The sequence below is a fragment of the Pagrus major genome, chromosome 19, assembly GCF_040436345.1.
Source record: "Pagrus major chromosome 19, Pma_NU_1.0".
Taxonomy (NCBI): domain Eukaryota; kingdom Metazoa; phylum Chordata; class Actinopteri; order Spariformes; family Sparidae; genus Pagrus; species Pagrus major.
The window spans coordinates 2,144,517-2,216,605 of NC_133233.1; the positions used below are offsets into that span (position 1 = coordinate 2,144,517).

The 72,089-nt window shown below is 42.0% G+C and overlaps 1 protein-coding gene across 1 annotated transcript; it reads right to left on the reverse strand.

Moving 5' to 3' along the window:
* Nucleotides 1-14,183: 14,183 nt before the first annotated feature.
* Nucleotides 14,184-47,294, reverse strand: dtx3la (deltex E3 ubiquitin ligase 3L a). Its single transcript, XM_073488856.1, has 4 exons — nucleotides 47,213-47,294; nucleotides 46,952-47,103; nucleotides 22,811-23,022; nucleotides 14,184-14,253 (listed from the first exon to the last, which is right to left on the reverse strand). The coding sequence occupies exons 1-4, from the start codon at nucleotides 47,292-47,294 to the stop codon at nucleotides 14,184-14,186; spliced, it is 516 nt and encodes a 171-aa protein (XP_073344957.1).
* Nucleotides 47,295-72,089: the final 24,795 nt, after the last annotated feature.

Here is a 72,089-nt window from a genome sequence, read left to right on the forward strand (position 1 = left end):
CATTAGCCAAATGCTGCTGTGTGGGAATGTTCTGTAAGTTAACATTTTAATGAAGGAGTAAGTTAGTTAAGTCCCATGAGCTGATGTAAATTGTGACTTGCCGATATAAATGAAATGATTTAACATGAATTAAATTCTGATGGGTGGTGTTAATAACTCTAACAAATAATATAATTATATTTATGTGAATTGTTTTATTTCTTTGTGGGGGGTGGGGGGGGGGGGGTTAAATGCTGCTCATGTGGGAATGTTCTGTTAGATTTTAATGAAGGAGTAAGTAAGTTAAGTCCCATGAGCTGACGTAAATTGTGATTTGGCGCTGTAAATGAAGAGATTGATAGACATAACCATATAAATTTTGATGGGTCTTGTTATTTATACTCTAAAAATAATATATATATATATATATATATATATATATATATATATATATATATATATATATATATATATATATAATTCTGAATTATTATTTTTTGGGGGGGGGGTATTCATTTTTGTTGAATTTTGGCTGGATATGGCAAAAGATAAAATAAACAGTTATTTTTCAGTGTGTTCAAACTTATTTAACTTAATACCACTAGCATTTAGATGTCATCCCTGCATGTGCTCACACAGTCTAACAGACATTTCTGCAGTTTTTCATCCACACTGGGTACTAAAAATTTAATATTTTTCATGCTCCTTTTTTTTTTTTCTTGTTACTTAGGGCACATCACCATAAGGCAAAGTAAACGGGGCACATCACCATACTCCAAAATCAACAAAGATCAACTCAGGTTGTATGGGCAACCTCTCAAATTAGGTGAGTACATGTGATGGCATTGTCAGTTGTTGAAGCTTAATTAAGCCATAGTTTTCTGCTAAAATGTTAGCTTTTATTACATTTTCATCTGTGTTTCCTTTCTTTTCTAGGTAGAAGATGTGAATGGGTGTGTGGGAATGTAAGGTCTGTGGAAAAACAGTCCCAAGTAGGTATGAATTGCTTAAACATTGCAAGCTAAAACATGGCCATCATGGAAGCAGGTTCAGGCATTGCTGCCCATATTCTAATTGCCCATGCACATTTAGACTTTGGAACAGTCTTTTGAGTCATATATACCGTTCTCACAAAGCTCAAACATCTTCAGAACCATCTGAGTTATCTATATATTCATGTCAGTTGTGTACATGTCCTAAACTTGCAAATGAACGAGATTACTTCAGTCATGTAAATGAACATTTGAGAAAACATGAAACTGTAACATGCATGTTCAAAGGTTGCTCTTTTAAAACTAACATTTACAATACATTTCATACTCATAAAAACAGGAAACATAATCCCCATACTGTAAATGATTTTAAAGCTGAGGTTGTTAGTGTTGTTGCAAGGTTACAGGAATCAGACACTTCAGTTATTGATGTTTCTTGTGCAGCAGACACAGATGTAGAATCTGAAACGGATGTAGATGCACATGCTTCTCGTATTGAAGATCTTCCCAAAGCTATTGAGCAGAATATAGCCTCAGTTTTATTGAAGTTGGAGCATGTTCATTTTGTACCAGCTACAGCTATTGATGAATTACTTCAGGAATTACACTATCTGTTAAGCTCTGTATCTGTTCCAGTCACATTTAACAGCCTGTGTAACATCCTTAATAAATGTTCTGTTACAGTTAATGAGTCAGTTGTCAAGGAGCTTGCTGAAACGGTGTGCAAGTCCTGTCCTTTAGCTAAAGCCTTTGCAAAAGATGGCCCCCTAGCTACAGCCTACAAAAGGAAACAGTATTATAAAAAACATTTCAATGTGGTAAACCCAGTTGAGTACATCCTTGACCCTAAGACAAATAAAACATACCAGTATATTCCTATTTTGCCTTCTCTTCAGCGTCTGTTAAGTAGTCGTGACATTTTAGAAAGTGTAATCCATACACACAAGACACAGGAAAGTATCTTGGATGTAGTACAGTATAAATCAGTAAGGGATGGAATTTACTTTAAAGAAAACATTTTTTTCACTGGGGAGGATTTGAAATTATCAGTGTCACTATACGTGGACGACTTTGAGGTGTGCAATCCCTTAGGCACATCCAGAAAAACTCATAAACTTTGTGGTGTGTATTGGATTTTGAACAATTTACCACCTGGATCTCATTCAGCTCTTTCTTCTATCTACCTAGCCATTTTATGTAAGAGTACTGATGTTAAGGTGTATGGGTATGAAAAAATTCTAGAGCCCCTTTTACAGGATTTGATCATTTTAGAGAAACATGGTGTTTTTATTACAGGTCTTGGAGAGTTTGTGAAAGGCACAGTCCAGTCAGTCATTGCAGATAATTTAGGAGCCCACGGGATTGCAGGCTTCATCGAAAGCTTCTCTGGTGTGTACTTCTGCAGGTTTTGTACAGGTGAGAAAACAGACATTCAGGACAAGGCTGTTCAGTCAGGACATTTTAACTTGCGAACAAAAGATCTACACGAAACACACGTTAAGTTTGCAAGGGAGAACTCAACAATCTATTGTGGAGTAAAGAGAGAGTGTTTTTTTACTAAGAATTTATCTTATTTTGATGTTACCCGAGGCTACCCTCCTGATATAGTCCATGACTTATTTGAGGGTGTTGTCCCCGTTGAAATTGCCCTCTGCATCAGTGAAATAATTTCCAAAAAATATCTGTCTCTTGACACTCTTAACAAATTAATCCTGAACTTTCCTTATAAGTGGGGAGACAGAACTAATAAACCTCATATTATACCACGAACTTACGCCTCTAGAAGGACCATTGGGGGTAATGCCCACGAAAATTGGAATCTATTGAGATTGCTTCCATTTATAATAGGAGACCTGGTACCAGAGGCAGAGCCTGTTTGGCTTGTGTTGCTTGACTTAAAAGAAATAGTTGAACTCGCTGTTGCTCCTCTTCATAATAAAGAAACCATTGCCTACTTAGACTGCAAAATCACAGAACACAGAGACAGGTTCTTGGAACTTTTTCCTGTACGACTCTTACCAAAACATCACTTCCTCGAACACTACCCCCAAATGATCGAATGTTTTGGGCCTTTGGTAGGGCAGTGGACCATGAGGTTCGAGGCGAAGCACAGCTTCTTTAAGAAAGTTGCTCGTCACACAAATTGTTTCAAGAATATACCGCTCACATTAGCAACTAAACATCAGCAAATGATTGCATATCATATCAGTGCATTAGATCTTAAACCTGTTTTGGAAGTTGAAAATGTTTCTGTGCTTCCTGTGGATGTAATGAACAAGGAAGTAGTGGGCAGCCTTAGGCAGAAATACCCTGAGATCAATGATGTACATCTTGCCAAAAATGCAACCATTAAAGGCATCTCCTACAAAATTGGAATGTTAATTCCATATGGTTCCACAGGTGGCTTACCTGAGTTTGCAGAGATCCTTCAAATCTGCATTGTTGAAAGAAGTTTGAGCTTTGTTGTAAGGGTATTGTGTGCATGGTATCGTGAGCATTTCAGAGCTTATGAGCTAACTACATCTCCCAATAGAGAGGTTGCCCTAGTTAATCTTGAAAACCTGGCCGATGCTTATCCACTCTGTGACTACACTGTGGGTGTGAAACGAATGGTTACATTGAAAAGGCACATTATTGTTTAAGGTAGGTCTATACTGAAACTTCTTTCTCAATGTCTCATGAAATAGGGGTGTAACAAATAAAAACCTGATCTACTGTCATATGAAACATTTTTAAATTCTATTCCTCTTTAAATAATGTAAATGTTAGATGTTTTTTAGATATTCAGTGACAGATAGATGTTAGTTCAAATAACCACACAATATAGTAGTATATTGTGTCTCTATCCATCTGTCTATATACAGCTCTGGATAAAATTAAGAGATCAGTTTCTCTGGTTTTACTATATATATATTACTATTTTACTATTATATGTATGTACAGTATGTGTTTGAAAAATATTCAATCAACTACTGACAACATTTCTCCCAAAATCGAGAAAAAAAATTGTCATTTAGAGCTTTTATTGGCTAAGGACTAAACTAGTCTAAATAACAAAAATCAAGTCTTTTTAGACCTTGAAGAATTATATAATAATAATAATAATAATAATAATAATACAAAGAAAACATGTTTATTTATTCCTAAACACAGCAAGAATATTTTAACTCAGGAAGAGTTTATATATCAGTTTTTGTGGGATAATGTTGATGTTTAATCCCAGCAGTGGTTTTTATTTATAATCTTCCTATAAAACCAGATGTGGTTCAGGTAATGACCTCATCAGTGTCTCATTAAGTAGAATGAGTTGTGTTTGTGTTGGTATTTAAAAAAGAAAAGAAAGGAATGAGTCATACATGTAGAGATGCTTTTAAGAAAGATTTGTGAAAGTGGTCTCTTATTTTTTTCCAAAACAAATAAGAGACCACTTTCACAAAATGTTTCTTAAAAGCATCTCTACATGTATGACAGTCAATCTTTTCTTTTCCTGAGTTAAAATATTTGTGTTCTTTAGGAATAAATATGAACATGTTTTCTTTGCATTATTATTCAAGGTCTGAAAAGACTTGATATTTTTGTTATTTAGACTAGTTAGTAGTCGTTTTGTTATTTAGACTAGTTAGTTTTTTTTTTCAATTTTGGGAGAAATGTTGTTGGTAGTCAAACACAAAAAATAATTGAATTTTACTCAAACACATCCCTGTAAATAGTAAAAACCAGAGAAACTGATCATTTTGGGAGTGGTCTCTCAATTTTTTCCAGAGCTGTAACTTTCTCATCTGTCTCTCTCCATCTCTCTATCATTTATCTATCCGTCTATGATTCATGATTTTTAAAGGGATAGTTCAACATTTTGGCAAGTTGGCCCATTGCCATAATCCCTATAGTTTTAAGAGTGGGTTCGTTACCTTTAATGGGCTCTTTGCACAGCTCCACTACTTCCTGAACTTAATGCTGCTCCTTTATTTCCTGTCTTACATTATTGGATAAACTGATTAATCCAGGTGTGTCTGACCATTGTGACTACTCAGACACACCTGGATTCATCAGTTTGTCCAGTCGGTGCAAGCTATATTTAGAGCGGCGGAGCAAAGCTGCGAGCTGCTCAAAGCTACACTACGGAGGCTCATGGGATTTCTTGGTTTCACTCATCAAAGTCATCAAATACACAATCCAACAACTCCACAACGTTCTGGTGGACAAGTTGTGACCTGCACATTCACCACGCTATGAGATAATAACAGAGCATTAAGAGACGGAGTTGTTTTAGAGGTAAATGCAGAGACTGCTTGATGAAAAACTGTCCCCGAAGGCAACGCACATCGTTGCATGTTTTGCATGAATTTCCTTCTAAAACAACTCTGTGTGGTAACGTTGTGTTATCTCATAGTGTGGTGAATGTGCAGGTCACAACTTGTCCACCAGAGCGTTGTTGAGTTGTTGGATTGTGTATTTGATGAGTTTGATGAGGGAAACCAAGAAATCCCATGAGCCTCCGTAGCGTAGCTCTGAGCAGCTCACAGCTCTGCTCCGCCGTTCTAAAAATAGCTTGCACAGACAATTAAAGGTAACAAACCTACTGCTATGACTATAGGGATTATGGAAATGGGCCAATTTGCCATAATGTTGAACTATCCCTTTAAATTAGACATTAGCCGCTAAAGATGACCATAGTTGAAGTTCTTAAATAAAGTTGCAGTAATTAAATATTTTCATAACCTTTTGTGTCCTGTATTTGTTCCCTAGAATACATAAAGTGAAAGATGTCCAGTCCTGTCCACCTGAGAGTCGTCTTCAGCGGAGATGACGCCAGAAAACTCAGCCTGATGTCAGGGATACCAGCATCTGTGGATCAACTTGTCCATGAGATAAAGACTGCTTTTGGACTTGTGCAGCAGTTCAGACTGCAGTATAAAGATGAAGATTTTGGAAATGAATATGTCAATCTTATGTCCACAAGTGAAATAGGAGACAGGGATACTGTCAAAGTGGTATTTTTTGCATGTGAAGAAACCAGCTCCAGCATTCCAGGGACTCTACCATCGTGCAGCACCAGCACCCCACTGACTTCTCCCAATACATCCCAAAGCTCTGTGAACTCCTTCAGCTCTCCATCCTTGGACGAGGATGGGTTTTCCTCTGAACATTCGTTTGGCAGCGCGGACACGATCATTTTAGATCCAGCTCCAGAGTCAAGAACCTCTTCATGGCCTCAAGTCTTCATTGTTCCCAACTTTTCATATTTTGCTGAAATTCTACTTCAGAGAGCAAATGCAGAATTCAGAGCAAACGGCACTCTTCTTACCCCTCCCCCAAAGCTAAGAATGGATATTCTTGAAGGCATGGCTGAACAGATCTTCAAATTCACAGCATACCCCAGTGACTCCCAACTTGAAGAGGCTGCTGAGGTCTTGGTGCATGTCCATCCATGTTTGAGGGAAAGAGGAACTCGAGCTGGCCATGAAGGATGGAAACAGTATCTAAAGACAAAAGTTGCCAATTTCCGCACCAAACTGTGCAAGATTGGATACCCAGAAGTCAGTGTAAACTCTCTCAAGAACAAGCGCAAAGGTCAGGAAAAAGCAGCTGCAAACATCAAAAAACCAAGAAAAGCTGAGGTTAATTTTCTCCCATCTCTCCCTCGCGGTGAAACAAGAGAGAGTCTTGAAAATGAAAGAGTAGCTCTCTTGACAGAGGTGAAAAAGAGACACAATGAGGCTGTGGTCAAGGAGAAAATGCAGAAGACCTTCTCCTACAGACGTCAAGAGGTTGTCCAGGACTCGCCTTTAGTCTCTGACTTTGTGAACAGGTGGCCTGCCTTGTTCACAGTGAGTGAGGTAAGCATTACTGATGACATTTTGCACACTTATCTGCTGATGTATAACTGCTTTCCAAAATTATTTTAAGGTAATTATTACCTGGGGGAAAAGATTCTTTTATTTTATATAAACATATCTATTTGTACAGTAAAAGCAATGGTAAGCAGTTTTATTTCCCTTCATGTCAACAGAATTTTTTAAGACTGTGTTTTCAGAGACTGATTGTAGAGGGAGACTGTACACTGATTTTTACATTCCATTCCATCAAGCTTTCACAATTTTATTTTATTTTTGTAGCTGCCAAACTTTGTTATTGGTGACTTGTGCAACTGCTCTCTATAGCCTGATATGAGCTGGAGCAGGTGCTTTTAAGACTTTAACATACTTATAGTTGTAGAAAGTTATTACTTCTCTCTTCTCCCATTTACACCTTTTTTCCTCTCTTACAGATAAATGCAGAATTCATGCGTATAACAACTTTGCCACTTCAAGCCAAGTTTTTGGCAGAAGTTGACAAATACACACCTAACTTCATGAAGGTCTTCAGCAGTAGAGGAGGAGCTATTGGAAAGAAGATCAGGCTCCTCATGGCTCCAACAGCTAAGGCAAGTGCAGTAAACGGTTAAATTATTTAGCCAGATAAGGTTTTTCTCCCCATGTAACATCTCCTTTTCCTATCTACCTTCATCTGTTTAATCTTCTTCCTCCTCAATCTACTTTGTCATTCTTTCATTTTTCTTTTCTTTGCCTCCATCCTTTATATCCTCTGTGGATGAGATGTTGGACCCCTCCCATATTTAGGTGTTTTCATCTTCCGTACTTCATCTTACTACTTCTCCCTTCCACTCTTCCTCTCATCTCCTACAATTTCTCCTTTTCTTTACATGATCACCCCTCTTTCATCCATATTCTCTTCTTCCCCTTCAACTTCCTTTCTATGCCCTCCACTTTCCAATGTCCATCTTTGTTTACCTTTGCAACCTTCCTCTCCACCTCACATGGGGGGTTATCTGTGACAAAGATCTGATAAATGCTGGAAAATGTCTTGAAAAATGAATAGCTTTAATATTTCATATACATTCTTTTGCAGAGTGAGGACATCGAAGTCAAGAGAGACTGTGTAATTCGCGGCCTTTGTGCTTATTTTAATGAGGACAGCAACACTCTTATCAAGGAGTACTTGGTCAGTAATTGCATTTTATTTTACTGTGATCTTTCAGTCTTGCAATGTTTTATTTTATTTCAAAATGCTCAAATTGTTTCTCACCATTATAGAGCGTCAACCATGAGGAAGCAGAGAGAGGCATCGCACAGACCACCATGGGGCTGTATGTCATCCAGAAAGAGGGTGCTGATGAGGAGGAAAAGCCAGAGGATGTTGGAGTAGTGATTGAGGGCGTGCAACTTCTGTGCAATCTGGGAAGTGTTTCCTTTGGGTGTGCCATGCTTTTTGGCCTCATCTACACACTCAACCTGAGCTATCCCCAGGAACTCAAAGTCACATTTGAGTTCTTCCAGAAAGTGTTGATGAACTTGGATGGTAACAGACTGTCCCCAAAGGTCCAAGCACTTAAAATAAAGATGCTATAGTGAGCTCACAAGTTAAGGTGCTGGACAATTGAGCCAGCCACATTTGGCTTGTTGGACATTGCCATTGTGATCTTCTTCCGCCACTTTGACTTTGTTTGAAATTGTTGATTGTTCATATATTGTGCTGTTGGAAGGGATGGTGCATTTGTTGGATGAACCTGCTTCTGGACACTTTTCATTGACATTACTTAATATTATCTTGTTCCAGTTGAAGAGGAATACAGCATTCATATGCACAGCTTTCATTACTGCAACTGACTGAATGTTATTTGTTCATTAGTAATGGAAACAACTTGCATTTTTCTTAATGTTGTTAATTATTACCAATATTGATATGTGCAGACCATGTTCTTCTCCCTCAATCCTCTTCTTGTTTCTACCCCTGGACCTGCATCCCTGGGGGTCAGGTGGACAGTCACCTACAATGTGGATGTGTACAGTTTTGTCATGAATGCCCCCACCCCACATTAGCTCAACTGCTGTTCTGCTGTAATTTCACATTTTAACTGTTAGATGTGTTATGTCTCAACCTTATTGTGAAAGTTGTGCCAGTTTGCTGAGCTTGCTTGGCCCTCTCTTGTGGTGAGGCTAAAATGAGTGTCCTTAAATTAGGACTTAAGTCTTCACTTTTATTATAATTTTTATTATATATATATATATTTTTTTTTTGGTAGCTCCTTTGATTGGACCTTTTTCCAAATAGTTAAGGCCAACTGCATTGAACTTAGAAATGTTGGTGGTTGTACATTCATGGTGGGATTTTTTTTTTTTTTTTTTTTTTGTAGAATCTGGTGTAATGCAGTTTATGCTCTGTGGCCATTTTATTAGGTACATGTGTACACTCTAATGCAGTCCAATACATGTTGATCCAAAGCATATTTGCATAATGCCTCCTATAATCAGTTTTTATAGCATCATAGAATGAAATGTTTGAAGTCATGGTCATGATTTCTAAAGCTGGAATTGACAGTAAAGCCATTGTATTTATGTGCAATAGATTATTCAAGTGTACCTAATCAAATGGCCACTGCTTTCATTATCATCTAATTGCAAGATATCAAAGATGATGTTCCTTAAAGTTGTAATGTGCTGAATTTTATCAGTTCATGCTATAGCGTGTCATACTGTTCTGGTGCATCAGTGTCTGATTAGCCTTCACAATTGTGGTTCTTGTCTTCCTGTATTAGTCTACTTGCCAGCCCATAGGGCCCCATTGTGAACCCGGAAATGTTGAGTACCCCAAAGTTTTATGTTAGAAATATATAGTATGGGTCCCCAGTATTCAGAAACTGCTGGATGCTAACTTATATATATATTGGGCAATTAGCATAACTGACATAATTAGAATAAATTAGCATAATTGCCTATATGGGCAATATTTCAACAAAATTGACTTGGCTGATCTGGGCAATATTGGAGTGGTTTTAGGGGTTATTGATGATGCTGAATCCATTTCTGACATTTTCAAAATTCAAAATGGCTGTCGCCAGTGGGCCGATTTTGATGGATTTCAAAATCTGGTCACCGGTTTAGACAGCCATTTAAAAAACACATAAAACTTTGGGGTACTCAACATTTCCGGGTACTCATTGTTGGCAAGACTATATTTGTGTTGAGGTAGACACAAATTTGAATTCAGCAGGGCCTGTAGTGGCTGTGATGTGCCTTGTTCAAGTGCCAACACCACAGGTGTCAGGTGTGGCAGCCATGTGGTACACATTTAAAGTTACTGTAATGTAAAATTTGAACTTTGAAAATAAAGTTGTCAAGAGATATGCTGTGTTGCTTTGTGATTTTAGCAGGAGGTAGGATAACACATTTGAAATGCATTACTATTGTATACTATAACACATAGGGTTTATGTGAACTTTCACCTTAACTTTAACTGAAGAATCACATAAAGTTTATGTGAAAGTTCACCTTACCTTTAACTGAATCAACACACACGGTTTATGTGAAAGTTCACATTACCTTTAAGTGAATAAACACATAAGGTTTATGTATACTTTTGCATTCTTTTTATTTAATGTATTTACACTGATTCAGCATGGTTGAAACACATTGCATTAAATAGGACCCTCACATTGAACTTACCTAATAAAGTTACATGGAAAAACTTCATGTAATTAAAATACATAAAGTCTATGTTTTTGCTTCAATTATTTTTTTGAGTGTAGGTAGTTTGGACTCATTACTACCCCCAGCTGGCTGAGAAGCGCAATTATCTGTCCCAGTGTCACAAATACTGTCGCTGTATGAGCATCCCTGGGGAAAATAAATACACGTGAATTTGTTGACGGAGCCGGCGAATGACGAAATCATCTGAAAAAAACTCAATCAAGTGCCAACAACAAGCTAGATTCAGAGATTGCAGTTGGTAGTTTGTTAGCATATAGGCTGCACAGCACATTAGCATGCTAGAATTATTCTCATTGGCTGTAGTGATTGCACCGCCTAAGTTACTTCCAAAACACGACGCTTGGGCGTGAATGTGTTTAGTAACGTCTGAAAATATAACTATGTTTTCGGGAGTTACTAAATACAATCGCAAATTGATGTTGTGTTTGGTGTAATAACTACAACCAACTCGGTACAACAGTAAGTAGCATGCTAACGTTACCGATAATAACAATAGCCTAACATTACCTCCCGACCACACTGTTCAACAATTACATTGATTATCTTCATGAACTACAGAATCTGCAACTTTTCAAGACAAGACGTTCATAGTGTTTCAGTAAGTTCATCGTTTACAGTCACTACATGACAACATGCAAGCTATCGAAACAGACATTAGATTATCTCCCGGTTTTATTACGGTTATAAACTTTGGACAAATAGTGCCCCAATGAACACCACATAACAACAAATCAACTCAAAGTAAAAGTCGGTAAGATAATAAATATGTATAGATGTCTTCCGGCGCTGGGATGTCTTCCGGCGCTGGCGCGAGCAGGACGCTTATCCAGTAGATCCGTACATGTAGTGTTGTTTTGTTTACATAATATATGACTTACAAGTCCAGTAGCATCAAGGCTAGGTTGCCATCAGTCTTGAAACCTATTTCTTACTCAGCTCACACCACCGAGTGTAAGCTGGTCCAATATTTATCCGTGTCCGGGCTCTGTTCTATCACTTTCTCTCTTTCTTTTCTTCACCTCCTCACACAATACCTTCTTGGCTTTTTTCGCTGGCTCAGCCATGGCGTTGGTTTACGAAAAATCCAAGTAGCTGCTGGCTAAATCCACCGATGAATAAACGTGTGACGTATGCCGTAAAGCAGGTCGCACTAGACGCCTTTACGTCAGATAGGTTCCGACCCGCTCTAAGAAGTTACACAGTGCGGTTGCTGCCAGTGCGACCCCCCTCAGGCTGCAGAGACGTCACCATTCATCCTATCAACCGTTTTTCTACCACTTAACTGAGTTTAGAAACATTATTTTAAGGTCGAAAAACTACCTAGTGTTGCTTTAAAAGGTTTTTTATTCTCTATGACAAGTTTTTCCTCACTCGAATCGAGGGTCTAAGGACAAAGGATGTTTCTCACTATACAGATTGTAAAGCCCACTAAGGCGATGTCATTGTAATTTTGGGCTATTTAAATAAATTTGATTTGATAACAATGTGAGATGACATGCTGTAACGTTAAATTATCATTAGTGCAAACATTTATTTTAACATGACGAGGCTTGTTTCCTCAAAGTTCATTTATAATAAAGGTGTAGCATGTAAGTAGGCCTATATATGTATCTGTGTATGTTTAAATATATCAAGTGGCAGTATCAGTTAAACAATACATAAAATATGAACAAATGAAATTGTTTAAATTCAGATAGAAACTGTACCAGTGAGAATAATAAGAGGCTGAATCATAAAAGCAGTGTGAGTGAAATGGTCTAATGTCCCTTTATTTTTTTGATATGTTATTCTTGCATATGAAACCTATGAACCAAATACAGATCAAACAATAATGTGTGTGTGTAGGGTGAAAACTTGTTTCACCAAAAAAAACTTGTTTGTGGGCCTCCTGCACTGTTCTGTCTTGTGACAGTGATATGGTTGCAGAGCATATATGATATAGAGGGCTGTAAAAACTAATATAGATAAGAACTTAGTTAAGGAGTTCATCCTGAACAGTGTTTTTGTAATCTCTCCTGGGGATACGTGTTCTGACAATGGTTGATGTATGACACATAAACTATGGAATGTACGTGTATGTTAAATTTATGTTAACCTGTGGTGGATGTGAAGATAGTGGGAATGTTATTTTAAGTGAGTTTACATGTAACCTTGTGACTGCTGCAATTGTGTGTATTGGTTTCTGCTATTACAAAGGATGAGGAGAGACTGCCTCTCTTCCATCATCATCTATGCGCTGCTGATGTGTGGCTCTTGCTTGCAAGCAATAAAGAACTTCTAGAAAAGAAATATTGTGTCGAACTTGGTGGTTTGACCAACTCTCATCTGCACTAGACAAGTGACTGATTTTCAGTTGCCACGACAGCAGTTTACGTCCTTCCATTGGATGTCTACTTCCAATCACACATGGCTTGAATTGACTTGTTGAACTACCTCCACTCGTCTGATGTCCTGTGTGCGCTAATTATTTTCTCTATGGCAGTTTAACTAAATGGGGCACATGCCTATCTCCCTCTCAGCCAGTAAGTGCCAGTATTTGTGCCATTATTTGTGGCTGCAATATTGAAGAGGTCAGGATCCGCTAAATGTTTTCTTCTAATGAAAGAAATACACTTGCCAAGTGTGAAGTCTATTGGCTGAATGGTTTGTGAGATATGCAAAGGACATACAGATAGAGATACTTGGCTTTATAGACAAAAGAGACATTAAGGCAGGCAGAAAGACAAAACAAAAAGCAAGCTTCATTAACGTAAAGTTAAATCCATAAAAAATAAAAGGCAGGCAACAAAGTTGACAAAAATTAAAGAGATATACAACACTAAATGAAGTACAAACCAAGATGAAGCATGGTGAACACAGGCAGGTTTGCAAAAAACATGAGGGCAGAAAACAAGAGGAGCAATACAGTGACACCAGGAACAACTAAACTGAAAAAATAAAGAGGGAAAAAAACAGACTTAAATACACAAAGGGCGACTGAACAAAAGAAACTCAAATGTAGGTAGAAAAAAGGGCAGGAAAAAGACAGCGACTGGAAGACCAACAAAATAAAACAGGAAACCAAAAGCCCAAACCATGACATTACCTACTACTCATTAGCTTTATTATCAACCAGTGCATATATTCTCCCTTTGCTGTTGTTGTTTTTGAGTGGTTTTTAACTTCTTACTTTAAATCCTGCTGTAGGGGATTAATGATTGCTACAGGACACAATACTTTCACCCATTTCACCCTTTCATAACTTTTATCCTGGTGTGTGTCTTAATAGATGATATCAAATGGATTCAATAACTGTAAGTCTTTGTTAAATAAATAGTGTTTGATCATTTCACGTACTTCCATGTAAAATGAATGAAATACCTCACTTACGCAAGGATATGGCCCATTCATATAGCCCTAGAAATACAAAATTATGACTCCATTTTATGACTTTAAAACTGAGTTTTTGTAATAATAAAATAACCACTAAACACAAGGCCATACCACTGCAGATAAGCCAATACCTACAGTTGCAATCAAAACATGTTATAATAAATTACAAGCAAGGACTGCAGATTACACTCAAGCTTACATATTGTCAATAACAACATCAGATAATGTTTTCTAAAAGATATGGTCTACTTAATTCTGGCACAGATTCATAGAAAAACTTGTGTGTGGTCTGTTATTCAATGCCTTTATCCCTCAGTAGCCTTCTCACAGTCTTCAGGTAGTCAGAGTCTGGGTAGCCATCACTGAAAGAACACAAATTACAGAGAGACAATGAGACAATGGGCCTCATACAGCAACATTCTCTTAAATTTCTCTTATATTTTCTATTTCTTTTTAGTCAAGAGAAAGAATAAGAGAAGTCAACTCCAAATGCATTCCAAAAACATTCTGACCATCCAAATCTGCTCTTATCCAGGTGTGCTGAATAATGAATCCCACTTGAGCGTAAATTGGAGACGGTCTGAAGGACGGCAGGATTGATTTTAGGGTGTCCACAATCTCTCTCTGAGGCATTTGATCTTCTCCCTTCAGGTCCAAAATACAGGGTTCCTTATGTGGAAATTCTCAGGTACAGGGCAAAGTGCAATAGATCTAAATTTTGTTTTGACCCTATTATAACATGTATACTTGAATTGCATGAAGATTGACTATACAGATGCAGCCTCTTAAAACTTCCTGTGACAGGGCCCTAACCAGTCTTGGTCCTGCTCAGATGTGGTCAAGTCCATGACTGGAATGAGATCCCCCGAGATGACGTAGTTAACGCGGGACCGAATCATAATGCCCCTCAGTGCCATGTGTGGAAACCAGTTGCAATGGTTTATCCATCCACCAGGAGGAGCAGTGATGATGGAAGCTGAAGTATTACTCAGCTGTTATTTCTGTGTCATAGGCATACAGTATTTGACATGTGTGAGAAAGTGTGATTCCCACACCGAGCACATTTAATGATTATTAGGCTATTATCATCAATATTATGCTTCATCTTTTTGTTTTGAACAGTTCTGCATGTAAGTGAAAGTAATATGGCTGGGAAATAAATTAACAGGAAGGAAAATCTGTGTGTGCGGCATTCATCTGAGCGGCTGACTTTATCTGCAGTGGTACCGGGACAAACTATTATAGTGTAAGAGCCGTTTTCCTGTTTGTTATTGCAGTCATTAAACAGTCGTTGTTAAACATAATTTCTCATGCTGTTAGATTACTGTTAGACTGCGTTGTCAGGCACGTACGGAAATCAGAGAGCAAATGTTTTTTGCCACAGTCAAAATTTAATTTTTGAAAGGCTAAATGGCAACAAATATGGATTTCATTAAGTAAAACCTGTTGTTTGGAAATTATTACATTGATCTTTTTTCAATATCTTTTGACTTTTGGACCTGTCAATGCTCTAAAATTATAAGAAATGTTCGGATTAAACAAGTCAGAAGCAATCCTATGCAAAACAAAACAAAGATAAAAAATGCTGAAGGCACATTAGAGCAATTTTTGGTGAAGCGATGATAGTATCTAGGCCCTGTTGAGTCCGTCTTGAATGCTCCAATGATCATGGGATTTCCCAAACTGAATAAATACTGTACATATAAAGACAAAAAAACCTTAGTAACATACCTACTGAAAACAAATATTTTTCCACGGACAGATTTAGGCTACTACATATCTGCAAACGTCACGTGAAGTAACTTCAGAGAGTGAAAAAGTCAAAAAATTGAAATGAATGGAAGAAATATCGATGTATCATTTCCAAAATCCACAACATGTTTTTACCTAACGAAATATTCTGCTTCAATCCATACTTGTTGATGTTTAGCCTTCCAAAAACATTTTCACTGTGGCAAAAAACAGTTTGCTCTCAGATTTCCGCACATGCACCTGACAATGCGGTCTAACAGTAATCTAACAGCATGAGAAATTACAATTATGTAACTGCAATAACTCACACTCAAAAAAATACCTTTTCTCTCTTTTCGCTCTTATACTATAATGTGTCCCAGTACCACTGCAGATAAAGTCAGCCGCTCAGAACAGTGCCACTCATACAGTTTTTTTTCTTCCTGTTAAATCTTTAATTCCCCGGCCATTAACTTCCAGGAAGTACTGTTGAAAAACAGTCTGGAAAACAGTCAGTCTAATCTTTAAATATGCTGGGTCCATGATGATTTTTGTATTTAAAGTTTTTGTTTTAAAATTTTCACTGGGTGTGGGTGGTTACAAGAGTGTAGTGCTTCATGTAACATTAATAGGAATGGGTTAAATTTGGCTAACAATAATAATTAATGATTATCAGGGATAATTATTAATAATGACAAATAATAAGATCCAATTTACATTAGATCACCTCAGGGCACCACCGTTGAAGAAAGGAAAAGTAAGCCAATTCACCAAATCAGTCTCATAAAAAGGTATTAAACTGTCAGTTTGTAACTCTGACTAATAATTAACTTAATAACTACAACCAAAATTACCATAACAGCTGTAATGGTCGATGGATTCCGGAGTCCTTGACAGAGTAGAGGTTGGCAACATTCACTTTTGTACAATATTATTTTTGTACAAGAAACTATTACGCTCAGGTGTTACAGTTATATTAAATATCTTCAGCAGAAATGATTGTCATTGTGCTGTATCATTTTTTCTGATATTCTTATCAGCAATTCCTCAAGCAGTGGCAGATGATAAAAGAGATGCAGTTTATAAAAGTGTGTTCACAAACATCCTATGCGTATCTTTGGAGGTGAGAGAGGCCAACACATTAGCATTACAGTTCATCTCTTTGTTCTTATGTAATGGTCATGGTAATGTAATGGTCAACGAGCACAGACAGATTTTGATACGGAGAGCCATCGCGCGCTCTCTAAACTCTGATCAAACTGTCTAAACGAGGCAGTGCTGATAAAATATAAAGCAAGAATCTGTTACTCACTGCCTACCCACCCCTATGCTATGAGGAACATTTTTAGTGTAGTACTCAGCCAAAATAGATCATGCTTGTGAACCAGAAGTCCCAGCCATTTTGTTTATGTACTATGAAAATGGAGGCTAAAAAACTCTGATGAAACTGCAAAACAAGGTGGTGATAAGCAAACATGAACCACAGTCCTATTCATTGTCTTTTTCCTAAAATGTTTTCAGAAACATAGGGTAATGGCCTGTTTAGCTGTAATATCATGTTGTTTGATACCACCTGAGGAAAAAACACAGCCCCCTTCTCTGTTTTCTCTGGTTATGTAGCAGCAGTTTCAAAAATATTTGTATCTTTCTACTGAATAGACAGCTCACTTTTATGCAAGGGCCATTTTAAAATTGCCACAAAAGTAAATGTAAGCCTACTCATTAAAGGTGCACTATGTAGTTTGGGGAAGATAATTTCAATTTTGTCTTTGTTTTCATTGTTTCTTTGTTGACTGAATAAACAAATGGTCAATTTCAGAATCATATATGTATAGTGTATTCTTAAATTATAACTATTGATGCATTAATGTGTTCATAACGTTAGGGCTGCAGCAGGTTAAGGATGAACTCATTTTAATAACTTTACATACTGCTGGGTGGTTTAACCTACAATAATGTTACAGGGGATATAAGTGTACGTGCGTGATGAAGGATGACTCTGGAGAGGATTATCTCACTTTACGGACTTTTACTGAAGGGTTGCCTAACACACAGGTAGGTACAGATACCATGAAAAGCTCTAGCTCCGATGCAGACAGACTTTTAGTCCACACGGATGCAGGCGAGTGATCTTCAACAACACTGTACTCAAAACCGGAACTCCCTGACCACAACACAGGAAATCTGTCACTAACACGCAGTTCTGGCAGAGGTCAAATGCCATAACTACATCACAAACAATAAACAATAATATAACCTAGCTACAACTTTAGATTATTGTGTTTATGTGTGTAATTTATAGCAAAAGCCTAATCTTTGTTGTTTCCATGATGTATGTTGGGTCAGGATCTCATTCACAACACATTATAACAACATCCATATGATTATAAATAGTTTGCTGAGACAGTTTGACATACAGGTGGTAATGCAAAAAAAACCCAAAAATTAAAGCTGCAAGCAGCGATAAACAGGCCCTCGCAGTCCACGCGCGTCGGGGCGTGCTGCTCACCCGGGCCCATTGCCTAATTATTGTGTATGCATGTCTTAACCGTCCGTGTTTGGGTGGGCTGCTCCTGCCAGTAGTAAATAATGTACACTGAAGTCCGAAGAACTCCCTGCAATCTACATAAAGAACAAATAATGAGAGGACTACACTGTGTGACCCTACAGACTCTTAAACAGAGGTTTGTATCCATTAGCAAGGGAGCACAGCCTGAATTTACAATCAAAAGTGAATGCAGTCAAGCTGTTGTTTGGTCATTTAGCAACAAAAGCACCACCTATTGGGCAATTTGCACCGAATTTTGCACAAACTGTCATCGGGCCATGGAACACAATTAGTAAAAGTTGTGGTAATGGGACTGTATTTCGGCAATATATGCAAGACGGTCTGTTTGGAACAAAATGTACAGGAAGTTGTTATTTCATAACTTGAGTATTCTTTGGAGGGTCCACAGATGCTGTGTGCAAAGTTTGGTGCAAATCGGTGAAATTGCCTGGGAGGAGTTAGCAAAAGTAGGTTTGCGACATTTTGCGAATTTGCGAAAAAAAGACGGTAGGCAAAAATGGGCGTGGCCTGTATCATGAGATTTTGCACACAGCCTTAGGGTCTCATGGGGAAGTAGTAACCTGAGTTTCATGTCATTCAGACAGACCAATGTGGAGATATGCAACAATTCCTGTTTGGAACAAAATGTACAGGAAGTTGTTATTTAATAACTTGAGTATTCTTTGGAATATCAAAATTCTTTTTACAACTTTTTGTCAGGAGGCTCCACAGATGCTGTGTGCAAAGTTTCGTGGAAATCGGTGGAATTGCCTGGGGGGAGTTAGCAAAAGTAGGTTTGCGACACTTTGCAAATTTGCGAAAAAATTTGGCAACTGGAAATGGGCATGGCCTATATCACGAGATTCAACACAATTCAGGGAACGTGTGGATACAAGGTTTTTGAATGTGTGACAAAGTATATGGGAGCTATGAGCCAAAACACACTTTCTTTGATTATAGCGCCACCTAGTGGTGGAAGTTCACGACGGCCATAGATTATCAAATTTTTCGCCAAGCCTAATGTGTTTGCCAAATAAAATCTTGTTTTCATCCACGTTCAGGCAGTGAAAAATGCTATCCTTTTCGACAAAGAAAAAAAAAAAAATTAAAGCTGCAAGCAGCGATGAACGGGCCCTCGCAGTCCACGCGCATCGGGGCGTGCTGCTGTCGCGGCATGCTGCCGTCGTTACATGCTGCTGGCGTTACATGCTGCTGTCGGGGCCTGTTCATGCAACAACTTCCGTTGAGGAATCAAAAGTGAAGGCAGTCTAGTTGTTATTTAGTCATTTAGCAATAAAAGCGCCACCTACTGGCCGATTTGCACCAAATTGTCAGAAATCGTCATGTGGCCATGCAGCACAACTGGGAAAAGTTTTGTGTTAATCGGACTGTATTTCATCAAGATACACAAGAATGTCTGTTTGACCACAATGTGCAGGAAATTGTTGTTTTATATTTTGGAAGTTCTGTGGACTAGCACATTTCTTTTAATAACTTTTTGTCAGGAGGGTCCACAGATGCTGCGTGCAAAGTTTGGTGCAAATGGGACAAATTGTCTGGGAGGAGTTCGAAAATGTAGGTTTGCGACATTTGGCGAATTTGCGAATGGAAATTCAGTGCGAACGTGGGCGTGGCCTACATCACACGGTTCAACTGTATTCAGGGAACATATAGATATAATGTTTAACAATTTGCACCATATTACGTGGGAGTAATTAGCAAAAAACGTTTTTTCGTGATAATAGCGCCACCTGCTGGTGATTTTTGGTGTGTGAGTTACAGGGGCCAGTCTATACCACCCCTATGAATTTCAGATCCACAAGTGTTATGGTGTGGGCACAGTGCCAAATATAAAATGAAACTGCCACCAGAGCGCCACCTAGTGTCAGATCGGTAACCCCTTTGTCAGCTGTCCTCAGGAGGGCAGTGGCAATGAGTGTACCAAGTTTTGTGTTTATCCGACCAACCGATGTTGAGATATAAAATACTTCAATTTAAATAGCGCCACCTAGTTGTCATCGGCCAAAATTTCTCACAGAGCCTTTGGGGCTCATGAGCAAGTAGTATCCTGAGTTTGACGTCATTCGGACAGACCAATGTGGAGATATGCAACACTTCCTGTTTGGAACAAAATCTGCAGGAAGTAGTTATTTAATAACTTGAGTATTGTTTGGAATAGCAAAATTCTTTTAATAACTTTTTGTCAGGAGCGTCCACAGATGCTGTGCGCAAAGTTTGGTGCAAATCGGTGAAATTGCCTGGGAGGAGTTCGAAAAAGTAGGTTTGCGACATTTCGCGAGCTAGCAAAAAAAAAACGGTAGGCGGAAATGGGCGTGGCCTATATCAGGAGATTCAGCACCATTCACTGAACAAGTGGATATGAGGTATTTGAATGTGCGACAAAGTATGTGGGAGTTATTAGCCAAAACGCACTATCCGTGATTATAGCGCCACCTAGTGGTGAAAATTCACAACAACAACAGATTATAAAATTTTTCGCCAGGTATGACATATATTCCAAGTTTGATGAGTTTTGGGGTATGTTCAGGCAGTGAAAAATGCGATCATTTTGGCAGAAAAAATAATAATCATTCGAAAAACAATAGGGACCTCGCAGGTTCCCTGCTCGGGCCCTAATTAAAGCTACAAGCAGCAATGAACGGGCCCTTGCAGTCCACGCGCGTCAGGGCGTGCTGCTTACCCGTCAGGGCGTGCTGCTTACCCGGCCCCATTGCCTGATTATTGTGTACGCATGTCTTAACTGTCCGTGTTTGGGTGGGCTGCTCCTGCCGGTAGTAAATAATGTACGCTGAAGTCCCAAGAACTTCCTGCATTCTACATGAAGAACAAATAATGAGACAACTACACTGTGTGACCCTACAGACTCATACAGAGGTTTGTATCCATTAGCAAGGCAACACTGCCCTCTGTTGGAGAAACCCTGAATTTACAATCAAAAGTGAAGGCTGTCAAGCCATCCTTTCGTCATTTAGCAATAAAAGCGCCACCTATTGGCCGATTTGCACGTAATTTTGTACAAACAGTCATTGGGTAATGGAACACAATTAGCAAAAGTTTTGTGGTAATGGGACTTTATTTGGTCAAGATATGCAAGAGTGTCTTTTTGGAACAAAATGTACAGGAAGTTGTTTTTTTAGATTCTGGGCGTTCTTTGGAATATCAAAATTCTTTTTATAACTTTTTGTGAGGAGGGTCCACAGATGCTGTATGGAAAGTTTGGTGCAAATCGGTGAAATTGCCTGGGGGGAGTTAGTAAAAGTAGGTTTGCAACATTTTGCGAATTTGCGCATGGACATTTAGCGTGAAAGTGGGCGGGGACTACATCACACAATTCAGCTGAATTCAGGAAACACTTAGATATAAGGTTTAAAACTGCGCAACATATTATGTGGGAGTTATTGGTCAAAAACGCTTTTGTCTTGATTATAACGCCACCTGCTGGTCATTTTTGGTGTGTGAGTTACAGGGGCCAGTCTATACCACCCCTATTAATTTTGTTTACATAATTGTTATGGTGTGGGCACAGTGCCAAATATAAAATTAGACTGCCACCAGAGCGCCACCTAGTGTTGGATCGGTAACACCTTTGTCAGCTATCCTCAGGAGGGCAGTGGCAATGAGTGTACCAAGTTTTGCATTAATCAGACCAACCGATGTTGAGATATAAAATACTTGAATTTAGTGGTCATCGTCCACAATTTTGCACAGAGCCTTAGGGTCTCATGTGGAAGTAGGAACCTCAGTTTCATGTCATTCGGACAGACCACTGTGGAGATATGCAACACTTCCTGTTTGGAGCAAAATGTACAGGAAGTTGTTATTTAATAACTTGAGTATTCTTTGAAATATCAAAATTCTTTTTACAACTTTTTGTCAGGAGGCTCCACAGATGTTGTATGCAAAGTTTCGTGCAAATCGGTGAAATTGTCTGGGAGGACTTAGCAAAAGTAGGTTTGCAACATTTTGCGAAAAAATTAGGTGACCGGAAATGGGCGTGGCCTATATCACAAGATTCAACACAATTCAAAGAACACGTGGATATAAGGTTTTTTAATGTGCGACAAAGTATGTGGGAGCTGTGAGGCAAAAAACACTTTCCTTGATTATAGCGCCACCTAGTGGTGGAAGTTCAAGACGACCACAGATTATCAAAATTTTCACCAAGCCTAATGTGTTTGCCAAATAAAATTGCGCTTTCCTCCATGTTCAGGCAGTGAAATATGCAATCATTTTGTCAGAATAAAAATAACAAAAAAAAAGAATAATCAATACAAAAACAATAGGGACCTCGCAGGTTTCCTGCTCGGGCCTTAATAATAATCACTCCAAAAACAATAGGGACCTCGCAGGTTTCCTGCTCGGGCCCTAATAAATCACAGATCTCAACCTCTTTTGGTTCAGCAATGCAGCCCTACTGTATTAAATTACACACTGGAGCAGCTTATGCCGGTGGTGCTTGGTTTAGTGTAAACAAAAAAAGGTGGCGCAGAGGCGAGCGTTGCAGCATATTAAGTAATCTCTGTCTGAAAAGGGCTATTGACATTTTTGTGTAGACAAAAACAATATTGGACAGTTCCCAGTGACCAATGGGGGAAGATTGGGTTGTTGTATTTACTCACACGCTGCTGCCTCCATCTGGTTGTGTTTTTAGGGGGATGGAAGCTGTTGTGACCATATCCTCTCCATTGTTATTGGTGGCAACAGTAAACAGGAGCTGCTGGTCGAAGGCCTTGTCCAGCAGCTTGCAAACCCTCCTGCCCTCACGGTTGTTAGGCAGGTAAGCGCAGAGCCGCAGACCTACATAAGGCTGACCAGGGTGAGGGTGTTTCTCCTGCAGGAAGAAAAGAGACAGCAGGATAAAAGACTAAAAATATTTGAGAATTATGTTGTCTCTAGTTTGTTAAGGAACCTATTATGAACTCCCAGGAAAAACTTGGTCGCTAATTGTTATAATCATTAAGTAATAAGTGTATACTTAGTAATAACTCAGTATTATGTACCACTTTACTTTTGGGGGCACAGAAAGAGTAACTTGATTAAGTAATTAATATTTAATGGGTCATCACCAGTTTGTGCCATTCAACAGCTGGTTCATTGTTAATCAAGAACACCTCATGAAGAAAGTGGTCAGTATGTCAATTCAGAGATATTAATCAAGTGATCATTACTTCATGTTTCATTGATATGCTAGCTTCCACTCTTTTCATCATTATCTACTATTTAGTCCTCGAATGACACTTTTTTGTCTATCTTACTGTCTTATGTGTACCTTGTTGTCTTAGGCGAGATTCACACTACAGGAGTGTTGGGCAGATTGAACCCAGAGTCACCCATCCTGACAAGTGAAGGAAAAATCTGATCTGGGAGCTTGGGAGGTCTCGAAGGTCAGCCCAGATCCAGTCTTAAACCTCACAAACGACTCACACAGTCATCGAGCCACCAAAATGATATGAAGCGTGTTTGATACCTTGGATTTAAAATCTGGATGGCTATTATTGTCATTATGTCAGTGGTTGTTTCACAATAGCCAATGAGAGTGATATCCTGGAGCAGCTGAGGAGTGGCTAAGCAATGGTAACAACCCTAGCCCCTCAAGCTAACGTTAAAATCTCACCTCGAGTTCTGCATCAAGTTGTCGCACCACCATTTGTTTACATCTGCTTCCCCATGAGATCACATCTGAGAGATCACAAGCTGCATTGCTCCTTCTGGCACAATAATCATGATAATATCCTCTATGTGATGCCATTATTTTCAAGTCCCGTGCATGTTTGAGATTAGAGAGAAGAACACCTGTGAAGATTCTCCTTATGTGATGCTGCAACCCGACTTCACAATAGTTAAGAATTTACACTCTGAGTTTGAGCCTGGCACTTTGTGTGAACGAAATATTTTGAAAATAGATTCTGCTCCTGTCTGCACTACCTGATGTAAGTTTGATAACTAAATTAAGTTAATGTGCAAAAGTGGTCCATTGTGTTCCCAGATCTCCAACATTACAAATGGTGACTGGTAAGAGAGAGAGATTTTGTTGATTTTTGTTGTGAAATTTAAGCATGCAGTAGCTTATATTACACGTGTGGATGAAGGTTCTCAGTCATCCAGGTAGTGCTGTGCGATATGGACAACATTTTATATCTTGATATAGCTAATTTTATATCCCGATAACGATATATATCCCGATATAGTATTTTTAGTCATAGTTTTTTAGTTATAGTTTATTTTAGTCAAATTCTGACAGTAAAACGGGTCATCTCGCAGGGGTTGTGCGGCTCTTATTACTGTTTTACAAACGTGTCTTTCACAATGTTAGCTTATGAGAAAAAGTCCCCAGTGCATCACGTGATGAAGTAATTAAACGGCTTGGCCACGACAAAAAAACTGGCTTCAAGGCCTGGCGCTCTTTGTGGGGTTTGATCTCGACAATGTTAATGTGTGGGAAACACTGCACCTACAATGCAGTAGGAGTTCCCTCCCCAGACAACTTAACAACCATTCACACCTGGGCTCACCTAGCCTTAGCAACCCACATGAACGCCGGTTGAGTCAACAACCCACAAGTAGCCATAACGACTCTGAAACTCAGAGCTGACACGTGTTCTTAACGACTCTGTAAGGACACACCCATAGACTTTAAAAGCCTGCCAACTCTCCTTCAGTTAGTTAGAACTGAGGAAGCCTCTTTGATGAGAGGTGAAACATCTTCAAGAAACTGAAACAAGTCCAGTTGCCTACGATACACATGTGGCACAATAAGTCATGTGTTGTTAATTAAAAAGAGCTGTAATGTAAGGGCAGAGAGTTTTGTATATTTAACGTGTTTATTTAATTTAATTTCAAACCTTAGGGGTGGCTGTAGCTCAGTGGGTAGAGCAGGTAACTAGCGATCAGAAGGTCGCTGGCTCGAATCCCGGCTCCCGGAACTGAGCTACATGTCGAAGTATCCTTGAGCAAGATACTGAACCCCCAAATTGCTCCTGATGTGCAGATGGCACCTTAACGGAAACAGTGTCAATTAAAATGACATACAATTACAAGCAGGTAGTGGAGAGTAGTCTGTGGATCGATCCCAAAATATCGATAAAATCAATACTCAGAATCAAAGATTCTAGTGTCTATTGGATCAATTCATTTTAGCTCCTCTATGTTGTGCTCAAATATTTGTATGTCATCAGCGAGTAGAGTGGTCTAAAATGTTTCATTGTGTTGAACACATTTAAGCCTTCTCTTTGCTGCTCTTTGCCGTTGTCCTGTCATCACCACATCTGGTGCATTGTGCACATGCAGCTCATCCCAGTGCGCACTCTGACCACTAGCATTGTTGGGACCCACAGATGAAGTCGTTCATGGTGGATTTCAAAGTGGACTCAGTTCCCCAGAATTCTCCAGTCTTCACACCTAGGTGCGAAGACTGCCAAGAGACCCAGCTTTGAGCTACTATTGGTCAGGGTGACAGACCCCCCACAGTTGCTGAGAACTGCCAGCTGCATTTCCAACAGGCCCAAAGAACCTCTCCTCACAGCAGCAATGCAAGGTCCTGCTAGGATACCAGCTCAGTTAGCACCAGCAGCTGTGACGCAAAGATTACAAGCTAACTCCAAAATCCAAAGAACACAAAGCAAGTCAGCACTGAGCTGCTATCCCTGCAAAGGAATGGAGCGACTAGTTTCTTCCATCCACTGTCTTTCATCAGACCTTGCACAGCAAGAACAACACTGTTCAACATTGGGGTTACAGCCTTGCTCATCAGCTAAGGAACCACCAGCACCTTTTCTTCAAAGACTGGTAACGTTGAACTGGGCCTACATAGCACACAGTATAGTATAGCACGGCTAAGCACAGGACTTTTTAACTGTGGTTGATGTAATGCATATGTGTTCAATCTATGTGTTTGTTCATTGTTTGGGTGTTATTGTGATCTCAGGTCAGGTTATTGGTAGTTTACTTTGCTACACGGCTAATTTGACATTATTTGAATTATGCTTCTCACAGACTTCTCACAGGTCTTTGCATGCAAATAACCATCTTTTCTAACCTGGCAGGACATCACAAACACACACACACACTCCTTCAGCCTGGAACTTATCACATCTACGTGTGATATCAGTGAGCTAATGGTGTGAGCACCAGCATTGTTTCGTTGTTCTCTCCTATCAAAGAAGCAAGGGGTGATCCACTATCTTGGACCTGAGTCCAACCCTTTGATAAGCAATTTTGTTTGTAGTCTGCATTTGTCCATGCCATGCCGTGGCACTTTGAACCCTAGCCATTTTGTTTGTGTTCTTCCAGACACACAAACACACACACACACACACACACACACACACACACACACACACACACGTATATAGTACATGTTAGATAGATTGTGCATTTTAATTTTGTGTTGAATAAAATACTTTTGAACCTACATGCTGTCTATTTAATATTGTACAAAAGTGAATGTTGCCAACCTCGACTGTCAAGTCATGTTGTTTTACTTAAATTGAGTACCAGCTTGAGATAGATAAGTGCTTTCTGGAGGCCGCTAAAAGAATGCTGCAGGTAGTCAGCGGCCATGTTTCCAGAAGAGATTTAAGTTGTCAAAGTACACACCATTGAGGTTGCATGCAGATACAAACCAGGTGTTGAGACTGAGCAGCCTACTGAAGCACCTTACCCTGCCCCCGAGAATGGGAGTTGGGCCAGATATGTACACACAACTATGGGACTGTTTGAGGACGTTATAGAGATTTGTAAAGTCCTGTTTTAACATTTCTGTCTGTTCTTTATTAACGTCATTTGTGCCTATACAGCCAACAATCCTGTTAACCTCATGGTAAGATCGTATTATGTCTGAGCAATGTCCTGCACTGTGGCACCAGTGACGATCGAATCACTAATGATGAGGGTGGATGGTGGAGTTGGCATTAGTTGGTGTAGATCGCGTGGGCGGGCATCAACTCCTGTGGTTCCAGGAAGGCAGTGGTCCACTGCTGACCCCACTTTTGGTGGTGCCAGACGCCGAGGGACAGGCATTGATGAGGAGCCAACATCGCTCACGGGAGGGGAGTCAGAACAGTGCCCCTTTCAGCATTTTAGGGTCGGAGGTGGAGGTCATTGACTGGGGAGGAGGCCATCTTTTAGGCTTTTCCATGGTGGAAGGTCAAGCCGTCAGATCAGCCCGAGTCTGAAGTAGTGAAGAAGAAGTAGCGTCGGCATCTGCCACCAGTGTTGAGGAACCCACAGTGTTTGCATCAGCCACAGGTGGTGGAGAACCAGTGGGTTAACCACTGTTTTACCTCATAGAGAGCTGGGGCCTCATCACAGAGAACCAGTTCGAGAGATCCCGAGGTGGTAGGGCAGACTTGACTGGACTTCTCTTTCTGCCTTGGGCCATCACTTCTGCCCATGACACTTCCATAAAGCTGGACAGCAGTGGATCTTTCTTTCGTAGTTCACCGGAGAGCCGCTGAATGTCTGCCTTGAGGTTAGTGATACTCCTGTTTGCTTTTTGGAGCAGTACATAGTCCTAGTACACATGGAATCAACTATGTGGCTAATTTGAACATAATTTATTTCAACAAACAGGATGAGTTTATGCTGGGGCGACTCAGAGTGACAGCTCTGAGATAGCATCTCAGTTTTTGATTAAATGCAACTTAAAATCCACATGTAATGGCAAAAAATCAGTCCAGGTAAAAAATGTGATTGTAGATGATAGTGATCTAAAACATGTATCACAAAAACGCTTGAAACCGGATAATTTCTCGGGTAAGAAAAGATTGTGACAGAGCTTCTGACTTCTGATAGCCTCTGACCTCAGGACCCCTAATGTGGTAGCAATGACGATGAGCCCTTGTGTGAGAGAGCACCAGTCGCTGATATTAACAATTCATATCAATGGTTAATAAAAAATATGGTGTTATATAGTGTTACTCTGAGCAAGCATCATTTATTTGTAAATAACTGCGACCTATTGCCCTTTGAGAGAAGAGAAAATGTGTCTTTATATGCATTTGTTATTTTCTATTATAGTTCATGGTAAACAAGTCAGATAATGAGAAAATGGAAACAGACAAGGCTGTGTAGCGATTGGGAATCTAAAGTGACATATTTGCACTTTGCAGAAAATCTTAACTAAATGTGTAGCACCAGATAAAGCAACTGTCACATCATTCCTTGCATCACTACACATACAAAACACAGATACAGACTATAATATAAGAATAAATAATGGAAGCAACAATATAAGAACTTCTGCAGAGAATTATAAAAGAGTTTGTGCAAATGGACATGGCTTAACTGTAGGGTGAATAATGCTGGAGCAAAAGTAAGGTGGTCATAAATTAAAAACATGGCAAGAATAATAACTGCTCTGGATGATATCATTTAAATGCAATTAGAAAATATGTATAATATCAAGGACAAAAGCAGGTAGTGCATGAAGCTAATATAGCCAGACACTGATGGTCCAGCATATGCCAATCGCCATATGGCCTGGTGAACAAGACTTCCTCAGTCTGTCCATTGAGCAGGACAGAATCAACAGTCTGCCACTGAACATTCTCCTCTGAATAATGAATGTGCTGTGTAGAGGGTGATGGGCATTGTCCATGATCCACAACAGTTAATTTAGGCATCTTGTCTCTGCCACTGACAAAAGGGAATCCAGCTCCATGCCCTGGGCAGTGTTCAGCAGCAGATGGTTTGACCTACACCATGACAAAGTCCTCCACCAAGCTCCTGTTCTCGCCCTCCTGTCCACTTGAATATATACATATATATATATATATATATATATATATATATATATATATAGATTTGATGCATAAGACATGACTTGAGTTGTGCTTGAAATCAAAAGTGTAAAGGGTGAACAAGACAGGTGAGAACACAGTCCCCTGGTGTGCCAGTGCTCTTGACTACAGTCTCGCAGGAGTGGTTCCTTAGCCTGAAAAACTGTGGTCTCCACATACGGTAATCCTTGATCCAGGCCACCAGGTATGAGTCCGCCCTAACCTGTGTCTAATATTTCAAAAGGAGGGGCTAGGTGGGTTTGGAGGCACTGGAAAATACAAACAAAAAAACATCATCCTCACGGCACTACTCCCCTAGTCCCGATGAGTGCATGGCAGACCTTGGGTCTAAGGAGATGTAGCAGCAATTAGCCCAAGGTGTACCTTTCGTGTGACGTCAGGGCGACTGGCCTAGAGTCATTCAGCAAACTGGAGTGTGCCTTTTTTGGCACTCGGGTGAGACACAATGTGTTCCACAGTCAAGGGACACTCCCCAGTTCAGGTTAAAAACATATTGAAGGTGCTCTCCCAGTTTGACAGCACAGGCCTTGAGCATTCTTGGACAGACCCTGTCTGGACCACTTGCCTTGCTGGGACAAAGTCTCCTCAGCTGATTTGTGGCAATGGTGGGAGAAGGGAGAGGGGGCATATTAGCGCTTTTAGACATACAGTCGTGGTCAAAAGTTTACATACACTTGTAAAGAGCTTGTTTTGCATGGCAGTCTTGAGTTCCAATGATTTCTACAGCCCTCATTTTTCTGTGATGAAATGAGTGGAACACAAACTACTTTGTCACAAAAAAATAATAAAAAACATTCATGAAGTTTGGTTAAATAATGAATTTATTAGAGGTCTCTAAATGTGACCAAATCTGCGGGGTCAAAAATATACATAAAGCAACCTGAACAATCAAGTTTGTTGAGAATAGAAAGTTGTGTCAATCTTCTGAGTGATTATGATTGATAGTGGCTGATGACTTTTCTGGGCCCTTTTTAATAGGGCTTGTTTGATACGTCCATTAGACTCAGCCATACACACTACAATGGAAAAGTCTAAGGAGCTCAGCATTGATCTGAAAGAACACATTATTGATTTGAACAAGTCAGGAAAGTCACTTGGAGCCATTTCAAAGCAGTTACAAGTCCTGAGATCAACTGTCAAAACAATTCTTTGTAAGTATAAAGTGCATGGCACAGTTGTGATACTGCCATGATCAGAAAGAAAATGCAAACTATTACCTGCTGCTGAGAGAAATTGGTCAGGATGGTCAAGAGTCAACCAAAAACCACCAAAAGGCATGTCTGCAATGAATTAGAAGCTACTGGAAGGTGTCAGTGTCCACAGTCAAGTGTGTTTTGCATTTGCCATAAGAGGCTGCCATTTAAGAAAGAAGCCCTTGCTCCAGACGCTGCACCTTAAAGCTTGACGGAAGTTGACATTGACAAAGTAAAAAACTTCTGGAGGAAAACTCTGTGGTCAGATGAAACAAAAATTAAGTTGTTTGACCACAATGACCAGCAATATGTTTGGGGACGAGAAGCTGCTACCTTTAACCCCAAGAACACCATACCTGCTGTCAAGCACGGTGGTTGTAGTATTATTCTGTGGGGCTGTTTTGCTGCCAGTGGAGCCTGTGCTCTAAAGAAATTAATTGGAATAATAAAGAAGGAGGATTATCTCCAAATTCCTAAAATCATCAGCCAAAAGATTGGGTCTTGGGTGCAGAAGGGCAGGGGTACTCAGTTAGAAACTCAAAAGGTCCACTCACCAAATTTCCAATCTGTCCAGGGTCCGGAACAGTGACGGTAATTCCAAAATTAGAACTCCGAACAAAAAAAGGCAGTAAATCCACAAAGAACATTTGAACTATCCACAAAGGATGATTTGTTCTGTCCACATCAGTGTGAAAAGTGACACTTTTTTTGTGCCACCAGTTCTTTACCGGAAACCGGAACCGGCTACCACAGGACGCACTGATCGGCTCGGCTTGGCTCTGAACAACAAACTCTATTTTTACTAGTGTTAGGCCACTTTTAAAGAAATCATGTGAGAAACTCTGCCTGTTTAGAAAACACACTTTACACCTGGACGACAAAAGTCAAGCATCGGACCGGGGTTTTTATATTTTTTATATTTTTGCTCCTTTGAGCAACTGGTGCTATGCCTATCATGGTTTGTTTTTAGCCTAGCAACTATGCTAGCCCATGGCTCCTGCATGGTCTGAGTCCTAATTCTCCACCACATCTCGGATTGAAGGAACTTACCAGAGCGATCTCATCCTCCTCGGGCCCTTGGCGGTAAGTCTCCTGCCTATCATCTTCTCTGGAAACCTGTGTTGTTATCGCCTCGGGCTCCACTGGAGCCCTGGCATGTAAGTTTTCAGTCCCCGCCCCCCTGCTGCTCCTCATACTCAGACTGCCACTCCAGTGTTGCCTCTGGACTGCTTTCCAGGCTCGTTGCTGGCTCCTTGTTTTTGTTTGTTATTTCAGCTCCGCTGATGGCTCCCACTGCAGAATTCGTGGACCTAAAGAATGAACTCCAGTCCATAGAACGCCTCATTGATGAACTCCTCCAGCGGCAGTCCGTGCTGTGTTCCCAGCTGGCAACGCTCGAGTCTGCGGATACTCAGCGGTCCTCAGCCCTGGCCCCGGCCCCGGCGGCGGCGGCGGTTCCTGACGACGTTCCCGGCTCAACCTCCACTCCAACCTGGGCTTGTGTTGTTAAACGCCAGAAAAAGCTCTCTCTGCCCCTCTATGACCCATTCGGTCCCGGTATAAATGATGTCACTCTGGCAAACTTTTTCTCCCTTCTGGCGAAACTTCCCCCTGAGCCAGTCTCTCCCCCTCCAGCACGCAGTGCAGCCCAAACCCAAAAGCGCTCCGCACCACCCAGTATCTGCTCACCCTCGAGTTCAGCATCCTCTCCACCGGCATCTCCGGGCCGCAAAAGACGGCAGGGTCCTCCAAGTTTCTCAACCAGAAACTAGCAGTTTACAATGATAACCTGGGAACTGAAAAACCGTAACTCTTAATAATTGCAGACTCAATTGTCAGATTTGTCCAACTCCCAGGCGCTATCACCTACTGTCTTTCAGGTGGTAAAACAACCGATTTTATTGAGCTTATTCCTGCACTGCTTGACCTTCATCCTTCCATCAGCACAGTTATAGCTCATACTGGCACAATTGACGTAATGTCTAGGCAATCATCAAAGCTGCACGCGGAGCTGGAGTCCCTGTCCTTCACAATCGAGAGCCTGGGGAGGCGCTGTGTCCTGTCTGGACCAACTCCCACCCTATACGGCAGCTCTGAACGTTTCAGCCGTCTCTTCAACCTACACCTGTGGATGCAAAACTTTTCCTCTGCTACTGGTCTTGGTTTTGTTAACCATTTTGACTCTTTCCGGTCCATGATCTTTTTAAATCTGATGGGCTGCATCCAAACAGGAAGGGAACAAGGAGGCTGACCATGAATTTTATTGATTTTATTGCCTTTTGCTCGAATTGACATTTTCCCCAGCAGGTCCCCAATCAGCGATCTGGCCCAGCCTCTTTTAGACCCCCCGCCCCTGACTCTCTGCTAGAGTTTCTCCTAGTGTTTCTCATAGTATTTACTCTGATGGTTCTCCTATTGGTTGTTCCAGTTCAATTGCAAGCTTCAGTTTCAGCTCTGCCAACAGCTCTTTCATTCCTGTTAGGATCTCTGGGAGGCAGCATGTAAGACCGAATGTGTGCCCTCCACTCAGACCCAGTCCTGTTGCAATTAATATAACAATTAGTATGACCCCATTCACTAGCCCCATCTTGTGGCCACTTCCACCAGATATTTATAACATAACGACCATTTCAAACAGATACTCTCGGTGTAAATCAAGGGCTATTAAATCTGCTAATTTTACAAATCTGACAATGTCCAGAGCTGGGTGCTCCTCACATCAGCAGCGCGGTGTTAACCAAGCCAATCTTCACCCTCTACTCCATGCACCAACTCAGAATAACATGGACCTTAATATTGTCCTGGTTAATGCAAGATCCATATCAAATAAAACTTTTATATTGAATAATTTCTTTACATCCCACACTCTGGATTTCATGTTCTTAACCGAGACATGGCTGCAAGTTGGGGAGTGTTCAGCTTTTTCGGAACTTCTCCCTCCTAACTGCTCCTACTTTAGCTCTCCTCGAACCACTGGTAAACGTGGAGGACTGGCAGCTGTTTTTAAATCTGTCTTCCAGTGCCAGTTGGCTACACCTGTTAATTACTCTAGCTTTGAGCTGCTACTGTTTGAACTAAATGGCCTGTCCCCTGTCCTCTGTGCAGTGGTGTATCGACCACCAAAATTCAACAAGGATTTTATAAAGGAATTTTCCGAATTTTTATCTGGCATTGTATTAGACTATGACCATCTTTTAATCTGTGGTGATTTTAATATCCACGTATGCTATGAGGAGAAACCTATGGTTAAAGATTTCATTGATTTAATTAACTCCTTTAACCTCACTCAGGCAGTGACAGGTCCCACCCACAAGAAGGGGCACACGTTGGACCTTGTGCTGTCCCTTGGTGTCTCTGTCGTTATTAATGAAATTTGTGACACATGTATATCAGACCATCTGCCTGTTCTGTTCACTACAACTGTCGCCTGCTCTGTAAAACCCTCTCCTCCTGCACTTCACCGCCGTGCTATAACCAGCAACACCCCATCGAAATTCTCTGCTGCCTTTAAAGACACTGTGCTCTTTAGCTTAGATGCACACACTGAAACCTTGTCTGCTGATAGTCTTTTGGATCTTTTCAATTGTACCTGCATTAACATTTTAGATCTTGTTGCCCCTCTAAGAAGGAAACACTCAAAAGCACCTTCAGAACCATGGCTAAATAACCATACCCGCTCCTTGAGACGTGCCTGTCGGCAGGCGGAACAGTGATGGAAAAAGGAGAAGCTTCAAGTGTCGTATGAGATTTTGCAGAGTTGTCTGTCTGACTATCAAGAAGCTGTTAGAAGTGCAAAAACTGCATTTATTTCTCAATTAATCTCCAAAAACTGTCATAGGCCACAGGTATTGTTCAGTGCCTTTAATTCTTTGGCCAATCCGTGCGACGCAGCCAATGTCACACCTTCGCCCATCTTCTGTGATAGATTCTTAAGATTTTTTGCTGAGAAAATATCTGTCCTCAGATCCTCGTTGTCCAGTTCCACTGATCTTGACCCTCATATGGTATCTATGTGCCCAGCAGTGTTGGATCATTTTGAGCCCATCTCACTGGCAGCTCCACAGGGAGTTGTCCATCATCTCCGCCCTACTAACTGCCCTTCTGATAACATTCCCTCTCGCCTGTTGAAGGAGGTTTTTGACACTGTGGGGACATCAATCCTTTCACTGATAAATACGTGTCTTGTGTCTGGTTGTGTTCCTGCTCATTTTAAACATGCTGTTGTAGAACCCCTGTTAAAAAACAAAAATCTCGATCCCACTGTACTCTCCAACTTTAGGCCCATTTCCAAATTGCCCTTTCTGTCCAAAGTCATGGAGAAAGTTGTTTCATCGCAGCTTCAAGATTTTTTAGATCAACATGGTATCCATGAAAAATTTCAATCTGGTTTTAAACAGCTTCATAGCACTGAGACAGCTCTTTTAAAGATTTTTAATGATTTGATCTTAGCAGTCGACTCCGGTCACTCGTCAGTCCTTGTTCTCCTCGACTTAACAGCTGCTTTCGACACAGTCGACCACAATATCCTCCTGTCCCGCTTGGAGAGCTATGTTGGGATCAGGGGTACTGCTCTAAAATGGTTTAACTCCTACCTGACGGACAGGAATTTTTCAATTCGCCTGGGAGATTATTTATCTCATATGTGGTGTCCCCCAGGGTTCGGTTCTGGGCCCCACCCTATTTTCATTATATATGTTGCCCCTAGGTTCTATATTTGAAAAGCATAATGTCTCGTTCCACTGTTTTGCTGATGATGTTCAGATATACATGCCCTTAAAAATCAAAAGCAAAGGTGCATTGCAACCTCTGCTTGATTGTCTGGACGAAGTTAAGTTGTGGCTGTCCTAAAACTTTTTAAAATTAAATGAGAGCAAGACAGAAGTTATTGTGTTTGCGCCCCACTGCCATTGGGGGATGAACCTATCCTTGGGCCTATCTCCTCAAATATGCTCAATTCCGTGAAAAGTCTGGGAGTGCACCTTGATAGTTCTTTTAAATTTGGAAAACAAATTTCATCGGTGGTCAGCTCAAGCTTCTTCCAATTGAGATTAATAAGCAAAATAAAAGCCTACCTTCCCCCGGGTGACTCAGAGAAAGTGGTACATGCTTTTATTACAAACCGGCTGGACTACTGCAACGCTCTGTATGTGGGCCTAGACCAGTCCTCTATCCAACGTCTCCAGCTGGTCCAAAATGCGGCCGCTCGCCTTTTAACAGGCACCAGGAAAACTGAGCACATAACCCCAGTGTTGAGGTCCCTCCACTGTTTGCCAGAGGATAAGTTTTAAAATTTTATTATTGACTTTCAAGGCCATGAATGGCTTGGCTCCCCCTTATCTAGGTGACCTGCTTGTTGCCCACACTCCATGTAGAACATCACGGTCAGCCGACCAATTCCTCCTCAGCATACCAAAATCTAGGCTAAAAACAAGAGGTGATCGAGCCTTCGTGGTCGCTGCTCCAAAACTTTGGAACAAATTGCCATTCTGCATTAGAACAGCTCCAAATTTAGAAAATTTTAAATCCCTGCCGAAAAACCCACCTCTTCTCCCTGGCTTTTAACACTCCTAACTGACTGATTGTTTTATCATGACAGTTCTTATTGTTTCTTATATTTTATTTTATTGTTTATTTTATTGTTTTATTGTGTTTTATTGTGCTTTTATCCGATGTATTTAATTGTAATTGTATTTGTTTTTAATTGTAAAGCACCTTGGCTAAGGTGCTATATAAATAAAGCTTGACTTGACTTGACTTTAAACTTGGGCACAAAAGGTGAGGGCCAGGCATAGACACTGGTGTAAGTGTTCATTAGTGAGTGTACTCCTGTATTTGTTCTTCACCGTAGTCATCGTTGAAAAGGCTGACTCACAAGAGTATGTTGAAGGGAAGACGGTGAGAATGTTCAGGGCCATTTTCTGCAAGACGGGGACACCTGCTGCAGGGACCATCTTCGTCCAAAAGGTTGCAGGGTCACAAAGAGATTCCTGCAGTGCAAGGTTTTCCTGAAGCTCAATCAGCTCTGATTAAAGAGAAGCAACACTAGCCCATAGGCAGACCTTCAGGGCTTCAATCGAGAATTCTGTGATATTTTTCACCAGGAATGGATTTTCAATGCACAGTAAGACTTGTTTTCCCAGAGGGAAATCTCCAAACCGGGTTTCAAAATTTTCAATCAATTTGTCCAGGACTGCCACATAACTGTGATGCTGTGTTCCTGAAGCTTGACTTTTCAGTTTTGGAAAGTGAAGCAGGCCCTCCTCCTGTATGTCACTTTTGAATATTTCCAGTTTGCTTTGAAAGGCACGGATAGCTGACATGAGGTTACACACTGTGTTATTTTTGCCCTGAAGTTTCAAATTCAGATTATTGAGGTGGCAAGTAATGTCTGATAGAAATGTAGCAATTTCCATGTTTTCCTTGTTTTGCAGGAATTCCAGAAATGGTTTTGCTTTTGGACTCTTCTGATTCAACAGAAACGTTTCTAGGTCTTTCCGTAGTGTCCAAAATCGCTCCAGTACATTGCCTTTACTGAGCCACCTGACATTGTTGTGTAGAAGCAAATCATCAAATTCTGCCTTAACCTCTGTGAGGAATGTGTGCAGCAAGCGATGCTGCAGAGCAGTTGATGCCCTCAAAAAATTGACAAGTCTCATTACTGTTGTCATGATTTTTGAGTACTCCTTTCCAAGGCTGGCACACAAAACCATCTGATGAATGACACAGTGGCATGCTATGAGGTCAGGGTGATGAACCTTTAAGCGGGACACTAATCCCCTCCCTCTCCCAGTCATACTTGGGGCTCCATCAGTAGCAATGGAAACAACATGCTTCAGGTCTATCTCTCGGTCTCTCAACATCTCCATCACTTCTTCATAAATGTCATCCCCTCTTGTATGCCCATGAAGGTTTGTGAGGCCTAACACATCTTCGAAGGATTCCCCCTTCTCTTCATCAAAAAATCTGACAAACACCAGAAGTTGGGCATTATCTGTGTTGTCTGTGGATTCATCCAAAGCCAATGAAATGCATTTAGCCTTTTTAACAGCAGATTTCATTTGGTCCAATAAATCATCAGCAAGGATTTCAGTTCGTCTTACTGCAGTGGAATCAGAGAGGGGTATTTGATTTATTTTTTGTATGATGTCATCTTTTTGAGTTCCCTCAAACAGAGCGATTGCTACTTCATTCATGCACTCCTTCACGATTTCCGCGTCAGTGAATGATTTTTTTGTGCTTGCCCAAGACCCATGCCACTTGCAGTGAAGCTTCAGTTCCATGCTCCTGTTGTGTGGCTGACCTGACTATCATAGTGCGTGTTGCTTGGTATGATGCTTGCATTTGGCTTATTTTTCTGGTCCTTACCTCAGAGTTTTGTGGGTAATTCTGCTCGAAGTGGCCATGCTTTGTTTCATAATGACGATTTATGTTTCCACTTTTGACAAGGGCAACTATCTCATTACAGATTAAACACATTGGTTTTGTGCTCCCCGCGGGCAGCACAAATGCATATTTGTCAGTCTACTCTGTCTTAAATTCACGATTTTCGGAATCCACCTTTCACTTTTTGTCAAGTTTGGAGCACGCCATGATTTTTGCTTACCAAAGAAACAGGTACCGTTCGCAAATCTGACCGTGTTGTTGTAGCTAATGATGACCTGTGTGACCGCGGTGAAGTTAGTTTTAAGTTGAATATTCGATAGGTTTACCCGGAGCGAAGAAGAGCGAATGTCTGTCAAATATCCAACTTAAAACTAACTTCACTGTGGTACTGTGGAGGAGTACTGCAGTAACGGAAGAAAAAAAAAGCACTCACGGCCACAATGAGTTGTTATAATGATGTTAAACAACAGCTGATAGGACATTTGGATTGGGCACAGGGTAGATACGTGATTGGAAACACATCCAGAAATCACACGCCAATGAAATCTCGCTTGGATCACTATGAAAAAAATTGGAATATTGATTTTTGTCTCGGTCCGAATATAATATTCATAAGTATGTTTTAATCAGCGCACAAAAATAAGAGTGCTTTCATTACCTTAGAAAGAGCCATTTATTTCTACATAGGGATCGGGCCTCGTCCACGGAGGTCACCATGTTGCACGGGCATGTTTCTACAGTAGCCCAGACAGGCAAACCTGGAACTAGTGAGGGCCTTTTGTGTTTTCGCTTGGCTGTTTCCTGCCAAACAATTTGTATTGTGAGAAATTTGAAACCACAATCTGATAAAGGATGGATGTTCATACTTATTTTGTACAAAATAAATCACATGAATGAATGAATGAATCATTATCGTAAACTCCAAGACACTAAATGAGATCTGGAAAAGTGATGCCATAAATGTTTGCAGACTGATGCTGAAATGTCCTGCTTTCTGTTGGACAGGTAAGAGTAACGTTAAAGATTACAACCGACCAAAATATATATTTCCCCCCGCTGCTAATGGTACAAAACCTAGATAATGTACAATGTTTATTAGCACTGAAAAGAAATGCCACCACGTATAAGTTCAGTTTGTGCCTCTCAGAGAGCTGGTGGTAACATTGCATTAGCAAGATTCATTTAGATTTATTCCATATCTGTTGCAGTAAGACAACACATGGAGATACAGTTGTGCTCAAAAGTTTACATACCCTGGCAGAATTTTGATTTTTTTGGCCATTTTTCAGAGAATATGAATGATAATACAAGAACTTTTCTTTCACTCATGGTTAGTGGTTGGGTGAAGCCATGTATTATCAAACAACAAAGTCTGCCAGGGTATGTAAACTTAGGGCACAACTGTATTAACTAAGGTATTTAGGCTGGGAGTGTGCCAAAGATGTCACACTGTGGTGAGGGATGTCTTGTCCTGGGTTTTGTGTCTCGTGAACTTCCTTTTTTATTTTGAAAAGTAACTCTCCTCTCGTTTCAGGTCACTTGCCCTTCCTCATGTGCCACCAGTCTGACGTCTCCCCTAATCCCTAATTGTTTCCACCTGTGTTCCCTCACCTGATGTGTCTTATAGTCTCCTTTTGTTCTCTGCCAGAGTGTTGTATTCGTCGCGCACCCCAGCTCTCATTCACAGCCTCGTTCAAGCCAAGAATCAAAGTTTGTATTTCTTTTTCTTGATCCTATTAAGTGAGTGACTTTTGTTTGTAATTTTTCTCAGTGTATTCAAGTCTAAGTTCATAGCCATTTGTTTGCCTCCGGTGGAGTGCCTCTTTTGTTTCATTAATTTTTCATAGTCAGTCGAGAGAGTAGTTTATGTTTATAGCCTTTTCTTCATTCTCCAATTGGAGTGATTGTTTTTTTTTGTTATAAGTTTTCATAGCCGAGTAAGCCAGAGTAGTTTAGTTCTTAGTTCTTTTCTTTGCCTCCTCAGGAGTGATTTTCTGTTTCCTTTCCCTTTTTCTTTGAGGTTGTTTTGCCTCAATTTGTTGTTGTACTGTTTCTTGTTTCCTCAGCCTGCAGATGAGATATTGTGATTTATAGCCTATTTATTTGTCACCTTGCTTAAGAGTTCAAGTGAAGAAAACACATTTCACAATAAAAGCCTGCTCTAATTGTCCTAAATTCTGCTCCCGAGTCCTCCTTTCAAGCCCAGGCCTGACAAAAGACAGTCGAAGTAATGACTTAATGTGACAGAAACTGAGGAGAAGTCCGCTCATCATCAAGTTAATACATTTTGTGAATATTTTTCAGTGCTCCAGAATTTCTTTGTATGATCCTAATTAATTTTCTTTTTTGAGTTATAACCTATAGTTTTATAGACTAAATAACTAAATACAGCTAGCTTTACCTCATCACTTGAATTAGTAGAAATACTCTACGCTGTTGAGTCCATATTTAGAAAATGTGTTTCTTGTCCATGAGGGCAACTGGAGCTTCTGGAGCTTCTCCAACGTCTTCAGAAAGGGAGGGGTGAGTGAGGGAGTGTTGCAATCTAGAACCTCACCGCTAGATGCCGTTAAATACTCGATATATGGGAAAGAATGTTTCACCATTCTTGCATAGAAAACATTTCCGAATATTCACATCAATGATTTACAGGATTTTTTTTCTTAAGATGTGTGCATACATGAGAAACAATGTATATTCTCAACATCAGAGCTCTCTTGTGCAAGGGCTACATCACTAGGTGATTATTAGCAGGTCTGGAAGGACAGGATTTTGAATGGACAGGGATGTTAAATTTGGCAGCTTCTTTGGCTGCATGGTCATCCAAAGCAGTGTAATATGAAATATCAGCAATTTGGCATGCATTTAACTAGGGCTGCATAACATGGCAAAAATCATATTGCAGTTATTTTTGCAGACATTACAATTGGGACACGATAAACAAATAGCAGGAATGATCATTTCCACATCTGAACCTCATTTTAACTAAAAAACTATTAAAATCCTGATGATGTGACATTTATTGGGGTCTGTACCAAACAAACAGGTTTTTCTGGAGAACAAGATTTGTATGCCAGCACATCTCTGCAACACTGCAGTACATCGTTACAATGCTGTTTGGCATTTTATCTTTATAAAAAAATGCAGCTTCCGTGATTCGGATATTGCACATTTAACAATTTACAAAACAATTATGCAGTGTTGAACACGTATCCCAGAGATTGAGAATTTGCCTACAATACACTAGAGGCATGTAAGCATCTAGAAGCATTTTTGTAGTTTGTGTAAATGGCAAAGGTATTACCTTTTGTGAACGCTGATTACTAGGTCATATAACTATACTGGATAATGAAAGATAAATAACTTTGGGTATGCACCAGCATATTGAAAGACACGCCTGATAAGAGCCAATATTTTGTCTGTGGGACGTACATGATTAAATTGTGAGGTAACAGACAGAATAATTGTAAATGTTTTTCTACTAATGTAGACATAAATAAAAATCACCCATTTTTCAGCCCAGTCACCAAGATACATTTTTCTATATCACATATCGCGTTCACATTACATGTTTATTAACTGACTTTCATGTCAGGGGTGGAAGGTAAATACTGTATATATAAATACTGTACATAGTATATTTTTGTTGTTTTGTTTATTTCTGACTTGCTTTGGCAATGTATGAATTTGACTGAACTGAATTGGTAGATCTGAATTTTACAGGGGAGATGAGGGGGTGATAACTGGACAGACTGCAAAACCAGGCAATTAAATCTGTTGTAGAAGTGGTTGAACTGGTTAGCTCTCACCTCATCCTGGATTGCTTTGCTGCTGCTCTTCTTTTAACAGCCCATGACAGTTTTCATACCATCCCAGACCATTCCTAATGTTGTTACCTCTCAACCTGTGCTCCACCTTACTTGTAGCTTTACCTCTTTCAGCCGGACCTAGAGTTCCGCCTAAACATGTTTCAGCTGTGCCTTGTCTCCATATTTGAACACCCTCTATTTTTGTTGAAGAGGTCCTTCACATCACTCAGCAGTAAAGGAATAGTTCTGTAGCAGTGATAGCTAGTAGAGGTAGCTGGAGCAGTTGCAGTAGCAATAATGCAGTAATACAGGAAATGCAAAAACTCCTGTTTAAAATATTATGAATGAATTCAACATTTGCTGATATCCCATCAAATATCCTCCCTTACCCAAAGATTCCACTTGATGCATGCGCGTTGTGTTCCGGCTCCAGTATGGTTTTGCTCCGTCGTCTGCGTCCGGCAACCCCACTGGCTGCGTCTTGAGTCCGGCACGGCGCAGTACTGCCGGACAGCTAGAGCTGCCAGACCGAGGAGTTCCCGCGATAATTACATAATCACGCGCAACTGCACACAACACAAAGTGTTTCCAACCAAAGGATGAGAAAAAGTGCTTGTATTTGTCTTTTTTGAGATTTTTGTGCTGGCGTCAGCATGGAGTGTTTTATGTTTTTTTTATGTCAACATAACCGGATGTTATGTTGTTATTTTGGTGTCTGACTTCTTGACTGCTCTGTGCTGAATTCTGCTGAATTGCTGCGTCGTGCTCCGGCATCCAGCAGAAATAGAAGTTCTGCGTATCTGCTCCGGAAGGCTCTGGACTGCCGGAGATGGGACGGATCAGATACGCGACGCAGCGGAGCCAGTGGAAGTAAACACATAGACTAGAGTGAAACCTATCAGCTCCGCTGCCGTGGCGGAGCCGTTACGAAGTGGAGGCGGGCCAGACATGTATCTGGTGGATTCTAGGGATTAGTATACACACAGCATGAAATCTGTGCTGTTTCACTATTGAGCAATTTCAATTCCCTTCCTTCTGTAGCTTTGCTAACCAGACTAACCAGATAATCCACTTGTTTTACAGAGAGAATTCTGCCAGAGCCCCCACAGAAGCCTGCACTCTACTCTGAGCTCTTTCATTTTTTTTTCATTCAAATGAGAAGGCAAAAATGTTTAGTACACCAGAATTAACTACAGCATGAATCAGAATCAGACTGGTGACGGTTCCTGTTTGTTGATTGTAAGTAATTAAAATATCTAAAATGAAAATTATACCTTTAATTAAATATGATTTTGAACATACAAAAGGAATAAATACTAGGGATTTAACAACATAACGACTTTTCGCGCTAAAAAAAAATGCAGCTACCAACATGTCACATGTTTTTTCACTCATAAAGCTTGTGAATCTATCAAGGAAAAGCAATATAAATGCATTCTACCATCTCTCCTTGTCATTGTATTATTCTGTTTGAACAGCAGAGGGCGCAATCATACTGCTCCAAAAGATAGACCCCCATTATTGTGGCTCCCACGTGATCTCTCATAAGACCCGCCCTACTCTGCCTCTTATTGGTTGGCGTTGTTGGTTGCATTCTCTATGCTCGACTCACACAATATCCATCCATCCATTATCTTCCGCTTATCCGGGGCCGAGTCGCGGGGGCAGCTGCCTGAGCAGGGATACCCAGACTTCCCTCTCCCCGGACACTTCCTCCAGCTCCTCCGGGAGGATCCCAAGGCGTTCCCAGGTCAGCCGGGTGACATAGTCACTCCAGCGTGTCCTGGGTCTTCCTCGGGGTCTCTTCCTCCCGGTGGGGCATGCCTGGAACACCTCCCGAGGGAGGCGTCCAGGGGGCATCCGATACAGATGCCCGAGCCACCTCAGCTGACTCCTCTCGATGTGGAGGAGCAGCGGTTCTACTCCGAGCTCCTCCCGCGTGACAGAGCTCCTCACCCTATCTCTAAGGGAGCGCCCTGCCACCCTGCGGAGGAAACTCATTTCGGCCGCTTGTATCCGGGATCTTATTCTTTCGGTCATGACCCAAAGTTCATGACCATAGGTGAGGGTAGGAACGCAGACTGACCGGTAAATCGAGAGCTTCGCCTTTCGGCTCAGCTCTCTCTTCACCACGACAGACCGATACAACGACCGCATTACTGCGGCCGCCGCACCGATCCGCCTGTCAATCTCACGCTCCATCCTTCCCTCACTCGTGAACAAGACCCCGAGATACTTAAACTCCTCCACTTGAGGCAGGAGCTCTCCCCCAACCTGGAGGGAACAAGCCACCTTTTTCCGGTCGAGAACCATGGCCTCAGACTTGGAGGTGCTGATTCTCATCCCAACTGCTTCACACTCGGCTGCAAACCGCCCCAGAACATGCTGGAGGTCCCGGCTCGAAGGAGCCAACAAGACAACATCATCTGCGAAAAGCAGGGATGAAATCCGGTGGCTCCCGAACCAGATCCCCTCCGGCCCATGACTGCGCCTAGAAATTCTGTCCATAAAAATAATGAACAGAACCGGTGACAAAGGGCAGCCCTGCCGGAGTCCAACATGTACTGGAAACAGGTCTGACTTACTGCCGGCAATGCGAACCAAGCTCCTGCTCCGGTCGTACAGGGACCGTACAGCCCTTAGTAGAGGGCCCTCGACCCCGTACTCCCAAAGCACCCCCCACAGAATGCCACGAGGGACACGGTCAAATGCCTTCTCCAAGTCCACAAAACACATGTGGACTGGTTGGGCAAACTCCCATGAACCCTCCAGCACCCTGCTGAGGGTATAGAGCTGGTCCAGTGTTCCACGGCCAGGACGAAAACCGCATTGTTCCTCCTGAATCCGAGGTTCGACTATCGGCCGAATTCTCCTCTCCAGTACCCTGGAATAGACTTTACCAGGGAGGCTGAGGAGTGTGATCCCCCGGTAGTTGGAACACACCCTCCGGTCCCCCTTTTTGAATAGAGGGACCACCACCCCGGTCTGCCAGTCCAGAGGCACTGTCCCCGACTGCCACGCGATGTTGCAGAGACGTGTCAGCCAAGACAGCCCCACAACATCCAAAGACTTAGGTACTCAGGGCGGATCTCATCCACCCCCGGTGCTTTGCCACCGGGCAGCTTCCCGACTACCTCGGTGACTTCGGCTTGGGTGATGAATGGATCAACCTCCGAGTCCCCAGCCTCTGCTTCCTCTATGGAAGACGTGTCAGTGGGATTGAGGAGATCCTCGAAGTACTCCTTCCACCGCCCGACGATATCCCCAGTCGAGGTCAACAGCTCCCCGCCTCCACCGTAAACAGTGTTGGCGGGGTGCTGCTTCCCCTTCCTAAGGCGCCGGATGGTTTGCCAGAATTTCCTCGAGGCCGACCGGTAGTCCTTCTCCATGGCCTCCCCGAACTTTTCCCAGGCCCGAGTCTTTGCTTCCGCGACCGCCCGTGCTGCAGCACGCTTGGCCTGCCGGTACCCGTCAGCTGCCTCAGGAGTCCCCCGAGCCAGCCAGGCTCGATAGGACTCCTTCTTCAGCTTGACAGCATCCCTTACTGTCGGTGTCCACCACCGAGTTCGGGGATTGCCGCCACGACAGGCACCGGAGACCTTACGGCCACAGCTCCGAACAGCCGCGTCAACAATGGAGGCGGAGAACAAGGCCCATTCGGACTCAATGTCCCCAGCCTCCCTCGGGATCTGGTCAAAGCTCTCCCGGAGGTGGGAGTTGTAGACCTCCCCGACAGAGGGTTCCACCAGACGTTCCCAGCAGACCCTCACAATACGTTTGGGTCTGCCAAGTCTGTCCAGCTTCCTCCCCTGCCAGCGAAACCAACTCACCACCAGGTGGTGATCAGTTGACAGCTCAGCCCCTCTCTTCACCCGAGTGTCCAAGACATACGGCCGGAGGTCAGATGACACGACCACAAAGTCGATCATCGACCTCCGGCCTAGGGTGTCCTGGTGCCATGTGCACTGATGAACACCCTTATGCTTGAACATGGTGTTCGTTATGGACAAACTGTGACTGGCACAGAAGTCCAACAACAGAACACCACTCGGGTTCAGATCAGGGAGGCCGTTCCTCCCAATCACTCCCCTCCAGGCAACACTGTCGCTGCCCACGTGAGCGTTGAAGTCCCCCAGCAGAACGATGGAGTCCCCAGTTGGAGCACTCTCCAGTACCCCTCCCAGGGACCCCAAGAAGGCCGGGTACTCTACACTGCCGTTTGGCCCATAGGCCGAAACAACAGTGAGAGACCTATCCCCGACCCGGAGGCGCAGGGAAACGACCCTCTCGTTCACCGGGGAAAACTCCAACACATGGCGGCTGAGCTGGGGAGCTATGAGCAATGAGCAAGCCCACACCAGCTCGCCGCCTCTCACCGCGGGCAACTCCAGAGTAGAAGAGAGTCCAGCCTCTCTCAAGGAGTTGGGTTCCAGAGCCCAGACTGTGCGTGGAGGAGAGCCCGACTATCTCTAGCCGGTAGCGCTCAATCTCCCGCACCAGTTCAGGTTCTTTCCCCCTCAGCGAGGTGACATTCCATGTCCCCATGGCTAGAGTCACCGTCCGGGGATTGGGTCGCCGGGGCACCCGCCCAGGACAGCCACCCAAATCACACCGCACCGGCCCCTTCTGAACCCCCCTGCGGGTGGTGGGCCTACTGGAGGGCGGGCCCACGTCGCTCCTTCGGGCTGTGCCCGGCCGGGTCCCGTGGGCAAAGACCCGGCCACCAGGCGCTCGCCTGCGAGCCCCAACCCCGGGCCTGGCTCCAGGGTGGGGCCCCGGTGACGCCATTCCGGGCGACGTACACTTCCTTGATGTATTTTTAATCATAGGGGGCTGGAACCGCTCTTAGTCTGACCTGTCACCTAGGACCTGTCTGCCTTGGGAGACCCTACCAGGGGCATTAAGCCCCGGACAACATAGCTCCTAGGATCATTCAGGTACTCAAACCCCTCCACCACGGTAAGGTGTCGGTTCACACAATAGCTTTGGTGATATCTGTTTTCAGTGCTGTTTTAGCTGTAATAATGGTCTTCGGCCTCTCTCCTGGTCTTCTGCTGCCCAGACTGTCCACTACCGCCAGGCTACCCTGCCGCTGCTCCGCCACCCGATGTGTCAGCTTCACCTAACAACCCCAGAGACGCTACAGCTGTGACAAAAAAGTTGGTGTATTTACCGGCAGGGAAACTACAGGTCACAATTGGCTATATCAGCTTGGCCGCTGGCTGTTTGTTTTGACAAACCAACCGCCGGAAAAATAATTTAACCCAACAATAGACAATCAATATAATAACATGTCAGATACACTGACAGAGATTTTTGTGGCCCTGGTAGTCCACTGGACAAGACATATAAATGAAGAGGCACTGCAAAGGTAGGTTTTAGGCTAGTTGCCTAGTTATGCATCTTTTTGAGAAAAAAGCAGTTCATACCAAATGTATTTTCCTGTCAAATAATTCTCATCTTGGCAATGAGTTCCACATAATTCCTGGGAATCTGCATATGTACACTAATAGTAAGTCAAACAATCATCAAATTGTTTGTAAATAGCTATACCGCAGGGTTTTAGCCCAGCTTACTGTTTGTATTCCATCTGGGAATATGTAGCTGAGCTGCAGGGTGTTGTCATCAGGGAATCCTGGCAGGTCTCTATGAAGGATCACTGAGGTCATCTGGCCCTCTGGCTGGCAGCCAGTCAGTGCTCTGTACATCCCATTCAACCCTTCATTAGCTGCACAGAAACAAGGCCAGTTTAAGTTAAATTATCCAGAAATTATTAGAAGATTATTATGGATAGCTGGACAGACACAGAAATTTAGATGTGTATTTGTGCAAAGGACCTTGTTGTACCAGTGATGGAGGACCCTGTCCATTCAGATAGCGGTTACAGTGGAGCTTGTCACTGCTTTGGCTGGAGCCCATACTAGGAAGCAGTAGACTGTAGACAGTAGTAGACATAAATTGAAGTGCAGTACTTTAAAGGGACACTCAATTGATTGTACTCACAAAGGTCTGTTACAGTCAAATGTTTACATGCACTTGTAAAGAAATGGTATATCATGGCAATCTTGAGTTCCAATGATTTCTACAATTCTCATTTTTCTGTGATGGAATGTAAAACACATTCATTCATGAAGTTTGGTTCATTACGAATTTATCAGCCACAAACACTACAATGGTAAAGTCTGAGGACCTCAGCAAAGACAGGACCAAAGATCAACTGTGCAAACAATTATTTGTAAGTATAAAGTGCATGGCACAATCGTGTCCCTGCCACAATGAGGAAGAAAACCAAACTATCACCTGCTGCTGAGAGAAAATTGGTTAAGATGGTCAAGAGTCAACTGAAAACCAAAAGAAATGTCCGCAATGAATTTGAAGCTGCTGGAAGACAGGTGTCAGTGTCCACAGTCAAGCGTGTTTTGCATTGACATGGGCTGAAAGGCTGCAGTGCAAGAAAGGAGCCCTTGCTCCAGACGCTGCACCTTAAAGCTCGATGCAAGTTGGCATTCATGCATGGTGGTGGTAGTATTATGCTATGGGCCTGTTTTGCTGCCGGTGGATCTTGTGGTCTAAAGAAAGTAATTGGAATAATGAAGAAGGAGGATTATCTCCAAATTCTTCAGGAAAACCTAAAATCATCAGCCAGAAGATTGGGTCTTAGGTGCATTGGGTGTTCCAACAGGCCAGTGATCCCAAACACATATCAAAAGTGGTAAAGCATATGTGCAATGTGTTCCACCAATTCTATTACAGAAAAATGAGAGCTGCCATGCTATACTGTCCTTTACAAGTGTATGTAAACATTTGACCATGACTGTAACTAGTAATGGTTAGTACTGTTCAGATTGTGACAGTTGTATGTCTTCTGTGGTTCCAGAAAGAAAATAATCCTTGTGATTCAATTATGAAGCTCTCGTGAAAGTTCAGTTAGGAAGATCTTGCACGCCTACATGCATAAACCCCAGTCTCTTGCTGCCATGACCTACATCAGTCACCATTTTGAATTTATTTTGAAATTGTAAGTTGTTTTTGTTTTGCCATTTGCAGTGCTAAACTTTAACAAACTCCTCCAATCTCATCAATTTATACAATTAGCCTTAACAATGAAATATTGTTAAACGTGAAAGCGCAATCAATGGACATCATGGCTGTGGCAGTGCAGCTAATTTCCATGTTTTGACATGAAACAGGAAGTAGTTGTAACTCCACAATACAAATTGAGTCCTTGCCTGAGGACAGTGTAATTTTTTTCATTTACAGGGGTCATACTTGAAGGAACTCCTTGTAGGTAAATTAGATCCACCTCAAACTTGGTCAGCTTATATGAAAGACCTTCACAATGAAAAGTTGTTCAAGTTTGCAATCATCGAAAGGCATCGCTGAAGCAGCCAGGCGAATTTTGATGTTTTGCCATGAAACCAGAAGTGGTAACTTCAACATTATCCTTTGTCCGAGTCCCTTGGAAATTTTCTATACTTCTACATATTTATCCTCCTAGCAGGTTGACCAGATCCACTTCAAAGATGTTCTGAAAATCCTTGACGATGGAACTTGACGATACCATATTGTAAAATTTGTGAGTTGTCATTGAACACCATAATTGTGGCATTATTGGCCATTCAAAAGGTAGTTGTTGTAACTTGAGTGAACACCGTCATCCCTTCTCCAAATTTCACGTGATAAGAGTCCCGGCCCTAACACCTCAACATTGCCAGGTAAGAGTTATTTTCGCTGCATCAATGGTATGCATCAAAAGTCCACAATGCCTGAAAAACATTGGACAACACCTAGGGGCTAGCTGTTAAAACTAAACAAACTTAAACAAAACTGCAAACATTATTACAGTTGTGGTCAAAAGTTTACAAACACTTGTAAAGAAAATGTATATCATGGCAGTTTTCAGTTCCAATGATTTCTACATGTCTCATTTTTCTGTAATGGAATGAGTGGAACACATACTACTTTATCACAAAAAACATTCATTATAGTTCTTATGAAAATATGACCAAATCTGCTGAGTCAAAAATATACATAAAGTAATTCTAATATTTGGTTAAATGTCCCTTTTTAAATGTCCCCTTGTCCCATTTTCAACTCAATTAACCAATTAACTCACAAGCTTCTGGTAGTCCTCTGGCTGTATTTTTAACTACTCCTCTTGACACAGATGTCTTTACTTGTATATGACGCCTTCACCGCAGCATTAAAGGTGCCGCGACGCAACAGAAAAGGAGGGCAGACTTTTATTTTATCCAGCTGATTTTGCATTAGCTGCCGTGCGCATTAACAAGCACCAGGTGGCACATGTGAGCAGTCCAGACTACAGTGAACACAGCAGGGCCCTCTCTCCTCCCCACCAGACACGCTTTGATACGGATCTTGGTGAGGTAAAGCACACACACACTGGTCTCTGTGAGAGCTTGCCTGTCATCTCCAGGTAGAACAATTATTGTAAAACACTTACAGCAACAGATAATGAACAAGGCTCAAAATAAATGCGCAAATAAGAAAACAAACTTTGTGTGACACTTTTACCCGCTCTGACTCAGGCTCAGTCAAAACAAAGAAAAAACATACAGATGTTTTTTTATTTCATACCAATGAAACGAGAAAAATATGAAATGACAACATGCTGTAGCAATGGCATTTAGAGTTCAGTTTGAAATAAACACGGGTATCACATGCAATTGTCCTTTACTGCTTTTATTTTCTTATTATAATCTATTTATTGTCCTTTATTCCTTTTACTGCTCATAATCTTTTTATCTGTTCTTAATTCCTTGATGTGATGATGTAAGCCCTCAGGAAATGGGTCTATTTTATAGACCCATTTTATTTTTGCATTTACTTTTTTAAAGGATCTATTTTTATTTTATGTTTTCATTTATTTAACTTTACTTTATTTCTTCTTCCTCTGTTTCTTGCCTGTTTTATCACTTTTATTCCTTTACTCATTTAGACTTTTAATGTTTTTACATTTTGTGTTGCCTTTTAAGTCACCTTAGACTAGACTTCCTTGTGTTTGGCTTGACTGCTGATGAACTCTGTTTTAATGGTGCTATATACATGTTTATTATTTTATTATTATGCTCTGGAAGATGTTGCAGTGGGGGCTGAAATGCCTGTTGTCCTAGCGGCTAAGGCTGCTGAAACTCAGGCTGCTAAAATAAAATATGTCCAGCACCACAACGCAGGAGAGAGCATGTCTGCGCTGCTTGCACAAAGAACAGAGGAGTGTAATGCAGAGAAGAGGCGAGCAGAGGCATTGGGGGTGCAGATGGCAGCCTGGAGAGAGGAGAGCCACAGAGAGAGAGAGCAAGAGACAGACGGAAGAAACCATAGAACTTCGGGTGGCTCTAGACTCGAGACAACGCAGCCGGAAAAGGTTCACTGTTCACCCCCAGACTCACCTCAACACCAACATCAACGCGACCTACAGTCTTATGTTTCCCCCCTCCATCATCACGGCTGACCGCAGTCATTTTCATTGGTTTTCCAGGCAGCACCTGGACATGAAAATCTGTGAGGTCAGACCATAGGACCACTCAGCACTCCTCCGAATGAGCCAGGGCCTCATGGATCGCTACGGGTGCTTGCATTTTCCGATTTGTTACACCACAAGACAAATACCGGGCTTGGTGTATCACGACAAACTGGGACGGATCCAGGGGAAAGTTTGAGCTCCCAGGAAACCTGAAAGAGTTTCTCGTCAGCATGCTACACTAGATATTTCCCTCAGTGGCAGTGAGAGATGACAACAAAGTGCTGCGAACACCGCATCAGGTTGTGATGCGACTCATTTATTAGGCATAGACCTGGCAATGGCCCTTTCCCAGGAAACAGTTCGGGGAAAATACTCTCCTCTAGGCCTGTTCACAAGCTGTAACACAGGCTATATATTCCACTGCCTTTAGTTGTATAGGCCTAAACATTTTTATACCTATGTTTTAGCCCTACTGCAGTGCTTTGTTTTGTTTTATTTGATGATGAATGAATCAGTCAGTAACTGAAGAACCACAGTGCTGTGTATTTCCTGGAGGGTGTGATTTATACAAAGAAGTAACTCAATGTATAACATTTGCCACATGTACATGCAAAAATAATTAAAAATGTGTCCCTCACAAAGAGACGTTTCTGCTAACTTTACAACTCCCAAAATTGTGTGATTTTTTTTTTAAGGGAGTCTGGGGATGTTACAGTTACTAGTTAAACAGTGTGTTCACAAATATCTGCTGCTTACCTTACAGTACAACATCAGATTAGCATTACAGTGGACCTTTTTGTTCACTTAATGGGCTATCATCTAACAGGTCTTCCAGCCGCCACTAGGGGCATTGTCACAAAAGACAGAGAGAGCAAGATCTTTTGTACATTAACACTACAAATGCGCGCTGTGCAATTATGTCAGCAGCTTAGGATAATGAATATTGAACATGGATATTGCTGACCTTAAAATTGCGTTAACAAAACAAGGAGGGCCTACTTATAGACATTCAAATGTTAAAATAGCATATAGTTTTTTTTCGACAGAAATAAAGAAATTGACAACAATATGGCAACACTCATAGTATTGTAAAGCTTGATCTTGCACTCTACAGTATTTACATTCCATCAGCCCATAATGTGACATGATGTTTACCGTGGCTATGGTTGTTAGCACATATTAGCTAGTTTAGTTTAGTCTAAAGAACAGTAACCCACAAAATTAAAATTTGGTGTATTTTAACAAGATCAACAACAACTACCAACAGCCATAGTCTTTACAAGCTTAACTAATGTGCTGATATGGGTTAGACTGCTAAAATCAGAAAAATAACAGCTTATATCCCTGAGGAGCTAAATTAGCATTAGTGATGGTTGCGTCCACAGTTTGCAGTTACCTACAGTTCCCTCAAACAATGTAATGAAGATGTGCATCAGAGGGGCTATGCTTGCCGCGGTAACACAGCGGCAAGCATGTCAAATACAAGTAGAGACATCTGTAGAATCAGTTAAGTTCAACTACATTTTTTAGCTTCCTGGCACATACTTATTTCGTCAGCACAGTCCACATGTTCTCGATGGGGTTCAAGCGAGGACTTGGGGAAGGCCATTCCAAAACAATTCTAGCCTCATTTAGACATTCCTTTACCACTTTGATGTGTGTTTGGGATCATTGTCCTGTTGGAACACCCAACTGCACCCAAGACCCAATCTTCTTGCTGGTGTTTTTTGGTTTTCCTGAAGAACATTGAGATAATACTACTTCTTTATTATTTCAATTACTTTCTTTAGAACACTAGGGGCCAAATCTACTAAAGGTTTGCGTGTATTAAAATGTGTGCAAACTCCTTGCACACGCAAAAAAATGTACAAACTGATTTACTAACAGTGCTCAAAAAGGGTTGCATCTGTCAAAGGTGCAAAATAGCGCGTCTGCATCCAGTTAGTACGTTTGCAGCAATGAATATGCAATATGAGGCGTCTACACACAATTGTGCAGGTTCTGGGTGGAGAAAATGTAAATATATTAATTTAGCACACGCAAAGTGATTTATCAAACCTGAAAGCAATTTTGCTCATAGAAACTGCTTCTATATTTAACATGTCTCAAAGGGAGGTGCAAATGGTTTGTATGCGTAATTTCGCACACATGGCGGTTATTGTTGCAAGAAGGGCCGAAGGGCCGAAGGGCCGCCATTCCGAACGTTCACTTTCATGTTTCGGAATGCCGGTCCTTAGTTTTTTCTGAAAAAAGGGCGCCATTCCGAACCTGAAACCCTAACCCTAACCCTAACCCTAACCCGGTCGGAATGGCGGTCCTTCGGAATGGGGGGAGACGCCAAGAACGCATTTTTCACCCTCGTGTGAACATTTTTGGGATGAATGAGGAAACTATCATTAGAACATATCGCCTATCCAGCCTTGCCATTTTGCCATTTCACAATACTAGCATCTCAAGATTTTAAGGCCTATTGTGAATTAGGTTACAATGGTTTGTCATTTTAAAAAAGTGGATCCAGAAAAAGAAGTTTTGTGAAACACTGGGACATAAAGAATAATGAGGACTTACGCTCAGCTTGTTGAAACACCTGAAAAGAATGGATTTTTGACAGTAATCGCAGAGCAAACATATTTCATTTTAGGAGCAGAAATCAAGTTTGTCAACCTGCTAACACAGTTCTGTCAGTATCCAGTTAACTTCCATTTACTATCTGACTATTGAGAAAGACATGTTCAAGTAGGCTGTAGTTTCTGAAATCACACCTGATGATTTTTCTGCTTGTCCTGTTCTAAAAGTGCAGGTCTGTTAGTCTAATTTGGAATGAAAACCTTTAGCTTTCCAAGCAGGTTTGCAGTCAGTGCTGTGACTGCTACACAACAAAGGCAGGTTTGGTTGACAGGACATAGGCATCTAACTTAAAATTGTAATCATTACAGTAAAGCTGAGCAACAGTGGCCTGTTACTTTTTTGAATACCTGTTAATATTGTCTTCCTCGCCACAACTTCATGAAGGTTTTGCCTTATCTTCTGGCTCTCTTCTGTGCAGTCCTGGAGTTCAGAGGTTTATTTAGCTTATTATGACACGGAAAGAGACACAGACACAAAGAGGGAGAGATGGGTGTGCCAAGTTGTTGTGGTGTAACGTTGAGTGAGTTGTTCAACTGGTGTATCAGCTTTGACAGAGGCTGGAATGTGTACGTGTGAGAGAGAGAAAGTGACAGAGACATAAAGAGAGAGTAGTATATAAGTATGTGTAGACATGAGTTGCAAGTGAGCAGGGAAATAAAAACAAGTAAAGTATTTTTAGCACATACACAATTTGGTGTTAGGTATTTGGTTATTAATGTCAAAGAGCACACTGACAGGCAGGAATGGGCTGAAATACATATAAAAGTGTTTTATAGCTGCTACCAGTATAAAATATAAAAGCAAGAATGACTTGCTTCTACTGTATTTCAATAGTCTTTATACCATTCAGTGTCTGACAATTAAAAAAAACTTAGGCAAAACAAATCCAAGGAACAAGGACTGTCAACCCCCAGATTCCACAGGACACGTCTGCATCACGTTCCAGCAGCAACACGTTCTAGACAATGCTTATGGTTCCACCAGGTGCACCATGGCACATTTCAGAAGCATCCCAGAAGCAGCTCGCCACTCTGCTCCACGGAGAATATGCACCAAGTCTATTTTGGACGGAAGCTGCACAGAGCAGATTAAGTCATCAGACACAGGAACAGCATAAAGCAGTGGTTCTCAAATGTTTTACTCCAAGGTTGGCATCTGATTTTTATCCAAGGTCAGGGGTCCAGAACAATTAGCAATAACAAACAACTGAGTCATTTAATTAATGTCACATCTCTCACATCTTACTACTTTAGTAAATAATTATTTTTAAAAATAGGCTGTGGTAAAACAATGTATAAGAGATAGGCTAGACTGACAATTTATTGAACAATCAGAAATGTATTTCAAAATAGGAACCATTACACTCGTAGTCTGTGTAACAGGAGTCGTGGGCTTGGTTCGGAATCTGGAGTGGATTCTGGACTCTGAGAAGCCCTTGCATAGAGGTCAATTTAAAAACAAAACAAAAAAAAACCAAAGAAAACCCTGTGCAGCCTTGGGATTTACAACACAACACAATATTAACAATAAACACACTTAAAACAGAAAAAAAACAGAAAAGATTTAAAACCATTTAACTATGTAACCTACTCTGTTGTGGTTGCAGCACAAAACTCAAGGGAAAATAATGAAATAAACACAACCTGAGCAAGTCAACAGTATCAGGCATGCATGATGCTCTGCTTCTGAAATGCTCCCGGTGGGGTATGAAGCCGCAACACATATGGACACAAGGACAGAGATGTGCGCAGTCAATAACACAAATCAAGGTGTTAAGTCTTGTTAAGAGCAGTCCTTGTGGGCAAAAAGTTGCATTCTTACTAAATGATTACTGATGAAGGTGAAACAAGTTTAGCTCTCACTATCTTGATCATCTGTGGGTGAAAATAGTGCTCTTTGGAAATGTGTCTGTTTTTGAAAAAGTTTGTTGGTTGCTGCAGAAATGGGGGAATGACTTAAAGCTGTGGAATTACATACTGGTAAAGCCACTTTAGCTGGGCTGGATGAAGAAAGACTTTTCTTTTGGGTTTTGTTCAGCTCAACATGTGACTCAGAGAAGACGCCCAGTGAATTTTTTAGGTGTGGGAGAAGATATTATCTGAGACCGTGTTATCTCTACTCCCCTGTATATTTCCTTCCCCATCTCGGTCCTGTTGTCTTTATTTTTGTGAAATCTTGTACACAATGTTGTCATTAGGACTTCAACAGTGAAGTTTCATTTAGCCCCATTGGTCTCAATTAAGTTCAGTATTCTATGATGCACTTGGAAGTTAAGGACCTCAACTGGTCTCTGTCTCTCTCATTTTAAATTTAAGTCAATTCAGTGACTTTGACATTAAAGCTTGTTTGTTTTTTTGTTTGAAAGACAATTTTGACAAAGCATTGCAAGTACAAATTCACCAAATATTACGACAATATACAAAAATAGTAATATTAGCAATATCACAAAAGTAAAAATAATAATAAAAATTCCAATAAATACAGCAAGTCAAATAAAAACCATCCACCCACCCCTGTGTGTCTAGGTCAGTCATTGTCCCAAGTTGTGGCATTCTGTATATTGGGCAGCATACCCGTTTCCTTCGCCTCAGAGGAAAACAACGATAATTAATCTAAAATTAGAAATACTCTATGATATCTGACGTTTAAGAGTTGAATAAGTTCAAGAAAATGTTCCATATTCTATTGCATGTTTTACATTGTATGGGAAGTGTGTCTCTGTTTCAACCTTATCTGTCGAACAGTTACCACATATTCTGTTTTCTTTCATGACTTCTTGCGATGACTTTTGGTGTTTCCCTTTTTCTATTGCCAGTTCGTGGTCACTTAGGCCTTACTTGGTTAGGAGCCATCTCTGCTTTCTATCTCTTTTAGATGTTTTTCTCTGATTGGTGTTTGGAAAGCAGTGTTGATGTTAGACTGCTCAGAGAGTGTGTTGGAAGGGATACTTACACTCAGCATCAACTGACATAGGGGACACCTTTCTGAGTTGGCATGGTGCTATTTTGATTATACCAAGGTAGGCTTAAAGGAGATTTTGAGTATTTTTAAACCTCGGCCCTATATTTACATGTTTTAGTTTGTAAATGATTCATATTTACCAAAAGTTTTGAAATCGGTCAAGTAGATTGCCTCGACTGCCAGCCACGACACGGCTGCAATTGCTGCAATGTAATCCTTTGAGGCAGCTCCAACCATCATAGTTAAATCCACTGAAAGTGTTTGTGTTTGTCACTGGCAGACAGATTATTAGGGTTCTAACCCTGAAGCGGTAGAACCCTTCTAAGATTGTGCCGGTTTATTATTATTATTGCTATTATTATTATTGTTATTATTAGGGTTCTAACCCCGAAGCGGTAGAACCCTTCTAAGTTTGTGCCGGTTTATTATTATTTGTTGTCTGCCGCTTGAGCTCAAATTCTCGTGAGCTGGAATGGGCCAGAAACTTGAAACTTGGCCCAATGATTGGAAATGATGTGCATCAACTTTTATTAAAATATGAGCCCAGTCGGCCAGGTGGTGGCACTGTAATTAAGGCTTGAAAATGCGTTTTTCAGAAGGCCAAGCCCCTCACACCGTGAGTCTGATTGACTTGAAATTTGACACACAAGTCCAGCTCAATGTGCTCTACAAAAAAGCCTCTTGGACCATAAAGGTCCGTCTGACTAGACTTTTTGCTAATTTGCATAATGTGAAAAACAGTAAAATAAATAGAACTTTTGAAAGATTGACTCTATCAACACCAAATTTGGTATACAGCCTCGGAGGATGAAAATACAAGTTTCTATTACAAATGAGCCAGATTGATGAAAAAACATGGCCGCCAAGGACCAATGAATTTTCGCAATGGGCGGAGCTTAGAAATGATTGGCCATAACTCCTACACCCTTTGCCCTATCATCACAAAACTTGGTGGGCAGGGGGTGCTATAAATGCCACACATGCGTATCTCAAAGACCATTGGACGGAATTTCACCAAATTTGGTATGCATGCTCTAGGGGTGACTATTAACTAATATCTTGACTGCCATGTTGATAGCTGAAAGTGGGCGTGGCCTGTTCGTCATTAACCGTCATTGTTTGTGTTTTAATAATTTACGGTGAGCCAGAAGGACCTAGAGACACGAAACTTGGTACGTCGAGTATAAATGACGTCCAAATGCTGCTCAAAACATTTGATCCCAATCGGCCTAATTGGGGCGCTATAACAGAGTGTAAACTTCGAAAGGCTCTCCCCACCAAGCCATAAGTGCTATTGACTTGAAATTTTTTGTACACGTCCTCCTGATAGTCCTCTACAAAAAAAGCCTATTGCACCATGAAAGCCGCTATTACAGATTTTTGGCTAATTTTCATAACTTTAAAAACAGTAAAATGAAGAGAACTTTTAAAATATTTATGCTATCAACACCAAGTTTGGTATATGGCATCGGGGGACCGAGACAGTCATTTCTCTTATTGATGAGCATGATTGGTCAAAAGACAAGGCCGCCGTCAAGCAACATACCCTTGCAAAGGGCGGGGCATATCATAAATGTACACTCACACTTGCTTCTGTGAAGCCTTACAGAAAATATATTTTACTGCCTCTCTCATACACATCCATTATTATCTCGAGATTTCTCCCAAAATTGTCATGATTGTGGAACTTTGATTACTTAAACATTATAATACCCGTTGAAACTTTGAAATACACATCAATAGGTAAAATTTGAATTTATATTTGAATGTTCAAATGGAGTCTCTATGTGAAAGTATAACACAAATGCCATTAGCATGTAGTTGAAAACCCAATTTGGAGAAATCTGGGGCTTATCATGGGTATGTGTTGCACAGATCTTTGAGGAACACAGCGGCCGATGTCATCAACTGTGGGGGATGAGGGTCAGGGTGGCTGGTTTGGGACAAAAGAGGTAAGAACCCGCAGATTGTCGCTTGCGGCTATATTTATTCTAAGGGATTGACTACATTACAGAAACGATTTGATGGAAAGAGACATTCTGTTAAATAATAACATCCTTTTTGTAACCAGAAACACAAGTCTTGTTCAAGAAGAAGTCTCACTCTGAAATTTTAAGAAATGTGAGCTGTTGTAGAAATAGGAGTGACTGCCAGCAAGAATGTATTTCTTAAGTTATGGCTGAATATCTAACTGATTTTAACAATCTAGGTGAGGCAAAATTATCTTATTATTTAACAGGAAGGTGTCTAGCTGTATGTATCATTTGCATAATGTCACAACCTCACACACAACGCAAAATAACAATTTAAGCAATCCTAAATTAATTTTGCTGCAGCCAACAGGCATGCTTTATCCATATAAAGACTTCTTTAACCTCTGCGAGTACACAGTCTTTTAACATCAGCCAATCCATGTTGTAGCCATGAAAGGACACACACCTTCTCAACAAATACGCTTCCTAAGCTGCTGCAGGAGCAGGGCACTGATCATCGTCAGGGACCCCTTCCACCCTCTCCACACATTCTTTGAACTGCTCCCATCAGGAAAACGGTTCCGGAGTCTAAAAGGCCCAACAAACAGACTAATCAACAGCTTCCTTCCACAAGCTGTTAGATTGCTGAACTGCTGATCTGGAGCATGTCCACTACTGCACTTCATGAGCCTTAGTCATAGTTTTAGTTTAATTTAGTTAATTGTGTTCATGTTATGGGATCCCGGAGAAATGTAATCTCATTTTTGCTGCACTACTTTTGTAGGTACAGCTAAACCACAATAAAACTTTGATTGATTGAAATGGAAGGCAGTGTATGGAGTTTTTTCAAGAGTGCGGCCTTTCAATACAAGAGCATGATTTCATGAATAATTGTGTATTTATTATGTATTCCCTCAAAACCCTCCCTTTCATTTTAAAACATGACAGTGAATTGAGAAAATGAATTAGGATATTGAGATTTTATCGCTTCTAACCGGCCGGTGAACCACTGCTCGGCCGTGAACAAGCAGAGGAGATTGTATGAAATCGTCTCAGTTGTTCGCGGACAGTGAGCTACGTTAATTCATTAGCATGTTGTGCTAAAGGACAGTGACCTGCACGTTACCTGCAATAAAGCAATCACTACTTTGTTTTGGAGCCAGACACAGGGGTTACCTGCTACATGTCTGCTGTGCTACTATCAGTTATAAGCAGGCATGGACACAGAAAAGTTGCTTCGCAAACGTGTAAAGCTCGTTGCCCGGCAGGAAGAGGTGGGTGGCGCACGCAATAGCTCATTAGCATTAAAGGGAAAGGCACTCAAATCGGCCGCTTAGAGCAGGGCTGTGAAACTGGTGTGTAAACAACCCTGCTGTGCTCAATCCTTCGTTTTTTTCGACCAAAGCATGTTATGTCATTCCATTTAGACATCAAGGAACCATGTCAACAAGCAGACATGAGCATAATATGTCACCTTTAAGTAGGAGTTTAGCCAGGAGAGTTGTAAGAAAGGCCTTGGTCTCCATTCTTATGTCTAGCACCTGCCTCTCTGTAATTTTGCTTGTGCTTCTGAGCTGTCTGATGGACGTTTCTGCCACAAATCCAACATCAACTTTGGTAGCATTTATATACAAATGACTCTTTGCACATAAATATTTTTCACACAAAAATATTTATCATTGTACAGTATATAAATGTAAAAATAATCCAAATACATATACAAATGTATTTCAGATGCACACAAATATTTCTTGTTTTAAATAAATTTAGTAGAAATCCACAAATATATGTATTTAAAAGTATTTCCAATTTTCATCAAAAACATACCCGGATGTTGTTACATTAATACACAAACTGTTGAACCTGCATTTACAGACTGCTTGTCATGTGTGAACTTCACTGCATTTGTGTGTGGGTTCTTTGAGATGTTAAGTGATCCCATTAAATGATACCCTCAAAATCTAAGCTGAAAGGGAAGGAGCCATCTGATCGGCTACAGATAATTCCCTGTTGAAAACAATGCATTTATGAATGAGCCAAGTCAGGAGAGTAGAAGTTCACACATGACAAGCAGTCTGTAAATGCAAGTTCAACAGTTGGTATATGTAACATCCAAATATGTTTTTGATGAAAATTGCAAATACTTTTAAATACATATATTTGTGGATTTCTACTACATTTATTTAAAACACTGTGCATCAGAAATACATATGTGAATCCTATTTTTTTATGTGTATTTTTTTTTTTACATTAATAAACAACGATAACTTTTTTTGTGCATTGAAAAATATTTTTGTGTAGAGACACATTTATATATAAATCCCAAAATACATTTGTGAATCCTGTGTGCATTCAGTAATATTGAGACTGGTCTGAGTCCATAAAAATGGGCTTACCTTTGAGTAACTTGAACATGTCGTCTGCCATGAAGGGAAGCATGGGTATATCCGTTTGGTAGGCTGTCAAAAATGAAGTGACCTGCTTCGCAATGCTTTCATACACTGCTACCCGCACAGGGAAGAGTGGATCAGATACACTTTTCTTTACTTCTTGATATGACTTGCATTTAGGCTCTGGGAAATCTTTTCGAGCGACCGCTTCAACATATGTCTGCACATGTGGCCACATGAGAAGTGCTCGGTTGCAGACGTCGATGTTCTCAATCCAACGATGCTGACACATGATGCTGAGCATAAAGGCGTCACTGCCTGTGACCTTAGTGTAGTCCTCTCTACGGGAAGGACTGTCTTTTAACATGCTCTGTCTAGCCTGTACTGGCTTTTCAATGTCCCAGCCACTTGCTTTGCACCCATCCCGGAATGCATTATGCATAACGTGTAATCCACATGATCCAATATTGAGCAGAGAACTTCTTTCCGTAGCATGTCAAATATTTTCCAATTGACATTGACATTGACATGACATTGTCCATCGACAGTTGAACAAGATTTTTCACTCCAATCCCACCAAGAACGGGAATGCGAACATGCAAGTCCATTTGCAATTCATGGTTCAGTGACTCATCAAATAGCATCACATATCCAGTTTGTCTTGATATCTCTCTAACGAGGAGAGATTTGAAGTAAGGTGCAACACTGAACATGTTGAGATAGGCGGCTTTGGTGCTCCCACATGTAAACTGTCTAGCGATCTCACTGTCTGGGAACATTCTTGAAAATAGGCCCCCGCGACATTGCTGCAGGAATTGTATGAATAATGCGAATCCGCCACCTTAAGTGGCCAAAGTATCTCTGCGGCCAAAGTCGCGGTAGCAGTGGGTGCTGGTATTACATTTAAAGTGCTTTGCTTAGCTGTAGCAACCGTGCTCATGTCGGAGACAGACCCCGGTCCACTTGCTGGTCTTGCCATGGTTTTCATCGAGTTGAAAACACCTGGATTGGTAGGCTATCTCTCGCGGTCTTCTCATGTTGGATGTGTTTCGTTCCCTTAGCATGATTTGTGAGGGCTGCCTCCCCCATATTGCTAACATCAAAGCTCTTTTTGCAAAGCTTACATCTTGCACGTTGGTCATTCTCTTGTTTGGATTCTAACCAAAGTTTGTATTAGTCTTTAGAGAGCCATAAAATATTAGATGCACACTTGCCCGGCATTATTCAAACATCATTTCAGCTAGCTGGCATACGTGGAGGGAGAAATGGAACGCGCGGAGAAAGAAAGAAACGTGACGTGACATGCAGTTGTCACGTTGTCACGTGTCGCCACATATTAGAGCTAACGTTACGTTAAAGGCAAGAGTAGGATTTTCCTAAAAAACAATGTATAGACTAAAAAAAATCCCTCTCAATTATCACTAATAAGCTTATGTGTACTTTTTTTAACGTTTTGGTGTAATTTTAATTATCATCTGCAGCCCCGACAGAGCAGCGACACTGAGAGCAGAGGAGAGGAGCTCCTCCAACTACACTCTTTACTGCAAGTGCAATAAAACCTTCACAAGTAAAAAGCCAATACTTTATCAATACACCTGTTCAACATACAGATACAGATACATCATCACTCATTTTCCTGCAGGTAGTTAGTCATTTGTCGGTATGTGATGCTGCAGGTGGTACACTGGGCTGTGTTCTGCTGCCTGGCAACCGAGGTCTCTGTTTACAAACCGCTAACGGCAAATCTTACCGTTCCTGCCGTCATGTTACACTACATGGAAGGTTGTCCACTGTAACAATTAATTTCATTTCACACAACAAAATTCCATGACTTTTCCAAAACTTTAAAGAATTTTACTAATTCCATGACTTTTCCAGGCCTGGAAAATTACATTTTAAAATTCCATGACTTTTCCAGGTTTTCCATGACCGTGGGAACCCTGCATAGAAGTGTTTTACGCTTTGCGGATACAGGTATTACATCCACTTCTGCTGTGGAAGGACTAACAAAGCACTTTGTTCCCAAAGTTAATGTGGTGGCAGAATACTACAAATTTCACCAGAAGAGATAGAGACCTGACGAGACGATTACTCAGTTTTTGGCCTCATTACATGAGCCCGCTGCAGCATATAAGTTTGAAAACATGGAGGAGCAAATGCTTTGTGATCAACTGATAGAGAATGTTGCCAGTTCACATATTCGAGAGCCTTTTGCTGGATCCAGACTTGACTCTGGCTAAAGCTACTACACTGGCTCTGCAGATCGAAAATCCTCTGTACTGTGCATGTGCATGCAAATTGACATTTTCAAGATGTTGAGCTAATAGTGGTGTTGGGAATTGATGGTAGGGCAGGTGTGGTTATTAGAAATTAATAATTATTCATAATAATTATTAAAATTAAATAAAAAAATAAAATTTTAATTTTCAAATCGTTAAAACAGGGCACCACCCTGGAATCAGGGACCAATAACCAAACCAAAAATAGTCTCAAAAGAAAGGTTCACTTTAAATGTAAACATTTGTAAAATATTTACAATTAAAGGAACAGTGAAAGTAATTAATCTGAGCACTGACCATCACAACCAGCAATTATCACAAAACACATGCACAAAATAATCAAAGAAAACTGCTGTGTACAATATAATCAACTTTATTATTGTTGGCAAATTGATCAAATCAATAATACTTTCAATAAACAAAAATCGATCACTCAACTAAAGCAGCTAAACTTTGAAACTAAAACTAAGACACTCAAGCACACACAACAAACAAGCATGGATGTGTGTGTGTGTGTGTGTGTGTGTGTGTGTGTGTGTGTGTGTCGGAGAGACAAAGAAAGAGGAGCCAAGATGGCGGTCGTAGTCAAAGAGCCAAGATGGCGGAGAGCCAAAATGGCGGTCACGCTGTCTTGGAAGGTGACGTCACGGAGTGTTCAGTTGAAAGGACTACAAAAATGGCCGAACAGGAATTTGGGAACTCACGTTCATACGACTACAAAAGTGTCCGAAACATGACTTGGAGAAGTCATGCGTGGACACGAATTCAAAAGTGATAATGATTTTGCTGAATCATGTGTCTAGAATTCAGAAATGGTGGACGTGAATACGTCACCTAAAGGTAGTCAAAAGAACGAACGTGCCAGATTTGAACAACGGCAATGGTTACACCGCCATTGGCTTCGTGTGCACTTTGATTGCACACAAGATGAATTTGGAGGGACAGTGAACTACTGTTCCACAAAGGTAGTCGTGCTACCACGAGGTGTCCGTCTCTGAAATCATAAAAGGGAGATATCACGAGACACACGTATCTTATGTTATAGTGAGATCATCAACCATAAGTCTCCAACAGGTCACTCATAACATTATGTGTATGTGCGCGTAACCCCTAATGTGTGTGTACATGTGGGTTAGTTAGAGAGAAAGAAAGAGAGAGGAAGGCAAAGACAAAGGGCTAACGCCCTTAGTGGCGGCTAAGCTAACACTTCCGCTCCACAGAGTGGAGAGGCTCAAATCAGCTTGTGATGAGCGAAAAGGAGAAACAAACAGCATGTTTTACAACGTAAAACTAACAGCAATTAAAAAGGGGACACGGCGGTCCACAAAACTCACAAACAATGTAGCTCACAAGCATACAACACACGCTAACTTCTAGTATCTGCTTAGACACTAATTAAACCTCACTTGTAGTCGTGTCTTCCTTAATTCAGCTCGCTTCCTCGGCGTGGATTAAAGGCGGTTGCAGCGTCCTACGTTGGCTGTTAAAACAGCGTAGTCGACGTGGGAATTAAGAAAACGGGCAAAGCAGGCGTTTTCTGAGGAAAAATCCTCCTTCTGCAGGCAGTGAAAGAGGCTGGTTGCACAGCGTCTTTTCTGGATCCGGAGCGTGTTTGGTAAACAAGGGGCAGTTGATAAGGATAAAATATATCATGCTTGTTTATGCCATGTATATGCTCATTAAGTGTGCCAGTATCATGTGCTATGTTTATTAATATCTTATGCTGAACTTTCCCTGCGCTTAAGAAACACCTCACTTACTGTTCTTTTAGGAAGTGTCTCACTCGAGGCTCGAGTGTAAAACAGGAAGTGAGGAGGCGAGACGCTCTAACTGTAGTATCTGTTACAAGAGGAAAGTTAAGGTTGAGATAAAGGTCAGGAAGTTGTTTTTGTCTGATAAGAGGATCTAGACACTTGACCTTAAACTGCCCCCTGAAAGAGGAACAGCGCTCCAATGTAAGCTTGAACTTTAGCTGATCTCTGAAAGAGGAACAGCGCTCTGTGTAAAAGTTAACACCCATTTTGCTTAATAAAAAGAGAGGAGACGGAAGGGACGAGCAGAGCGTTTTGGGGATTTGTAACTCTGCACGTCTCCTGCCGCTCTCCTTGCATGTAAGAAATTGAACGCCTTGTCTGACTCTCTTTGTGTGTGTTTTTAATAATGTTCTAGGTGATTAAACCTGACAGCAGTTTTGGCTCGTCCAGCAAGATGAAAGACTGCGGCCTAGGCGGGTAATATCCAGACGTCTGTATGCTCCCTTTGAGTAATAGTTGCATAGGCGAAAGCTGATGCTTCCAGCAACACGTAACTCTGGGACTGCAGTTTAAATGATCCCGCAGCTGTACTTATCTCCTCCGGTCGCGCGGTGTGCTTCTGGTGCGCTCACATACAATGGGAAATGGGAGTTTTCAAACCTGGGGGGACTGTGACAAGCAGGCGCCACCTACTGTACATTAGGGTCGGTGCACTTTTGTTTGTTTACCAAGCTTTGTTAGTGCAAGGAGGCCGCATTTAAGCGTTGAGCTATACGTGGGCCGATCTGATGTCAGAACCATGTGGATGGTCCTAACAGTGGATACAGGCTCATCTGTTTCTGTTATCCAATGAGTACATACCAGACAGTCTTTCCTACATGTGAACTTGCTAAGCCCACAGTGACTCTGTTCACATATTCAAGAGAGACAATACCAGTAGCAAGCTGCTTTGCTAGGGCTAGACTTATTTGTTGCTCTGCATATGTGTGTAGAGGGTAACGAAGTCATGACTGCTACCAGCCCTGATGAACCCCATGACCCCCAACCTAACCCCCCTGCTGTGCGGAGAGCACCTACCAAGTGCCACACCAGTGACTGCACCAGAGGCCTAGGTACAGGAAACGTGTAAAAACAACTGAAACGAGAGACTGTGCCCATACAGCAGAAACTGAGGAGGCTTCCATTATCATGAGACAGGTTGTGACTGATGAGCTCAAAGATCTACAATAAAAGGGTATCATAGAACGCTGAGTTCCATTCGGCTTTGCTTCAGCTCTATCAGCGTTTCAAAAAATGATGACAGCCATATTAGCAGGCCTACCAGGAGAACAGGCCTACCTTGATGATGTGATATGCTATGGTGCCACCCAGCAGGATCACAATGCCAACCTATGGAGGGTGCTGCATGCCTTAAATGAGGCGGAACTCAAACTGAACATGCATAAATATAAGTTCAACCACACATCTTTGTGTTTCCTCACTACTGTTGTTAAACCATTATGTGCCACACTTAGGGACTCCACTGAACTGAAGTTCAGCTGGACTTCTTACGCGGAGTCCAAGACAGTACTCAAAGCTCTTGCATGTGTTTGGGCAGTGGAAAGGTGGAGAACCTATCTGAGGGGACGTCACTTTGTGCTGCGAACAGTGTTACACTGCACTACACTGTTACGATTTAAGGGGAAATGAGATGAGGACCCAAACGCAGACAACACACAGGAGGCAGGAAATAGGGGAACCAAAAGCGAGCTTTAATTAAATAAAGCTGAAATTACAAAAACCCAGGAATCCAGATAAACCAAGAATGAGTCACAATAGACAAAAAACAAAGTTGCAACAAAAGCTTAAACAAAGTCCAACAAAAGCAAAGTACAAATCAAATGAAAAATCAAGGAACACTGGAGACACTGGAGGAAACACTTGAGAAGAATGCTGGGAGGCAACACCAGGGAAAGACGGACCAAGACGGAGTAACATGGAACCAGTGTTGCCAACTTAGCGACTTTGTCGCTATAATTAGCGAGTTTTCAGACTCCTCTAGCGACTCTTTTTCAAAAAAGTGAGTAGCGACAAATCTAGCGACTTTTTCTGGTGTATTTGGAGACTTGTGGAGATTCTGACGTGAAAGCACGTATCATTCAAAGAGCAGCGGTTGCTGCCGTGGGACCGTCCCAAAGAGTCACGCATGCGCAAAGCCGCCGCTGGCTGATCCCACCCTGGGTTACAGTCAGGGCTGGATGTAAATGAATAAAATTTTCTTTGTCCAAAATAAATCACTGCACTAAAATAAGTTCATTTGTAGTTCTAAACATATTAAGGGTGTTTTTTTTATCTCTCCCATGACGTTATTTCTCTCTCCTAAAGCGTCCATTACAAATAATGCATATGGCCAGTTATGCAAATTAGGTGATGACGTCATTTAGCGCCTTCTAGCGACTTTTAGGACAGCCAATAGTGACAAACTGACAAAGACATGAGGGAGAACAAGGACTATACACGGACACACTAATGAGGGGATCAGGAACAGGTGGAGTGAGGAGGAAAGAGGACAGGCGAGGGAACGAACGGAAAAACACTGGGAGGGAAGAACACACAGGAGGAACTGAAAAGCAAGAAGTGACACATGAGGGCAATAATATCAAAATAAAACAGGAAATACAAGAAAAAGACACTGAATCATGACAAACAGACCATCAAGCACTTACAACACTCCTCACATCCAAAAGGTACTGGTCGTACTGGACTGAGAATCATCAGATGGTCAGCTAACTGCTTTGCTTTACATGTTACTTACTGTCCAGGCAAACAAAATGCTACAGCTGACTGCCTGTCTAGGCTTCCACTTCCAAGTACAGGGGTTGCTGCTGAAGGACAGTAGGGCTGAAAATATCAATACGACAATATATTGCAATATTTAGTTTTATAATATACTGCATTGATTTACAGCACTGAATATTGATATTTTGAAAAAAAAATATATTCATGTTTTAAACAGATTGTGGATAGCCTACAACCTCTGCTCCTGTAAATGTCACAGTACAACTAGTTGCCTCAATATGATATGAATGCGTACGCGAACAAGTACGGACAGATGGCTCTGTCCATGTCTGTATACGCATTGAACATTTTGTATAAATGAACCTAAAGGCTCTGTTAAATATGAAGCTAAAATCAGCAGCTGATTAGCTTAGCTCAGCACAAAGACTGGAAATGGGGGGGAAGCAGCTAGCCTGGCTCTTTTTGAAGGTAAACAAAATCCACCTATAGTACCACAACTCTAAAGCTAAGTAATTATTATCTGATTATTATAATTATAGAAAATCTGATACAAATTGTTATGATTTAGGGGTAATGCTAGGAGAGGACCCAAGCGCAGACACACAGGAACACACACAGGAGGCAGAATAGGGGGGAAACAAAAGGCAAGCTTTTAATAAGTAAAGCTGAATTACCAACATTGGGGAAATACAGAAAAAAAACTAAAAGGGGACAAGTAGACAAAAACAAAGTAACAACTAAAGGCTAACACGAAGTACAAACAAAAGCAAAGTACAAATCAAAAGAGAAACCAAACTACAAACATACCACACTGGAAACATGAGGAGACACTGGAGACACGGGGAAACACTGAGGACGAAGCTGGGAGGCAAACACGGGGAAAACCAAACCAAGATGGAGGACGACGGATGAAGACGAACACAGGCTAGGTCGGACGGAGTAGAGAGGACACGGCAACAGGGACAAGGCATCAAAGGAATGACGGAACACGGACGGAAACGAAACTATCAGACAACCACATGAGGGAGAACAAAGGCTATATATAGAGACACTAATGACGGGATGAGGTACAGGTGGAGTGAGGACGGACACGGACAGGTGAGGGGATTACCGGAAAAACACACAGGAGGAAGTAACAAGCAGGACGCAACACACAAGGGTAAAATTTCAAAGTAAAACAGGAAACTGAAACAAACAGACAGAACCATGACAGTATCCCCCCCTCTCAAGCGACAGATTCCAGATGTCCCAAAAACAACCACAAAAAAAAGAGAGTCCAAATGAAGCCTGGAGGGTGGAGGAGGGTCTGGAGGAGGGCCAAAGTCAGGGTTGGAGGAGACCAGGAGGTCAGGGTAAGGGGCAGTGGCCGATCAGGAGGCCTGCGGCGAAGGCAGAAACCTTCGCGAAGGCAGAAACCTTCTTGGAACGGTAGTTGACAGCGGAAACCCTCTGAAGGCCAGCAGCGATGGCAAAAGCCCTCAGGGGGCCATAGGTGAAGGCTGGAACCCTCAGGAGGCCGGCGGCGATGGCGAAGGCGAAGGCTGGAACCCTCAGGTGACTGGCGGCGAAGGCGAAGGCTGGAACCCTCAGGAGGCCGGCGGCGATGGCGAAGGCTAGAACCCTCTGGCGGCTGGCGGCTGGCGGCGACGGCGGAAACGAAGGCTGGAAACCTCTGGAGGCCGGCGGCGACGGCGGAAGCCCTCTGGAGGCTGTAGACGAAGGCTGGGCCTTACTGGAAGCCGGCGGCAGCTGCGAGGGCTGGGAACCACTGGAAGCCGGCGGTGGTGATGGCGAAGGCGCACTGGAAGGCGTGGGCTGGGACCCACTGGAGGCTGGCGGTGAGCGCTGGAACTCTCTGGAAGGTGTGGGCTTGGACCCACTGGAAGGCGGTGGCAAAGGTGTGGGCTAGGACCCACTGGAGGCCAGTGAAGGCGTGGGCTGGACCCCACTGGAGGCCAGCAAAGGCGAAGGCGTGGGCTGGAACCCAGTGGAGGCCGGCGAAGGTTAAGGCGTGGGCTGGAACCCACTGGAGGTCAGCGAAGGCGTGGGCTGGAACTCACTGGAGGCCGGCGGCGAAGGCTGAGACCCTCTGGAAGCCGAGGGCAAAGGCTGAGACCCACTGGAAGCCGGCGCCGGCGGTGAAGGCACTGGCTGGGGCCCACTGGAAGCCGGTGATGAGGGCTGGGACCTTCTTGAGGCTGGCGACGAGGGCTCACTAGAAGGCGTGGGCTGGGACCCACTGGAACCCTCTGGAAGGCGTGGGCTGGGACCCTCTGGAGGCTGGTGACAAGGGCTCACTGGAAGGCGTGGGCTGGGACCCTCTGGAAGGCATGGGCTGGGACCCACTGGAGGCCGCTGGCGAGGGCTGGAACCCTCTGGAGGCTGAACTGCCGTCCGGGAAACACTCCTGGATGTCGGTAGGACCACCGATGGAGGATCACTGGCAGCTGTTGGCCTGGGAGCCAACGGAGGAACACCGGCAGCGGTTGGCCTGTGAGCCGACGGAGGAATTCCGGCAGCGGTAGGCCTGGGAGCCGACGGAGGAACACTAGCTGGGACAGGACTTGGCCTAGGAGCCGACGGGGGATCACTGGCAGCGGTCAGCCTGGGAGCCGACAGAGGAACACTGGCTGGGACAGGACTCGGCCGGACCTCTGACCGAGGGACAGGGACAGGAACTGGACTCGGCCGGACCTCCGACCGAGGGACAGGAACAGGTGTCGGCCAGGCTGCCGACGGAGGAGCAGGGTCAGGAGTTGGATGGGCCGCTGACGGAAGAGCAGGGTCAGGAGTCGGATGGGCTGCCGACGGAGGGACAGGGTCAGGAGTCAGCCAGGCTGCCGACGGAGGAGCAGGGTCAGGAGTCGGATGGGCCGCCGACGGAGGAGCAGGGTCAGGAGTCAGATGGGCCACCGACGGAGGGGCAGGGTCAGGAGTCGGCCAGGCTGCCGACGGAGGAGCAGGGTCAGGGGTCGGATGGGCCGCCGACAGAGAACCTAATGTCTTGGTATCTCCTTTTTCCAACAGCATTAACTTTTTCACCGATTTTCTCCCACACGGCGTTCCTTTGCGCAACCGTCAGATTCCTTTGCTGCAGCTCATTGAAATGTTTATTCGCGTCCTCTACCAACACTTCTAATTCCAAAGGGTCGAATTTCACTCTGCGCTTTTGCTCTCTCAAACTCGCCATGCTGAAAACCATGAAACACGCTAAACCCTCATTTAAATAGGCGTGTCTCCAACACGTTTGCGCCTGTTGTCATTTACGCAATCACTCTTAGTAAATCGCCCGCAAACCGCGGTTCAACCCCACACGCAAATTTCCAGATTGCGCACGTAGATTAGTACAAGCAATTTGGGATCTTAGTAGATCCAGCCCTCTGTGTAGTACTGATAAAGTTAAGTTTGAAAAAGAAATGGCCAAACTGCTGTTATTTTTTTTGGTTTGGCAATGATGTGTAACTTTTATAAGCACCCAGCACTTAGCATAATACAACTATTGTGATCCACAGATACACTGAGCATTACTGCAGTAGGCCCACTAGTGATGTAACTACTGATGCATTTAGTGTTGTACATGTGTAACATCTCCAGGTCGTATCTGTAGTCTCGCATTATTTTCATCTATAAACAACACTGAGTCTCACTTTTAAATGTCGCTTTTTGCATCAAGACATTTAACTGTAATTTAGGAGCTTTTGGTATGCCACAACACAACACATTACATTCTACATCAGATGTTTTGTGTAATCCGTTTATTCTTCAATAATCACCACTACAGTTACCTGTAACAGGGCATGTTGTCTGATAGACAGACCCACAGTAGAGACACTGTTGGACTCTTCAGCCTCGCAGCAGGAGCGCAGGTTTGTATTCTGATGTATTAAGACTACTTTGAGATACAATGAGCTGCTGCAGTCTTTAGAAATTGGACTTGTAAAATTGCTATGCATTTGTCTAACAAATTACACTGCCACATTTGACAGTTTATCTGTGTGATGCCTGGCAGCTGTGATGCCTCAAGATGCATTGTTCTTTAAATTGGTTAGTAACATTTAATGTTGGTTGTTAACAGAAACATATCTTTTAGTGTGTTTTGGGTAATGACAACACAAAGAAACAGTTAGCGTGATGTGACTGCTTTCTTGTTACTGTGGCATTACTAAAACTGAGCTAAAAAGGCTATCATGTAAACGTATACACAAATGCCACACACGACGATCATAAGATTGCAGTCTTCCCAGGTAAAAAAATAGTATTTGTTTTGTTCTTACAATTGCGTATCTGAGCAAGGCTAGACAGATAGTGAACAAAAACTCCAGCATGTATCAATGTTCTAACCACACTGCCTATGAACACAGTGACAATGTAAATATTTACAGCCACAATATGCTCATAAACTTATTGTAATAAACATAAAACAACTGCTTTTTAACACCCATGAATTTAATCTTCTATTCACAGGCA

What these genes read in the sequence shown, in the direction of transcription:
- dtx3la (XM_073488856.1), bottom strand. Translation starts at nt 47,294, where the DNA reads ATGGGCTCCAGCCAAAGCAGTGACAAGCTCCACTGTAACCGCTATCTG. An exon ending in TCCATCACTGGTACAACAAG is followed by an intron (nt 47,104 to 47,212) that starts GTCCTTTGCACA and finishes GTTTCTGTGCAG; the next exon opens with CTAATGAAGGGTTGAATGGG. An exon ending in CCAGATGGAGGCAGCAGCGT is followed by an intron (nt 14,254 to 22,810) that starts GTGAGTAAATAC and finishes GTGTTCTTTCAG; the next exon opens with TGATGGCTACCCAGACTCTG.